Consider the following 71876-nt stretch of genomic DNA (forward strand, 5'->3'; position numbering starts at 1 on the left):
CTGGAACGTGTGCCAAGGGTAGCTGTTGTTATCGTGACCAGTGAACTGAGATAAGGCAGAGCTTTACCTAGCATAGACTTATAGATGACCTGGAGCCAGTGGGTCTGGCGACTAATATGTAGCGAGGGCCAGCCGACTAGAGCATACAGGTCGTAGTGGTGGGTGGTATAAGTTGATTTGGTAACAAAACGTATGGCACTGTGATAGACTGCTTCCAGTTTGCTGAGTAGAGTATATTGGAAGCTATTTTGTAGATGACATCGCCGAAGTCGAGGATCGGTAGGATAGTCAGTTTTACTAGGGTAAGTTTGGCGGCGTGAGTGGAGGAGGCTTTGTCGAGAAATAGAAAGCCGATTCTAGATTTGATTTTGGATTGGAGATGTTTAATATGAGTCTGGAAGGAGAGTTTACAGTCTAGCCAGACACCTAACTATTTATAGTTGTCCACATATTCTAGGTCGGAACGTCCAGGGTGGTGATGCTAGTCGGGCGGGCGGGTGCGGGCAGCGAACGGTTGAAAAGCATGCATTTGGTTTTACTAGCGTTTAAGAGCAGTTGGAGGGCCCGGAAGGAGTGTTGTATGGCAACACTTATTCATGTCCTCATTACATGTAGTGCAACAAGACCACTCATGGTCTGTAAAGTTTTTTTTTTTTAAACAATAGGGTGGTTGGGGTCTTGCTCAGAGGGGGGCTTTGCCCTCTATGCAGGGTTAATCAAATAATTCATATGGTACTACCTAGAACCCTCTATGAAGGGTTCAGCCTAGAACCCTCTATGAATGGTTCTACAAATAACCGTTTTATCATCTAAAGGTTATTCCTAGAAGCGTCTATGAAGGGTTCTACCAAGAACCCTTTAATCGTTGGAAGGTTCTTCCTAGAACCCTCTATGAACAGTTTCCCACAAGCCTTATTATCCTTTAAAATGTGACTATTTATGACAATACATTACATATATCATAAGGCCTTTCTTTGAGGGGCCTAGTTAAACCCTAACACAGTGGTGTTAGGAATCTCCTGGTTTACAGGCCACACTAGTCCTGCAAGTCACATTATGCTGGCTTGCAAAGTGATGTGTAATTCCTATTGGAATCCAGCCAGAGTTAGGATATCCAACAAGTGGAATTGTTAATTACCCGCAACCTGCATTCAGAATGACTGCCCGGTTAGGGAAGATTAAATACAGACTACCTCAATCATCTAAACTGGAACAACCATGTCAGTAACGTGTGCAATAAATCCAACTGATTGGATTTGTTTAGAAAACTATGTTATTTATAGTTGTATTTATTTGTGTAGCATAAAACATATCAACCAATCAATGTACATGCAAAAACACAGATACTAGAGTAAAACAAACAATTAGGAAAATCTCCCTGCAATAGAGCATGCTGGGAAATATTATATATGGTTCTATGTAGAACCATTCTTACCTTCCAAAGAATCATCAAAGAACCCTTCATCAGCAAAAACAGTTCTTAGGATGATAAAGGTTCTAGGTAGAACCCTTTGCCTTACAAAGAACCCTTGTCTTCCAAAAAAGGTTCTTCTGATCAAAACTGTTCTTGGTAGAACCCTATCTCTCCGCAAAGAACCCTTTTGGAACCCTTTATTCCTAAGAGTGTAGGCCTAAGTAGACAATGATTGAGTAGAGATTACAAAACATCATCTGAGGCGGCTCTAAAGAGATCTGCTAACCTGAAAGGTCTGTGCTCTTAAATTAGAGCCTGGGCCATTGTCACAGCTCACATTTGAAATATTTTTTGGGAAAACGTTATTTAGCCCAATAGAAGCCTACCCACTCTAATGCAAAAAACAGGTATGTACCTTTTTCCCCCTGACAGCACGGCGATGGATTGTTTTTCAGTGCATAGAAACACAAAGTTTTCTTTAGCACAGCAGGATATTCTATTCCGAGGCACCCTCCATGAAATATCGTGCATATCTGTCCTTGGACAGGAGCCAGTTGCAGTGGTATGGCATTTCAAAGTGAAGGGATGTTGATGAATGCTAGGGGTTTCGTCACAGTCCGGAATCACCAAGGGATACATAACTAACTCCACCCTCGTTGGAAGCTCAACAGTGTGTAAACACACAGAAGTAGCCTAGAGGAGCCAGCAAATATTTGGCGTATTCTATATGTTCAGATTATCACCCATTGTAGCCTGCAAGGACTTACATGTATCTTATGCTTATATCTTGCCGTTCAAATTTATGCCCACTGGTTTCTGATGAACCCCCACACTGCCAGTGGAAAGCACTCAGGCACAAGAGGAGCAGACAGTGCTGGAGTTCGCTCAGAAATTCCACCAAACTACCACAACTGTGATCTGCAATATGCTCCATTCACACCAATGACATTCCCCTAATGAACTCACCAATTAGTGCTTCACCATTAGGTGCCATATAATCACCTATGGCTAGATAAACAAATGAAGTATGGTCAATGTGTTGAGGTTTGGGGCTCTGTACAGTCATGGTATTCCCTCCAAGGCAAATGACATTTTGGTTTTGAATTGTCCAACAAAGGAGGCCACCAAGGCATCTCCTGGCTGTGGGTTTGATGCTTCATACCTAAATTGGAAGTGACGGGCCTATGGCCCCTGCTCTTTCATCTCACTATCATTTGGGCGGAATGTTCACATTTGGTGTGACAGAAGATGTTACTGTGACTTTTCACCATGCTGTAGCAGCAGACATTGCCTCCAGTCTTTTCTGAGAAAGAGCCTGATGAGGCCCATATGAAATATATTATAGGAGCCACCGGCAAAAATGGAAATACAATTCATACAATTTCTCATGTTATTTTTTTTCAAGAACAAAAAAGGAAAAAAGTTAAATGTCCATTGCTTGTTTGAAATGTAAGAAAATATACGTTATCCATTTACATTAAAAAAAATAATAATAATAACAGTAGGCCAACTGTAGTAAGTAAAGGGGGCGGGTGGGAAGATGGGCTTGATAATAAACGGACACTATGGCTTCAGAGAAAGCTGTGCCATAAAGATCTAGACCACATAATACACATGGACTATGCTATTGAATATATACATAAATAATAATAATAATACTAATGTAATGTATCCTTTATTTAACCAAATGTAACAAAATAATTCATAACAAATCTAACATTTCCAATTCGGAACAGTAGCTATTTTAGTTGTATGTTTTCGTTGTATCTCTATGCATGCTTGTATTTGATGCGCAGCAACAACGCAAATTGGATTCCCTCGGAAAAAGAAAACGTTCTGAGACGGAAGTCGAACTGAATCATGGGAACAACATGGCGGAATGTTTGAATCTCTGACGTTGTTCCAAAACAACTCGTCTACATTTCGCTTTTACACGATGTATTTAAATACATTCTGGTACCTACATATCTTTATATAAAGTTTCACTATAAATGCCAGTTACTGTCCCTGCGAACAATATGACAGACGAGAGCAAGCAAGGTGGAGGGAAACCGAAAACAAACAGACTGAGAAGAAGCCCCAAACAAACGCAAGCAACTCCATCTCTCATTGATTTTCCAAAAACCTGTCAAGGTCAGTAGCTTGCAAGCCACGAATGATGTGTTGAAATGACCAGCCACTGATTCAGCTAAGTAGCTAGCTAAATAGCTATTCCTGTAGCCCGTAAGCTATGAAAACAGCGTATTAGCTATGTAACGTACCTAGCTAATGTACGGTGTTGATCTACTAATGTTATTTGTGCTAGCTAGTTAGTGTATATAACATTACCTATGTTCTAGCTAGATGGTGCCCAAAGCTAGCTAGCTAGTAGCTGAATAAACTCCACTCCATGTTGAATGAAGTTTAGTTTGCTAACTAGCTAGGAGTTAATGGCATGTAGCTAGCTACTTTTTTAGTTTAGCTAGTTAGTTAGCTAACTGTTACCACGTGTGCCAATTACAATTACATAATCATTCACATATCTAACATCAGATTTCAAGACGCCAACTCGTGTGACAAGATCAAGATACAGCAATGTATTCAACAAAGGAGAGTCACCAATGAATGAATCAGAACTTCAACAGGATATCATTTGGGATGCCACTTCCCCTTCACCCCTTAGGACAGGTAATTATATTTACATGTCAATATAACTATACATGTAGCCGGGCTAAGCAGTGTTACATTTTTTAAGTTTACCTCAGCTTATCTGCCTTAACGTTTTTCATGTTCCTTCTTAGTTAGCAAAAGAGGCAAGAAGTACTCTGCAAATGTTGGAATTGTGGACATTTCCGAAATCGTCAACAGGATAGCTCCCAAGGTTGGTAACACTCTGGCTAGCTAGCCACAAGTGTGCCATCAAATACATTTATTTTCATGTTCAAACTAGAACAATGTTCATTACTAGACCCAGTGATGTGATTTTTCTCATACTTCATCATATAGCCAATCTTCTTCACTGGGCTCTTTCTTAGTATAGTGCTGTTCAATACTCACAGATACTATGTTATGTTGCTCTGAAATATTTACTGTAGTAATATTTGGTATAATTGATCTTATTTAAGCATGGGAGACCTGTAGTTCCAGAGTCATCCTTGCTCCAGTGGATTGGAGACAGTGCTATTCCCTGCACCCCAGAGATGCAGCAGCCCAGGGCCAAGAAGAAATCTCCAAGGTAATCCCCAAGACAACATAACAGTTATTAGAACAGAGCTTGTCACTTGCAAATATCTACATTTTTATTTTTTCCCCTCTACAGGCCAAATGGAGTGGATGACCTTTTAAAGTTGGCAAAACAGTTTGATTTCAACATGTTAAGGCAAGACGAAGAACGAGTCAATGATATGCACGAGCAGAGTTTGGAGCTTCTGTCAGACTCGGAGGACATATTGGATTTAGATGGCAACGAGAACCAGCCTCCGCCCTTACTGAGTAATGTCACACCTGAAAGCACACAGTCCGCCCTTACAACAAACAGCACGGGAAACTCCAAAGACCAGATACCCCCTGACCATGAGATGGAAGATGATATGGATTTTTTATTTGATGGACCAACTCAACACATAAGTGGTAACTTAAGTCAGAATTCATTGCCTCTGTCATTGGAGGTGAAAACTGCTCCCACTGTGTCCTCCAAAGTCATTCCTGGAAAATATGCAGATTCCATACATGGCCACACTTCGACCGTCTCATCGCATCCTGTCAAAAGAAGCTCAGCAAATAACTTTGATGATGACTGGGAAAATGATGATTTGCTGGATGACTCGCTGGTTTTTGAGATGACCCAAAACCCAGACCTCTTTGCCGCTCCTAATCATTGTTCAACCCAAAGAGGGTCGAATGAAACAAAACATGAAAACATCAACCCCTCAGCCATTTCCAAAAATGCTCTTCAAGGAAGTAGAGACATAAAACCAGCTATGTCTAAAGGACAGAATGAAACTGTGAAAAACAGAAAATCCTTCACGCTTGAAGCAAATCCTAATGTACAAGCGAAAAGTATCCTCTCAGAAGCATTACCAAAAGCAGGGAATGTCCCCGACACTGTCAAACCAACACCACATAGGAACGTACGGCAAAACCAACCAAGTCTCGTTCCAATCAACAAAGCTCCGTCTATGGAGTCCAGTAACCAACTAAGCCAGCAAACGCAACACCAGTCTAATGGAATAAAGGCTTGGCCGCAGGTGCCTCTTTTTCAAAGTACATCGATCTCAACCAGCTCAAGCACAAAAAATTCCAACTCTTATTCAACATGTCCCCTTCAGGTTGATAATAGCTCTTACCACAAGCCCACAGAGAACAACAATATGAAGGGAACAGGTGTCATCAAGGCCCCAGCTAGCCACATCGTCATTCCAGAGGACGACTTGGACTCTCTCTTTGCTTCTGACTCCATCTGGGATGACAAAGACGATGACCTATTGTGTCAAGCATGTGATAACCTGGAAAGCCAGGTACAGAGCATGGAGGACCCTGTTATCACACGCACTCAATCCCTGCCCAGTAATCAGACGGAAAGACAGACGTTTGTCCCTGTCTCTGCACCTTTGAATAGCAGCAGATCCAATGTAAATCAAACGACCGAGACCACACAATCCAAATATCCCAACATTTCAGTTTATTCACAATCGGCCCCCGGGAACGGTAGCACTCTCACCCACTCTTTCAATAACAACAAAGTACCTGTTACTGTGGTCTCTGGTTGTAAAAGACCAAGTTACAATTCCTCAGCTGGAAATGTTACCGCTAACTCCACGTATAGGCTACAGAACCCTGCAGCAGGAGAAGGGCCATACCAAAGTACTCAGGTCAAAAGCACTTCTGTAGCTGGGAGCACATCTAATCAACAAGGCACTGGGAGTGGAGCGCGGCTGTCGTCATTCCCGTCACCTGTCTATGTGACTGAAACCCCCACTCGGTTCACCTTTAATAGACCGTCTGGCTGCATGTCCATCCCTGTGACCAACAAAGGTAAGCTACCGTGAGTTGTCTGAGACGGCAAATAAATGTGTTATGCAGCTGTGAAAAAGGCATGAATCTCAACTTGAAACGTGTAAGCGCATTGACGTCAATGCTTATTTTATGATGTTAATGCTATTTGGGGCTATTTGATATTTGGGGCAGCAGGTAGCCTAGTGGTTAGAGCATTGGGCCAGTAACCAAAAGGTTGCTAGATCGAATCCCAGAGCTAAAATCTGTCGTTCTGCCCCTAAACAAGGCAGGTAACCCACTGTTCCTAGGCCGTCATTGTATGTAAGAATTTGTTCTTAACTGACTTGCCTAGTTAAATAAAGGTTCAAATTTAAAAAAATTGTGGATGTTAAAGCATTTACTCACATTCATTTCGCCCCAGAATACTGAGCCCTTCTATTGCTGTGATAAAATAGTAATATTCATTAGACTTGTACTTCACTGAGAGTCAATGATGGTGTAACCCTCCTCTTGACTCATCTGCTTATCATTTTTTTTCAGCTTTCGCTTCAACCCAAGCAGCTGGGAAATGTTCTGTGGTGGAGATTGAACTGAAGAAACAGCAGGCCATGGAGAAGAGACGGCAGCGGATGCAGACGGTCCACAACCTAAGGGCTCCAACCTGATTCTGGTACAGTGCACATATACAAGAAGATTCCGAATTATAGTTGGACAGTGTTGGCTTACTCTAAACGCCACTCTAAACGCTGACTTGTGCTAGACTGACCATACAGAGCTCTACTATAGAGTTGTTGTAGCCTCGTACTACCATCATGATCTCTTAGCAAAACCGAATGTAAGCTCGCTAGTCCAGGATGGTTGTACGAGGCTAGAGCTGCTGTGCCTTTGTCTCATAATTTACATCACTCAATCCATTCCTGAATAAGATTTTAGTAGTAGTAATATAAATGTTATTTAGATTAATGTATTAACACAACACTTCATAAATCAACTTTTTTTAAATAAACTAACCTCTTTTCAGGGAGTATGTTATCAGTTGTGTTTGTAGAGTAGGCTAAGCCTTTTCATTATATTGTATATCAGTTGTGTAAATTACATAGCATCACAAAATGAGCATTTTTCTGACATAAAACACGAGTCGCCTTGTGCTCAGTCAGAAAAACTCATATTCTATCTTGTTTTTTCGTTTTTTTTACATTGTTTATATGTTTGTCATTTGCACAATAATGAAACTGCCTCAAAAGATGGCACACAGATATTAAAGTTGCAAAAGGACCCCCCCCTTTTCCAGACAATACTGTGTTGTGTACAGCAGTGACATCTAGTGTCCTTTTGTTTCTGTGTCATGGAAGGTCACGCTTCCTTTAGCATACCATCATTTCTCCTTGTGGAATACAACAATTGAGTGTAACAACTACTGTCACTACGCACAAAATAACCAGTATGAATCAACAGTCAACACAGTACAATGAGCTCCTTTAGGACCGGCATACACAGTAATGAGTAGTGCTTTCAACAGAGATGGCCTGCGTCCCCAAATGGCACACTGTAGTGCAAATAGTAGTAGTAGTAGTAGTGCACCAGTTTTGACCAGGGCCCATAGGGAACTAAATAGGGAGTGGTGTGCCGTTTTAAGATGCACACATGGTTTAAGCCTTGTTTATACCTTTATTGATCTTATCCACATTTTGATTGTGCCCACATAGCTGTTGCATCTGCACATGCAAGTAAAATGTCTCGTCTGTCAACATGGTGACCAGATATCCCGGTATGTACATGTACCCTGTATGTACATTTTTTTGACGGATATTCTTTCAAAATAATGTTATCTATTAATTTATAGACCTGTATAATGATGATTTCAATGGCTTCATCATCCAGATCTGTTTACACTTGATTGATATCCAGCTACAATGGTTCCCCGACTACCTCCGGAGTTGGTCAGGAAGATCTGATCACAATTAGATAACAATGTGTGTCTTAATTGTCTACACCTGTCTAAAAATGTGGGCACAATCAGAATGTGGACAAGAAAATAACAAATTATACCTGTTAGAACCAGGTATAAACAGGGCTTTAGGAAGGTTTGAAAGCGGTTAACCTTCGACTACACCATACATGCAGTTTGGTAGAGCGTGTGAGTAGAGACCTGAACCCTTTCAGCGTCCTGTAACTTGGGATCTTATGAATCCTTCAGCCATAGTCGAATTTCAGTTTGCACTGTGGGAGCCTCAGGATCTGGCCCTGACTGAACAGTCCGCTCATTTGGATTTGGCCCCACTTCAATCACATCCACACCATGTATCACTTTATTACATAGATCCTTTACACTCGGTAATTCGAGGAGCTGTATTGGTCTGCCTGCAAGCTCTGCTCACCATGTTGATGGGACAAACCATAGACAACGGAATTTTAATGTAATGTATATGGTAAACCCTTCAATCCAGCGCAGATAGACACACCACTCAAAACCTTGAGGGGAATCTTACTGTTAAAGTGATGCTCCGGGGCTTTTGTATAATTTCACATAGTAGTTTTGGAGGTAGTGCTTATGAGCTAAACATTTTTTAAATATATTTTGTGAATTTGTAAGTGCTTAAGATCCGGGACTGCATCTAAGTCTATGTAGTTTGGCAAACCATTCAACCCAGCACACACACCACTGTGCATTTCAGTTTCATTCGAGGGGTGCTCCGAGGCACCTTGCTCAGCAGCCCAGCCCTATGCAGTCAACCCAGCCCGACGGACTCGTCAGGTCCAATCATTAGTAGGCTGGCAGCTGTCTGATGGAGAGGCTTGCTCCCCACCCCGGCTGGGGCGCATGTAAGGAGAGTCGCATTATCATCAGACCGGTGTGTAACTGTACCGGTAGTCTGGGTGCAGCGCATTGTTGCTGCAAATCAGTGGCACCAAGATGCCAATCTCCTACTTACAATGCTATTGTTTCATTTTTTTATTTGACTAAACCCTCTTGCCAAATGTAAATAACAATATTTCACAGTTCACTATTGCAAATGTTTTGTCATGATTTCACCTATATGACACACCAAAGGGGAACAGTTTGTGGTTTTATGGCCCACCTGACACTTAGAACAAGATGGACGAAAGTCTTCACTGCCGATAATGTTTCCCTGTTGCAGCCACCTGACAATCGCTTCAGGTCAAATTACGTTATCTGAGAATTGCATTGAACTCCCAATGACCCCTTCTTTGCCCCAACTCAGTGTTCCATTAATTAGTCTCATCCCAATCAGTCAGGACACTGATACTTCTAGGCTTCTTTCATCAAATCGAATCTTATTGACACGGGATGTTGATACACTGTGTTATCTCACTGGATTAATATTAGAATGGATGCCGAGACCAAGTTTAGTCTTGATAGATGGTAATTCATGTATTTGGTTTCTTTAACGCTGCATAGTCAAGGAACTACAGACTTTTGGTACAACATTTGCTGACTAAGCTCAACTCCATGGTGCAGGGTTTCTGATGAACTCCACCACCGGAGTTGAGCGGAGACCAGACTTTGTGGAATTCAGCTCAGAATATATTGATTCGCCCAGGGTCAATAAAAAATGTAAATTATGAAACGCTTACCTTCTACCTATGTTTTGAAATCCATACTTTTTTTATTTAAAAGGTTATCACTTTGCTCGTTTCTGTTTCTCGAAGATGGCAACTTCACACCATCTGTAGATTGTGATTTTATGAGTATTTGGAGATAGACCTGTGTAATCGGAGATTCAACTGGCACATTCACACTGTTGCCATCTAGCAAACAGTCGGTTGTATTTGATTAACGTTCATTTAAAAAGTATGGATTTAAGCAAACAAAAAGGCACGCAACTACAAAGGACAAACATAGGTACAAGGGAAGCGTTAAATAATTGACTTAAAAAAAAAAGGTATTGTATCTTGGGCAAATCGATATAGTCTGAGCTGAATTCCACAAAATCTGGTCTCTGCTCAACAACGGCGCTGGAGTTCATCAGAAACCCTGAACAATGGAGTTGAATTTAGATATTAATGACCATGGTTCCCATGCGAGGTGAATAATCTTGAAGGCTCAATCAGTAATTCTTATTACCCAACATTTTATTGTACAGCAAACAAATATACAGGTGATTTGATGAATGGCTTTTGAACACCCATAGGGCACAGGCTACTTACGAGCGAACCTCATTAAGAGCTGGAAAACCGACATAATCATGAAAACACTAGTGGGCTGCATGAAATTTTGTGGAACTAAGTAGCCCAGAGTAATCAGAACCACATGAAGCTCCGCTGGGAGATCGGTCAGAGAGTGGTTTTCATTAACAGGGAATCTATCACCAAGGGAGTTGTGTTTTTGGAAAGCTATACATTCTCTTTTGGGATGGAATTCCATCACACGATTCAAGAATGACAAGCTACTTTTCTCAAAGGCTAAGAGATGTGTAGTTCCATTACGACCAACAATTTGTACTTCACCCCATTTAAATGATAATTGACCACCCCAACCCTGTCAAGCAACTCTCGCCAAACTTTCTATATTCTCCAAAGCCAACCTACACTTACTTTCTCTATTGCGCGACAGTTTGCTTCAGGTTGAGCTATAGGTTCTGGTCTAGAAGTTCTGGTTTAGTCGTTCACACCTCAGAGAAATTGATTATGACATCTGTACAAATGAGGCAGATTTTCCCCCCGTGCTAGCGTAGCTGTAGGATGTCTGGAGTTCATTCCAACTTGTGCTGTCCCTTTTCAGTAACCTGAGCTACTAAGTCTCCCAGAGGTTTTCCTTACAGTATAAAAGGTCCTCTAGATCGACCAGAGGTTCAAATCGAGTACGGGTTCCTTTCGTGAGAATAAAGGTGCAACAGTTGGCGCTTCTTCCACAGGTTCTATCCATGGCCATATCAGTACTGCTGAGATTTACTAACAACTACGGTCTTTGTCGAATGTTCAATGAAAGCTTTTAGATGCAAAATGTTTATATGTTAACTGCATTTATGGTACCTTTTCTATGCATTATTCATAGTATCAGGTACATTTTCCTTGTGTCCTTCATCTAAAAGAACCATGCAATGGAATCGACTTCACATTTGTCCCAAAAAACACTCGAGACCCGTTGAAATCAAGGAAAATTTACCCCCCACACAAAAAAAGTATGAAATTACACATTGGTCGTAATTGTATTTGTGTAGGGTTCAGCCATTTGGCAAGATTATTTGGAGGGGCCAAAATTGCATCTTTCATGTTGGGCTGTGTATAAATAAATCTGGAGACTCGCTGAAAGTTCAAAATCACAAACAGATGAGCAGGTTCCATGAGAATGGCGGTCTTTTCGGAGGTCCATGTGTGGCTCGGCTGAGGAATACAAATGGGACTTTTAATTGGCAGCGACGGGCACAACCGGCCACATTCTGCATGAGCTCAATTTGGACTGTCCAGGAAACTGACGTATGAGAGAAGGGGAATCTATTTCACTGGTGAAATGTGTGTGAATGCACACATCCATGGGTATTTTTTGTTGTGTAAAATAAAGGGTATCTTATTACAAATTGATGGTGTTCCAGTGGCCTGAAATCAAACCCAGCTTCCGAGACATTTTCTCTTTTTTTATATACCAAACAGTAGGGTGCAGTACTTGCATGCAACATAAGGCAATGTGAATGGAAGATGCAGCACTCAAGATGATGCCGCTTTAATCTTTCATTAGTAAGTCTAATTAAGGAATTTCGGCTCTTGTGTCGGGATATTAAGTGCGGGGCAAGCTCGTGATAGCCGTTCAGTAACTAATAATAAACACTACACTGAAGACACGTCTTTTCGCCACCTAAAAACAAGGCCCTAGAGAAGGAACCATTGTGAGGAGACAAGGAAACTATTTTTGAGATTCACCCACACTCAGTAGCAACGTTTTAGGTCTTATGCTGCCATCTAGTGGTCATTTTACAGTATAAAAATAACACCCATGACCATCTGTGGATTCTGCTCCTGCTTGGTTGAGTGCATTTTTCAGTAAAATAGAATTAGGTTGTCCTATTATGAAAAACAGTGCTGTACATTTGGGGATACTAATCATCAATAAAACACATTTCCCTCCTACTTTCATAGGACAAATATCCCTTTGCTGCTGGTCTTTTAACAAATCAGCTGGCATTCTATTAAAGCGCATTCACACTTATTCTGCAGCGTGCTATCACAACTGCATACGTTCTAACCGAAGCCCCATCTTGCAACGGTCATAATGCACACAGTACATGGATTGTCACACAATTCACAGCCTCTAACAACTTTCAAATCTTTTATTTCTCTTTTTCATATATGAAGTTTCAATGGTTCCCACAGCAGATGCAGCATGCAGAGATGGATAAGAAGAAAAGTAAAACCTAAGACTGAAACCGTTTTTGCCTCCACCCTATAATAAAACACACACACACACAGAGATCCCTTTCATCCAATAGTGGGGACATATTTAGCACAAACCTAAAAAAAAAAGAGAAAAAAAAGGAGGGAGCACTAATACTACCGTGTGTATAACAAATATATGTTAAAAAAAACCTACAAATTACAGAAAAACTAATATCTTGAATGGTTTCCACCTGAAACGGAGCTGGTAGTCTACTCTGGGGCATAAGTGAAGCTTTGCTGGAATAGAAGTGACAGAAATATCCAAAAGATTATAGTTGTTTAGAATAACAGGTACATGTAGTGGAGTTACTTTTAGTCATTTCCATATTAATTCAACATTTACCAATCTTTTTTTTTTGGCAACATCCATATATATGTCATTTTCATTCATGTTATAATATATTAACATTAAGATTCATATGTAAACAGAGCTTTTCAAAAAAATGGATCTACATGCACAAGGAAAACAAGAGAGAGAGCCCTCCGTGTCATGCGAGCACATCACAAGACTTCAGGGCCTTTTAGGATCTGATAAGAACCATCGTCGTGCGGCACGAGGTTGGCGGGCGCGTGCGGCACAGGATCACCCGCCCGTTGGTGCATTCAGTTGAGCAAAAAAAGCAGAGCCTCAAACTGAAATACGTTTAATTTAATAAAATGTATAGATACAAATAAAAACCTGTTCTGTCGTGTCCCTTATCTCTGTGTAAAAAAACATTGGTAGCTTTGTAATAAAATGCCCTTGTTGGTTGCATCTTCAACAAAACTCAAAAAAAAAAAAAAAAGAATGGTCAGAGGTAGGGAGGAAGAGGGACAGCACACCTGTGACCTTGCACTATTACGAAAACTCACAGCAAGAGTCCATACAATGTTTGAGAAACCGAATTAAAGAGGTTCATGAAATAAGCAAATTACATTGTCGAGAAGGCAAAATGTGTACGTTGAAATCAACGCCTCTCATAAGCCTAACCAACTTAACATCCCTCAATGTCCCAACTATAGCCTACTTACTGTAAGTTACCTCAGCTCTGCCTGTAGTTATATGAAACATTTATCATATCACAAACATTTAAACCAAAAGCACTCATCTCTACTTCTATATGATAGTCTGTAACCAATCCACATCTGTAACTTGACATGGCCGACGTTAAAGCAATAAATACAAAACACATTATTCTAACGGCCTGTGATGTCCTACCATCCAGAATGAAGACGTGCTTTTTGTTGGAATAAGAGACTACGGTGATTATTATTCGCGGAACCAACCAGTGACTCAAAAAAGACTTGTCCTTGAAGTAGACCGTAAGCTTGTATGTGCATAAATGTAAATATTATTTCCTCTAACCCACTGCATCTTCAAAAGCAAGATGATCGATGTCCCTGACAATATAAACATGTATAGTGCACAACCCCCCTTATTAAAAAAAGCTATCTTAAACCTAGCTGTTCAAAATATTGAGTGAAAGTAGAAGGAAAAGCATTAGCCTTGAAAATGTAAATTGGATTGTTTGAATCGTGCATTGGGCACATTGAAATAAGCAATTCTACCGAATTTCGATAGACGATATATATACCATTATATTCAACCGGTTTATCATATGTTCTGATTGGCACTTCATGCTCTATTTTTGTGTTGTGTTGAAATCAAGTACATCACAGTTAACTACACGCATCCCCCCCAAAAAGCCAAGACCAAAATAAATATGACAAAATCCCAACTGCCTCAAAATGAAAGAAAAAGAAACACACTAACCTTCCTCCACCAAACTGAAACACTCACTCAACGATAAAAATCTGTCCTTCAGGCTTTTAAAGTGCTACACCGGGTTATTGAGAGAATTCATGTTCAATAACACTTACAAATGGTTGGCTTCAGAAGGCTCGGGTTGAAAAAAAAAAAGGTGGCTTCACAGAGGAAAATACTTCCATTGAAAAATACACAGAGAGCGTTGCTGGATGACACCTCGAGCAGATCCTCAGAAATGGAGAAGAAAGCGAAAAGGTGTTTTGAGGTGAGGTCAGTCACACGTCCACAACCATCTTTTTGTGTATGTCTAATCCTCCCACCACCTAATGGAAGACAGAGGGGCAAGAAACTGTCAGACGCCACAGACACCTTTGAATTTGAACAGAAGTGATATACTGCGATCATGGGAATATGATTGCAACATTTCAGAAAGTTCTGGAGTTTTTTTGTTGTTGTTGCAGAAATACTTGTTGGAGGATTCCCTCCCTGATTAATCCCTACTGGTTCCAGAAATCCTCCAAATGGGATTTCTCAAAAACTTGTGAACATTTTTATGGAAAGTTTAAAGGAAATTTGCAACCCTACCACAAAGTAAAACTTTGTTTCTTCGACTCACCGCACAAAACTCCTCGAAAGATATTCTCCCATCGCCGTCTTTGTCTGCGTTGATGATGGTTTTGTCAACAATCTGCTGGAGCTGGGTGTCCTTTAAGTTGTTTCCCACCATCATCTTGAGGACCTGGAAGAGTTCGCCATTGGATATGTAGCCGTCCTTGTCCATGTCATAGATCCTGAAGGCAACTATACGACGGGGGAAAGATGGAAGATTGGGTCAGACTTATTTGAATAGGTTTTCAAAATATGCACATTTCGAAGGTTTTTGAAGGAAGAACTTCTGAGAAAGGTGAATACATGTTCATACAGGCAATCAAATCACAAACATTTGCTTTATGAGCTCTGCATTGGTGTATCAAAGGTGGGTAATCATTTTTAAAAAGGGAGGAAACTTCACAATGAAAGCAGTTGAGATTTGTTGGCATTATACTTACAGCGCAATTTCATCTCTTTATCACCTTTGACACTGAACTGGGAGACACCCTCAATGAATTCTGTCAAAACAATGTGAAGCCATTTTGAGTCAACCAACAATTAAAAAGGACCGTAACAAGTACATGAATACACAGTGGGTCATTATTCCATTCACTCAGTTGTATAAGAGCTCGAGGGTGTTTGAGGAAAATGCACGACAAACCCTTTCACAACTTCTGATTTAAGTAGGCCAGCATAAAGTCATATGGACTTACTAGAAAAAAAACTTATACATTTAAGCATTTGGTTGATGGTTTAATTTCAAGGTGAAACAGCACCTATCGTTATCCACAAGGATAGCCTACACAAAGACACCAGACAACAAAATCTCTTTTGAAGTTGTAATTTAAAAAGGTGAATAACCCCATATCAGTCTTACCTTTGAAGTCGACTTCCCCATTGCCATCTGTGTCAAATATATCGATAACTCGCTGTACAAGGGGATTCTGTTGGAGTTCCGGTAAGGACATAAACTCTTCCACGCTCAAGGAGCCAGAGTTATCTAGGTCGAGTTTCTTAAATCTCTTTCCTAGCCTCTTAATCTCATCAGCATCAACTGAAATAGAAAAGGAGAGAGCAAGAAGGGCAGAATTAAAACAGTCCTATTCACATATAAGGGAACAAAACTTCCACAGCAGACTCCATTTTCTAGGGTAGCTACCACCACCACCACCACTGGGTTTCGGAAGAACACTTTCAGCACATGGGGAAAAGAACTCAACGGGCTGGCTCGGCCACTTACATCTGCTGTTATGGTCCTTTGCTGCCTTTAGAATCGATTCACCTGTCCCCGATTGATTCTTACCCGATTTCTTTCGAGCGCTGGCCATAGCATAGCCGTCCCAAGCTACCGCCCACCTAGTGTAGTTTGATACTGGTGGCCAACCTTGAGCTACAGTAGCAGCATACCTCTCGGATCCCCACTCTAAGCTCTTTCATTGTGTCATGTGACACCTCGTTAACACACTAATCACTGGACTGATATCCATTAATCGTAACGTGGACACAACAGCATGAGGTGGACTTAAGTGTGAGCTGTAATGAGGGCGGGACTTCACAGAATTAACCTTTCCCCCGGTGCTGCTCTGTGCACAATGCTTGATCCTGTTCTCTGTTTAGCGTTTAAACGCCATATCATTTTTTTATGTTTAATTCTATATACACTACCGTTCAAAAGTTCGGGGTCACTTAGAAATGTCCTTGTTTTTGAAAGAAAAGCACATTTTTTGTCTATTAACATAACATTTATCAGAAAAACAGTGTAGACATTGTTAATGTTGTAAATGACTATTGTAGCTGGAAATGGATCATTTTTAATGAAATATCTACATAGGCGTACAGGGGCCCATTATCAGCAATCCTCACTCCTATGTTCCAATGGCACGTTGTGTTAGCTAATCCAAGTTTATCATTTTAAAAAGGCTAATTGATCATTAGAAAACCCTTTTGCAATGTTAGCACAGCTGAAAACTGTTGTACTGATTAAAGAAGCAATACAACTGACCTTCTTTAAACCAGTTAAGTATCAGCATTTGTGGGTTCGATTACAGGCTCAAAATGGCCAGAAACAAAGCACTTTCTTCAAAAAGTGCCAGTTGAGGACTTGTGAGGCGTGTGTTTCTCAGACTAGACACTAATCTACTTGTCCTCTTGCTCAGTAGTACACCGTCAGTCTATTCTTTTTCTGTGAAATGAAGGCTATTCCATGCGAGAAATTGCCAAGAATCTGAAAATCTCGTACAACGCGGTGTACTACTCCCTTCACAGAACAGCGCAAACTGGCTCTAACCAGAATAGAAAGAGGAGTGGGAGGCCCCGGTGCACAACTGAGCAAGAGGACAAGTACATTAGAGTGTCTAGTCTGAGAAACACACGCCTCACAAGTACTCAACTGGCAGCTTCATTAAATAGTACCCGCAAAACACCCGTCTCAATATCAACAGTGAAGAGGCAACTCCGGGATGCTGGACTTCCAGGCAGAGTTGCAAAGAAAAAGGCATATCTCAGACTGGCCAATAAAAAGAAAAGATTAAGATGGGCAAAAGAACAGACACTGGACAAAGGAATATTGGGAAAAAAAGTGTTATGGACAGACAAATCTAAATTTGAGGTATTCTGATCCTAAAAAATGAAAAGATGCTTGACGCCATCTGTCAAGCATGGTGGAGGCAATGTGATGGTCTGGGGGTGCTTTGGTGATGCTAAAGTGGGAGATTTGTACAGGGTAGAAGGGATCTTGAAGTAGGAAGACTATCACTCCATTTTGCAACGCTATACACTGTGGACGGCGCTTAATTGAAGCCAATTTCCTCCTACAACAGGACAATGACCCAAAGCACAGCTCCAAACTATGCACAAACTATTTAGGGAAGAATCAGTCTGCTGGTATGCTGTCTATAATGGAGTGGCCAGTCACCGGATCTCAACCCTATTGAGCTGTTGTGGGAGCAGCTTGACCGTATGGTACATAGGAAGTGCCCATCAAGCCAATCCAACTTGTGGGAGGTGCTTCAGGAAGCATGGGGTGAAATCTCTTCAGATATCCTCAACGAATTGACAACTAGAGTGCCAAAGGTCTGTAAGACCATAATTGCTGCAAATGGACAATTATGAAGGACAATTATTATTTCAATAAAAAAAATCATTATTTATAACCTTGTCAACGTCCTGACTATATTTCCTACTCATTTTGCAACTCATTTAATGTATGTTTTCATGGAAAACAAGGACATTTCTAAGTGACCCCAAACTTTTGAACGGTAGTGTATATGATAAATGTTCCAGTCGCGCACTAGTATTAAATCACCTGCTGAGTCTCATTGTAAATAGCAAGCTATTTCTATCAGTCTTAGTGGCACAATTCATATCTACAGACACAGTCTTTTAGGTCAGCTTTATTTGACAGTTACAGACAATCCCAAGTTTCTCTCTGATCCGATACGGGTTGGGTTTGCTGAGACGCTCCTCTGGGCACCTCAACATGCCAGTTGTGTCTTAGTCAGCAGCGTTGTACCATGATGACAGGCTTAACAAGTAGGAACCAACTGCTGCCATAACCGAGACCCACCACTAGATGTACCACAACAAGTGAGTGGGGTGTCACGAACTCCAGTAATACTATGGTGGCTGTGTGTGCGCTGCCAATACAGCACTACACTGAAAACTGATGCCCTTCTACATCTATATGTGAGCATTCCCTTGGGCATAGCATGGCTAAGTGGCCGGCCTTTATGAATGAACTGGCTTTTATGACATATACAGCTTAGTTTGCGGCCATTAGATATTTCCCAGTCACCCCGAATTCCTGTTGTAGGGTGAGACAACAATGTTAGCAGCACCTTACAACGTGGGCAGGGCATTGCTCAATAAAGACATAGGAGATTCCTCAGTGCCAGGGGGTGCTTCAGTTCCAAACGCTGATTTCAAGGTCAGCATTAATTCTAAAATGACACAGATTCAAACAAAATGCTTCAATTCAACTCCGGCAAAAGAGAAGTAGAACATCTATTTTAAAACTATTGTCAATTTTGCTTGGTTCTTGGTTAATATTCATGCTTGCTTCCAGCTAGATGGATACATAAAGCATTTTTATTTTACAAACGCTAGAACCTGTTCAATTTATACCACACTTGTTTTCGGGCAAATAGCTTCATGGAGTACTAGGCTTCCCTAGACGGAAAGTCAAATGGTAGAAAGTAGCAAAAAATTTGTTGGAAACAGTGACGTCTCACTTGTCAAACCAATCAAATGCCTTGCTTGGGCGGAGCTCAAAAAAAGATGCCCACTTATAAATTCTTCTTTTGTTTTTGTAGAGTGTTCATGCAGAGAAGTTGTAATGGCTTCATCGGCTCGATTGTGTGTATAGAGCACACTTCTAGCAAAACGTAATTCAGTTTCTTCTCTAGGGTTTCTTCCATTTTATGCAATGTTGCAAACTAGCATACGGAACAACTCTCTGCAAAATGTGTCCTACCAAAGTGGAAAACATAAAACACGCAGCGCCTTTCTACAGGCATATGGGGGAGGGTTCTTGAAATCTAACATCCAATCAAAATGTAGCCGCTTAATTAAGCGGCCCATTCTAGGCGTTTTGGATGGCTATGTGAGACTACCAGGCAACAGGTGCTTAAGCATTGGTAATTTCATATCTCTACCCCAAGAACCGTATTCACTATATGGAAAATTAATTGAAGACAAATCAATATAAGCCAGAAAGTGATCCTTATGCACTCTTTTCCAGCCCCCAAAATCCCTTCTGTAGTAGTCCAACATGGAGACAATGAAGGATGATTCAATTACACGGGCACAACAGCATATACCAGACAGCGCCGGGTACCATTCTGTCCGTGTATACAATCCACGAGTGTAGCTCAAATAGATAAGAGGGAAAAAAGTATTTATAGCAGAGAGAAGAGAGAAACACCCCCCACTCCACACACACACACACAGCTAAACGGCTGGTGCTGCCCTCCCCTCGGGAAACCCCTAGCAACAAGGAAACCCAGCTAGCTAACATACAGAAGGGGGGAGGGTATTTTGAGGGCTGCAGTCAGACAGCCAGCTGGAGAGGCTTTCAACACAAACTGAGCTGCAGAAGGAGACGATGTGCTACATTCACATGGGTTTCATAATTCGGTTCACTGGGCCTCATCTCCCTCACAACCAATGACCACACCTACACAACAGCAAGGAAGCGAATGCGGAAGCCAGTGCAGTCAAGTGTGCGCTTGAGTGTGCGTCTTCGAGTCCTCATGAATCAAGCCCAGGTTATGATATTTTAGGAACAGGGTTACCTCTACAAATGGGTTTATCAATAATTTGTTATGTTAGTGTTACTAGCATTCAGGCAGGTGTCAAGATTTGGCCCCATAAGAGTCTAAATAGTCATTCTAGAAACCGGCTTGCTCTAGAGACCTGTAAACAAATAATGTCCCCCCTTAGATAGATATAACGGCTATGCAAGCTAGCCAACGAGCTAGTCAACATCACACCTATGAACCAAACACGCGTCTGAAAAGAGGCAGACAATGAGCCAGTAGCGGTGACTACGTTGCCATTTACGTGAAGGGGCTACGATGAGTGCCATCTCAATGGGCTGCCATCTCCCTTAATTCGCTGCCGCTGAAACACAACCCCTCCTACATGTGGGCCAGTCATGCCACTGATCTTACTGAAAAAGCAGCACCCACTGGGGCGCATCAAAGCACTGCAGCTCTCCCAAACAGCCGAATAAATACTCTCAGCTCTCTCTCTACAATGGCTATTCCCAAACGGAGGTACGTGCAATGCAGTTGGGGGTACGCCAAATAAAAATGTGATTCACATTTTCAAACAGTCCATTTAGATTTTCCAACGGGGCTAAACATTTGGGTGAGATTTTTTTTCTTCACAGAGTAGCCTTGGTTCAAATGTATTTTTGTCAGTGAAACATCTAGTGTTCAGCGAAATAACAACAGTGTCAAATACAGGTAGCCTAGTCAAATAATTAACATCCAATCACATTAATCGTTACTCTCTCACGGGAATTCCACTAACGGTCATTATGTAGCCAAACATAGCTGCAGCTCATTCCGTTTGCTCGAAAATGGATGTTTATTGATGGTTAAATAAGTAAGGCCCGCGTCCAGAGACACATACCAACTCTACTGGTAGTACTGCTACTACCAGCAGTACTACACCTGTCGACGACAAGTTGTTCTGCTTCCACGAGCACATCCAATGTTAGCATCAGTAATTCTACATTTGTTGCTAGCCCAGCTAGCATGGACACTTACAGTTGTGAATCTGATGCAGCCGAAGAGCTACAGTCCCCTTACCCGGGAAAACACCCAAGAACAGACAGGGACGTTGGACCATCGAAGAGGGGCAAATATGATGAGAACTACATTGATTTGGGGTTATATTGGGAGTAGTGCCTTTCCTCAGCTACGGTGTGTTATATGTGCAAAAGTACTATCTCACAACTCGATGAAACCTTCATTCTTGCGTAGATATTTAGAAACGAAACATACCAGTTTGAAAAATAAGCCACAGGAGTTTTTTTGAGCGAGAATTAAGACACCTTTCGAGTAGTAAGACATGTATAAAAGATACCATTAAGAAGGAGCTAGAAGCGTCTTATATGGTGAGCAACTGAGTGGCTAGGACAGGCAAGCCCCATACTATTGTGGAGGACTTAATTATTCCTGCTCCCACGGATATGGCTGGGACAATGTTGGGGGAAAATCCCCAAAAAACTAGACAATGCCTTCATCAAACAACACTGTTTCACGACACACCAGTGACATGGCAGAAGATGCTTTGTAACAATTACTGCTTCGCATATAAGCCAGTGAATTGTATGCGTTACAGCTGGATGAGACAACAGGCGTGGCACAGCTCCTGGTATATCTCCCTTACGTTTATGGGGGGTCAATTAAGGAAGACATCATCTTCTGCAAACCACTGGGAACCAGAACAACATGAGGATATTTTTAAAGCACTGGACAGCTTTGTGACATCAAATGGACTTTTGTGACCAAGATGTGTTGGTATCTGTACTGATGGCGCAAAAAGCCATGACAGGGAGACCTAGAGGAGTGGTAACGCACGTGCAAGCAGTTGCTCCCAACGCCACTTGGGTACACTGCAGCATCTACCGAGAGGCTCTTGCTGCCAAGGGAATGCCTGAAAGCTTGAAAAGACATTTTGTACACTACAGTGAAAATGGTTAACTTTGTTAAAGCAAGGCCCCTAAACTCTCGTATTTTCTGCACTATGCAATGATATGGGCAGCGACCAAGTAATGCTTTTACAGCATACAGAAGTGCACTGGTTATCAAGGGCAAAGTATTGACACTATTTTTAAATTGAGAGACGAGCTTAGTTTTTACTGACCATCATTTAGTCATCACTGACCGCTTGCATGATGACGAGTTTCTCACACGACTGGCCTGAGGGATGTTTTTTCTCACTTGAAAGATCTGAATCTAGGATTACAGGGACTCTCCACAACTATATTCAATGTGCGGGACAAAATTGAGGCTATGAGGTCTTTCCATCACTATATGATTTTTTGTGTGCAAATGAACTCAAGCTTACGGACAATGTCAAATGTGATATAGCGAAGCATGAGTGAGCTGGGTGCGCAATTACGCAGGTACTTTCCCGAAACGGACGACACAAACAACTGGATTTGTTATCCCTTTCATGCCCTGCCTCCAGTCAACTTACTGATATCTGAACAAGAGAGCCTCATCAAAATTGCAACAAGCGGTTCTGTGAAAATGTCATTTAAATCAGAAGCCACTGCCAGATTTCTGGATAGGGTTGCGCTCAGAGTATCCTGCATTGGCAAATCGAGCTGTTAAGACACTGATGCCATTTGCAACCACGTACCTCTATTTGAGTGGATTCTCAGCCCTCACTAGCATAAAAACTAAATACAGGCCACAGACTGTGTGGGAAATGATTTAAGACAGACTCTCCAATACAACCCAACATTGCAGAGTTATGTGCATCGTTTCAAGCACACCCTTCTCATTCACAATTTTTGATAAAAAAAAAATAAGGTTTTATATGTAAGATGGCTAAATAAATAGCCAAATGTATTATTATTATTATTTGTGCCCTGGTCATATAAGAGCTCTTTGTCACTTCCCACGAGACGGGTTGTGACAAAAACTCACTCATTCTTATGTTTATTAAATGTATCATATGTAGTGTGTATCATATAAATGTAGTATAAATGTAGTGTGTGTGTGGCAGGCTTACAATGATGACAAAAAAACATTTGAGAGTGTACTGACCCTGGTGCTAGTGGGGGTGTGCAGCTGGAGGTTGAATGTTTGAAGCACGGGTACGGGACTATAAAACGTTTGAGAACCACTGCTCTACAATATATGGGAAGTTAGTTTGTCTTGATGTGCTGTTTATTATCTAGTTGTATATACATCATGTTTTTGTGATTGGAATGTGCCTGTGTGAATATGTGTACAAAAAACAAGTAAATACAACCTGTCTACTATATAGATGCAGACACTCAGTTTGATGAAGAACAGATCATGAATTGCTCCAAAGAACAGGGTGGCCGTCTGTGTATATGCATGCATATTTGTGTGTGTGTGTGTGTACCCATGCTGCACCACCATGCTTGACTGGTGCTCCTTACGACCAAAGCTCTCAGGGAGGGGAGGGGGGAGGTGAATAAACACTGACGAGTCTTTTTACTCTCAATGCATCTCAAATCGTTTTGATACAATACAATATACTTCAAAGGTCTGATTGAGGTGCTGAATGACCTGAGCAGGTCAGTTGTTGAACAGTGGGTACTACTACAGAAAAACAGAAGTCTGCAACTCAATTGAAGGTGTTAAGCAGGGAGTCACCGTGTTGTTTTCTTGAAGCAAAGAAAACAGTCTATGCAGGGCCAGTGGAGTTGTCCTCTAAGCCACAGCTTCAGCCTTGCACAGGGAGTCACCTAACACTCCGAGTAGAAGCTTCCCCATATCCAACCTTCACCATTCGGGATAAAAGACTGAACTGACCAGCATTCTAGGGGTCCACTAATGAACGCCCTGACTAGGGATCTGGGTGAGCTACCAGTGTTCAGACCCTGCCAGTTCAGAGCGCACAGCTGATTTAAGGCTGTGCGCCTTCTTGACATGGTGAACAGCTGCCCACGCCCTGCTCCCAGGAGGGAGGGAGGGAGGAAGAGACTCCCCAAAATACCCCACTGTGGGGAAGTCCATCGGCTGGCTGAGGTTTGAGACACCTGTCGAAGTCTCTTGTTTTTGATTGTCCTGCAGGTGCGCAACCCAGACGTGACTCTGTAAACACAGGTGCGTTTTGATGATGGCGGTTGTGTCAGCTGGTCCATAAGCCCTAGCTGTTTGAGAAAATGTCCAACTGAGGCCAGCATTAAAGTGGCAAGTCTTTATGAAGTGGGACCCCTAAATCAACTCCAGAAAGTTTGTCTACTTGCACACTACATTATAGTCTGGTCTCTCAAAATGACTGAAAACCGAGCATTTGGCATTTGCTTTTCCAGTCAAACACATTCTGTAAAAGACTGGGCAGGGAGAAACAGAGAGGGAGATTGTTTTGGGTTTCAAGGCAAGTAAAGTAAAAAGTGCCGTCGTAAATCACCTAGCGTAACAGCTCGTTAGCGAGGTGCAGAGGTGGCCCCCCTGCGCCGGTTTCCCACCCCCCAGAACACACTCGACACCGGCCAACATTGACGTCCGAGCTCCGGCTCTGCACGCCACAATCCTCCACAGGAGGGAGTTCCTGAAAAAGACCCTGAAAGTTCAGTCCTGAAACTCTAATTAGCCCCCTTTCCTCTTGAGGGGTGGGGGTGGATTGATGAGGGTGGAGGGATGGCGCAGCAGAGCGACAAACCAATTAAAAATGGAATATTACTCAGACTAAAAATAAATAAGGCTCTCCCACCAGCCCTGAAACTGACCTTTATGAGGGGGGGGGGTGGCATTTTTAGCCGTGGCAGCAAAGTGTTCACGCCTTCCAGCAGCGTCTGAGACTGGGTCACACGGTGAAGGGCTGAGGCCTGAAGAATGCAGTATAGCGTGTGGTGATGTATATATTGGTCTGCTCAATGTTGGCTGTCATATTGATTCCCCCAGCCAGACCAGTGTCCCAGACTTATGTGAACTGCAACGCCTATGGTAGATTCTGGCCTTTGAGTTGACTGGGCGGTCACTCTTTAAACCCAGAGACAATGCAATCCCATAGCCTAAACTTTTTGACATCAAAATTGTTAACGGTCAATGTATTTACATTCATTTTTATGTATTTACATGCAGAAATTAAGATTAAACTCCAGTCATTTATGAACATTACATACAGGGCCGAACACAGCAGATATCGTTGCCAGCGATAATCTCAAAAACTTACAGTGTGTACACATCTCCAAGGGATAACTTGCTTCGTTTCCCTAGAAAGAAAAGAGGAAAAAATTGTTGTTGAGTGGTGACAATCTCATGTAAAGACACGATTGTATACTACCATCTCAACATTGACACATGAAAGTGATGACGTGCTAATATGTTGATGTGAGCTTGGTACGTTAATAGGGAAACAAAATGAACAGACTGGTACGATATCCTGCTACATGCCCCTAAAACGGCAGGTAGATTTGAAACCCGTTCTCAGTCCAGCCCACTCTAGGAATTCTGTTTATCCAGCAGGGTAGCCTAGTGGTTAGAGCGTTGGACTAGTAACCGGAAGGTTGCAAGTTCAAATCCCCGAGCTGACAAGGTACAAATCTGTCGTTCTGCCCCTGAACAGGCAGTTAACCCACTGTTCCTAGGCCGTCATTGAAAATAAGAATTTGTTCTTAACTGACTTGCCTAGTTAAATAAAGGTAAAAAAAAAAAAAAATCCCTAAGAAGTGGCATTCTCCATTATGCATGAGAACAACAGAATGAACTGGATTCCACCAGAGCTGAAAATTAGGGCAATCTATTGCCTTTGCCTTACCGCATCTCTGTGGGACAGAAAGGAATTGAAAAAGGCTGAGAGGAAGGCTTTGACTTCCTCATTAGATAAAGACTTGGGCCTTGACTGAACATCTAGCCAAAAGGGGGCATGGACTATACTAAATGCCTCGAAATAACTATCCATTTAAATCCAAGTTAAAACATTTTATCTCCTGAATATCTTAACGCACTGCTGTGGCTCAGTTGGTAAGAAGCATTAGCAACGCAAGGGTCATGGGTTCAGTTCCTGCTCGGGTCACATATACAGTGCATTGGGGAAGTTTTCAGAACCCTTGACCTTTTCCACATTTTGTGGAAAATATTCTGAAATTCAATCTACACACAATACCCCATAATGACAAAGCAAAAACAGGTTTAGACATATTTGCAAATGTACCTTATTTACATAAGTATTCGGACCCTTTGCTATGAGACTCAAAATTGAGCTCAGGTGCCTCCTCTTTCCATTGATCATCCTTTAGATGTTTCTACAACTTGGAGTCCACATATGGTAAATTCAATTGATTGTTTCTATCCAAATCATGTCCACACACACCTGTCTACGTATATAAGGTCCCACAATTGACAGTGCATGTCAGAGCGAAAACCAAGCCATGAGGTTGAAGGAATTGTCCGTAGTGCTCAGAGACAGGATTGTGCTGAGGCACTGATCTGGGGAAGGGTACCAAAACATGTCCGCAGCATTGAAGGTCCAAAAAAACACTCTGGCCTCCATCATTCTTAAATGGAAGAAGTTTGAAACAACCAAGACTCTTCCCAGAGCTGGCTGCTCGGTCAAACTGAGCAATCGGGAGAAAAGGGACTTGGTCAGGGAGGCGACCAAGAACCTGATGGTCAATCTGACAGAGCTCTAGAGTTCCTCTGTGGAGATTGGAGAAACTTCCAGAAATCAAATCAAACGTATTTGTCACATAAACATGGTTAGCAGATGTTAATGCGGGTGTAGCGAAATGCTTGTCTTTCTATTTCCCACAATGCAGTAATAACCAACGAGTAATCTAACCTAACAATTCCAAAACTACTACCGTATACACTCAAGTCTAAAGGGATAAAGAATATGTACATAAAGATATATGAATGAGTGATGGTACAGAACGGCATAGGCAAGATGGTATAGAGTACAGTATATACATGTGAGAAATGTAGGGTATGTAAACAAAGTGGCATAGTTTAAAAAGAAGGACAACCATCTCTGCAGCACTCCACCAATCAGGCATTTATGGTAGAGTGGCCAGACTCCTCAGTAAAAGGCACATGACAGCCCGCTTGGAGTTTGCCAAAAGCACCTAAAGGACTTGCGGACCATGAGAAACATGATTCCCTGGTCTGATGATTGAACTATTTGGCCTGAATGCCAAGCGTCACGTCTGGAGGAAACCTGCCACGATCCCTGTGGTGATGGCAGAATCATGCTGTAGGGATGTTTTTCAGCAGCAGGGACTGGGAGACTAGTCAGGACCAAGAGAAAGATAAATGGTGTAATGTACAGAGAGATCCTTGATGAAGTCCTGAGCGCTCTGGAGCAGGTTCTCAGACTTGGGTCGAAGGTTCACCTTCCAATAGGACAACGACCCTAAGCACACAGCCAAGACAATGCAGAAGTGGCTTCGGGACAAGTCTCTGAATGTCAATGAGTGACCCGGCTAGATCCCGGACTTGAACCCGGTCGAACATCTCTGGAGAGACCTGAAAATAGCTGTGCAGCGACGCTACCCATCGAACCTGACAGAGCTTGAGAGGATCTGCAGAGAAGAAATGGGAGAAACTCCAAATACAGGTGTACCAAGCTTGTAGCATCATACCTAAAGAAGACGAGGCTGTAATCGCTGCCAAATATGCTTCAACAAAGTACTGAGTAAAGGGTCTGAATACTTATGTAAATGTGATATCAGTTTATTTAATACATTTGCAAACATTTCTACAAACCTGTTTTTGCTTTGTCATTATGGGGTATTGTGTGTAGATTGATGAGGAAAAAACAAACAATTTAATCAATTTTAGAACAAGGCTCTAATGTAACAAAATATGAAAAAAGCCAAGGAGTCTGATTAATGTCCGAATGCACTGTATACTAAAAATGTACAGTAAGTTGCTTTGGATAGAAGTGTCTGCCAAATGTTATACTGGCTAGCGAGGCTACATTGTGTAAATCCACACATCAGCCAGAATGTGCTGATGATGACTCTTTTGCAAATCTGAATCAGGATTTCAAGCTGAAATGTATTTTCTCTGTGATGAATACAAAAACAGCAAAAAGTAGGATACCTGTTTCGACTTGCTGCCGACCACAAAGCCCGTCATAACAAGACTGATCATTGACAACCAGAAAGACGTGGCCATGAGTCTTTCCATCTAGCTAAGCTTGGGATACAATAGAAACAAAAATATGGCATGCATATAGGCTCCATATCCCATCAATTGAAGTCATAAAAGGAAATATCAAGAAAAGCATCATTCAATTTGTTTCAAGACCAGGATTGTCTTATTAGGCTCGAACGTCCAGTGCATGTGACTAGTCACTACGACATGTCACTACGACTGGTCACTACGACACGTCACTACGACTGGTCACTACGACTGGTCACTACGACTGGTCACTACGACTGGTCACTACGACACGTCACTACGACTGGTCACTACGACTAGTCACTACGACTGGTCACTACGACTGGTCACTACGACTGGTCACTACGACACGTCACTACGACTGGTCACTACGACTGGTGTACGTTACTTTTGGTTTGGCGAATAGCAACATGGAATTTCACATTTTCTTAATTTTATATCGTCTAACCTCAACTCCAAGAAGCCAAAGTGTTTTCAAATCACTGGCACAGTAGTGTTGATGCTGCAATAGTACTGTGCCTCTGACTTCAGGTCACACAGAGCATTAAATTAAACTGGATTGAGGGGTTTAGGATTACACCATTTACTTGGTGTAAGGTCATGTCTGTGTGGTGGGAGTTGTAGAGTTGTAGAAGTAAAGCTAGTTTTGTAGTTATAACATTGCAAAATGGTGGGAGGGCAGATGGGTGGGATTTAGGCCTAACTCAACTGTGTAATTTGTACCACAAACATAAAAAGAACAATGATCTTGTTACTTTCTTTTCAACATCCTTCCCTTCGGGCAACTCATATGTCAACAATCATTCTCAATAAAAATTGTCTAGGCCTATTCAACATTGTTACCAGTTAGCACTCACATTACTACAACTGGGTTTGGAAAGTGAGGAGTATTTTCTTCCAAAACCATCCCCTTTGTTTTATCTAAAACATCTGTATTAAGGGTTAAGAAAAGGCAAGCCAGTCTCCTGATACACATTGTATTGAAAAACTGTTAGAGTATATGCCAAGGCTAGTAGTAGGCTACACATTTTGCAAAAAACTTCATACATTTTATGAAAATATATTGCAGCGATAGCCTAATACACTTGACTTCAGCACTTTTCACTGAGATCCTGCTTACAATAGGAATGTGGTTTCAAAGAGACAGCTTGAGTGTACAATCCATCTACCAATAGAATCCATTAAAACCAAATCAGCGTCATCCCGAGTCCTGGCTGCCTACAGCGACAGCCTATGAGTACACAGTACACTGAACAAAAATATAAAACGCAACAATTTCAAAGATTTTACTGCTTGACAGTTCATAGCAACAAAATCAGTCAATTGAAATAAATGCATTAGTTACTAATCTAATCTATCGATTTCACATAACTGGGAATACAGATATGCATCTGTTGGTCACAGAAACCTTAAAAAAATAAAAGTAGGGGTGTGGTTTCCAGATACTGAAAACCAGTCAGTATCTGGTTTGACCGTCATTTGCCTCATGGAGCGTGACACACCTACTTCGCATAGAGTTGATCAGGCTGTTGATTGTGGCCTGTGGAATGTCGTCCCACTCCTCTTTAATGGCTGTGCCAAGTTGCTGGATATTGTCGAGAACTAGAACACTGTCGTACGTGTCAATCCAGAGCATTCCAAACATGTTGAATGGGTGACATATCTGGTGAGTATGCAGGCCATGGAAAAACTGGGACATTTTTCAGCTTCCAGGAATTGTGTACAGATCCTTGCGATGTGGGGCTGTGCATTATCATGATGAAACATGAGGTGATGACGGCGGATGAATGGCACGACAATGGGCCTCAGGGATCTCGTCACGTTATCTCTGTGCATTCAAATTGCAATCAATAAAATGCAATTGTGTTTGTAGTCCGTAGCTTACGCCTGCCCATACCCCCACCGCCGACATAGGGCCCTCTGTTCACATCAACAAACCGCTCACCCACACAACACTATACACGCTGTCTGCCATTTGCCCGGTACAGTTGAAACCGGGATTCATCCGTGAAGAATACACTTCTCCAGCGTGCCAGTGCCATTTGAAGTTGAGCATTTGCCAACTGACGTTGGTTACGACGCCGAACTATACAGTCAGGTCAAGACCCTGGTGAGGACAACGAGCAAGCAGATGAGTTTCCCTGAGACGGTTTCTGACAGTTTGTGCAGAGATTCTTCGGTTGTGCAAACCCACAGTTTTATCAACTGTCCGGTGGCCAGTCTCAGACGATCCCGCAGGTGAAGAATCCGGACATGGAGGTCCTAGGCTGGCGTGGTTACAGATGGTTGTAAGGTCGGTTGGACGTACTGTCAATTTCTCTAAAACGACGTTGGAGGTGGCTTATAGTAGAGAAATTAACATTAAATTATCTGGCAACAGTTATGGTGGCCATTCCCGCAGTCAGCATGCCAATTGCACGCTCCCTCAAAACTTAAGACATCTGCCGCATCGTGCTGTGTGACAAAACTAAACATTTTAGAGTGGCCTGTTATTGTCCCCAACACAAGGTGCACCTGTGTAAAGACTGTGCTGTTTAATCAGCTTCATGATATGCCACACCTCTCAGGTGGATGGATTATCTTCCCAAAGTAGAAATGCTCACTAACAGGGATGTAAACACATTTGCACACAACATTTGAGAGAAATAAGCTTTTTGGTAAATTTGGGGGTTGTTTTATTTCAGCTCATGAAACACGGGACCAACACTTTACATGTTGCGTTTATATTTGTTAGAAGCAATTATTCAGATCCTATATGGTATTTGTGGTTGATGCATATGTGTTTTTCCTGAAACCGCTATGCATACTTGGTCTGAGCTAAACACAGGTGCTTCAAAAAGGCCAGTATGCATGCTTAATAATCAAGTGGCCTACAAACCCCCCATACATGGGCTATGCAAGTGCAAATTAATGTAGGCCTATGACTGTTGGAAATTGGGAGGAAAAGGAAATGGTAATAGGTCAGTGAACTACAAGATATCCATATTGTTTATTGGAACTCGATGCAAATTGATATGACTGAGGTAGTACTGAAACTGTATCTGGTCTTCTGCCATGCATGTAATTTTAAAGCCATTTCTTCAGATCCCTGTACCAGGAATGGTAAAAATAAAATATTGTAACGAGAGGTAATATATAGAAAATGTAAGATAAGGTGGATCTTTGGGAAGCAATTGCTTCTTCCTGGAAACGTAGTTTAACATTGATAAAGTGACTTACTAACTACAACGGTCCTGTTCTTTAACATATTTCCATGAGGAGTTAGCTAGCTGTATTGATTGGGGACCACCTTGACATACGGTGCAGCTCTCTTAATTAAGTGACAACCAGGAAAAGTGCCCATTTGCTGTGTATGTTGTAACTAGTGCTCGTCCAGCCTAGTTGGACCTGCGTTATAAAGCGGAATATTGCCGATACAAAGTGACAAGCGCATCTAATGTATGCGCAAATGGAAGGCGTGACAGCCTATCGATATTGTTAGTGTTGCCTGCTCGCGGGTTCAGAAGAAACGATACGATGTTTCACGTTTCCCCCTCGAGCTCGCGCCATTATTCATGTGCCTATAGCTTAGCTAACTGGCTAGGTGGTTGGTTTAGCTACTTGTCACACATTTGAGAAGTCTCAATATAGCTTTTCAGAACACACCAGAATGCAATAAATCACCAAAACACAACGTTGGCCACATTGTCATATCTGTAAACATGAAATTGTGCGTGCAAAAATGTAACGCGACAAAACGCTTTCAAGCTCATTTGGTCGGAAGAATAGTACGTAGTGCATGCGAGATGTAGGATAGGCTTGAGAGCTATGCATGCGTATGGTGTAAGATTTTGTACACATTTGGTTCAACACGAGAATAGCAAGCTATAGTTTTCCTTACCATTCTGTCGGTTGGGTGTCTTCACCTGGTGAGCAAGGGAAACAATTTGAAAGGACGACGTTGCACAATCAATTAAGACTATGTATCAGGGAAATATTTCTAGTTGTAATAAATATAGACCAGCTTGACTTGCTCTCGCCTTTTCTCTTTACGGATGACGGATTCACTGCAGTAGCTACGGTGGAACCGCAGAGGAGGTTGTGTTGGTGTAGAGAGCGAGCGAGGTTGAAAGGCGAATAGGGGGAGGTGCGACTATACAGTACATCCGGGTACTCTGTCTTTTTCTTTTAATGTATGTATGCCAACCATGTATTGTGACATTCATATAAAATTGTAGCCTATTCATCAATACAATTTTTAAGCTATGAGTATAATGATTTTCGACGTAGGCCTATGTCCTCATCCAGTTTCTAAACGTAGACCTATACAGTAATGTTTAAATATGTGGAAAAATCGACCAATGAATATGAATGCCTCACCTACGGACTTGCCCATAAAGATGTTCGGTTGTAAGATTGACTATTGCAGCTCTCTCTTTCACAGGCATGAATAGCCATACTGTATTAGATTTAAAAGATGAGGCCTAATTATTCTAACTGATTGGAATAGGATGTGCAAGTGGGCATGTGAATAAGGGAGCTTACACTGCTAATGAGGACAAGGAAGCAATGGCACAACTGTAGTCTATAAGCAGGCTTCTGAAATGAGAAATGGATCGTAAACACTTGGATCAATTTAAACAACAGCAACAACAAACGACTTATTCCAATTAATGCACAATTATGTTAATCAAGTACGCTAGTAACTGGTATGGGTTTATTTACTTTCACACTTTTCAATTACATTTATAACAGAACTGAACAGTTTAGGCAATCTGATATCAGTCTGCATCTGAAGAGCAAAACCTTTAGGCATAGGATTATTCAGCCATGCATTTACAGACAAAACTGAGACAAAACAATGATAGTGACCCACAACATAACAAGAGTACTTAATAGACTATAGAATATGAATATCTCCATAAAATAATACAGAAGTTTTAACAAAAAAACTGTCTCACCCCTTTATAGGCTAATCACAATTGTGCTGTTCAGAAGTAAACAGATGTTCAAAGGCTTAAACAACACTAGAACTAACACATAGGATAACACAAATATAATGTCAATTTATTCATACAACTCACATCACACACACCTCACAGGTAATAAGTCAGGTTAGATACATTTCCACCCGCAACTGTCTTCAATCCTGGTCCAGGAGGGCCACAGCTTCAGCTTGTGTGGCCAGAGCTGAGAGTCAACACAGCGGATGTTGTATAGCTGTGATTCCCAATGATATTGCTGATAATAACCTGACTATGTTTATTGATTACAACCAATTACGAACAACCCCCGAGATCAGCCTGGTAGATAACTGCCTCCCTCTCTCTAAAACAGACAATTATGGTGCTCAGTGACTTGAAACGCATGCCTACAGTAAGGCTTTTTCCTCTTAAGTTGATGGTAAAATAGTTATTGTGTGCAACTCATCTCCTCTGCTTGTTTTTCTTCCGTTACTGGGCATTGGAAGGAGGAGTTGATTGGTGCTCCTCAATTGAACACCTCTTTGTTAATCCACATCAGGCTGCGCGTCTCATTGGGCTTGCATTCATACTCGATGTTGGTGAATTTGTTCCCAAACTGGCATTGGTCTCGCTTGTAGTAGTTATAGTACTTTACCTGCCATATTGTCTCGAATTGGCCCGCCTTTCCAAACTGACACAAAAACACACAGAGAAAAGAAAGTCATTCATTGAAGGGGACTCAATCAGATGATGTTGTAGATGACTTTAAATCAATCAAACTGTATTTACTGTCTATAGCACATTTCTTACAACAAATGCATTTTGAAATGTCTGAAAAGAGTTTTGATAAGAGAATAGTGCTGATAATATCACTATTTTGAGTTAGGTCTAAATATGAGAAAATGTACATTTATATTGCCAGAAGACACCAGTTAATTATCAATAACTCAGTTAGTTACCGCTTAGTCAAACAATTAGGATGAAGTATTCTACTGGATTACCTCTATGCTGACTTGGACAGGTTGCCTGTCCCCACTCTTGGTGTGAGGCACTCCCTCTGTGTCGTACTGTCCATGGTACACCACAGACTCCTCATCTTTGGACTGCTGCTCTAGGGGGATGGTGATACCTCCGATGTTCATGGTGCTGGGAATATATGAAACAGACCCTTTAGTTAGTGGGCATCATTCCCAACCCCACCCAATGGGCCTGTAGTTTACCTGATTATAGGCTAATGGTAGACCCATTTTTAACGTTATTCTAGTTTTATTTCCTATCAGCAGTGAATTGTTGAGATGTAAATCAACAAGCAAAGGACACTTTCTGTCATCACCCTCCTTGGTTTGATTAAAAATGCATTCACACACTGTGACAACACATTATTTATTAACGCAGAATATCCGTAGGCCCCCAGATGGCTACTGTAGCCTATGCTATTGCATCCAGGCTGTAGCCTATGCATTGTAAAATAGCCTGTAAGATATGCAGACATGCTTTTGCAGTCAACCCATTTGGTGGTACAGTACCATGCAGACACATTGGCCTGTATGTCAGAAAAACAACATTTGATCAAACACTCAGGGAAGGCAGGATATAGCGCATGCATCATGCTGCATCCACAGACGCAATGTAATAAGCTATAATAAGGCTGACTGGTGAATTTAATGTGTGTATTGTAAACTAATTCAATATTACTAATGCACATTTCCAGTGGTTTTCTTGATATATAGTGTTTTGTACTTACGTGGCATCTGCATTGGCCGGCTTCATAACCACCTCAACCTTATACTTCGATCCTGTAAGCAATTTTATTGTCCTGCTCTGGCCGAATCTGGTCCCATCCACCTTGAAAAACACCGGTCCATCATTCGGTTGAATTTTTAGAGCGATGGCAATATTAATAATCGGTGGAACATCGTCGACCATGATTGAAACGTAGCCTTTTATGGTCTCGGGGCCCCCTATAATTATTATAGAGAAAGCGGAATGATGCAGCGATGGTGCATTTCCAAACGCACCAGAGAGGATGCTGTGACGTGTACAGCTGGCGAAAAGGGTAAAATCACTAACAATGATGGCTGCATCCCTCCCACACAGTTCCACACTGAGGATAATCACCATACGGATTACAATTATCCATAGCCTTCTGCCATATATAGTCCTACAAATAAAGATCTGATCTGAATGCACGTAATTATACACGGAGTGTACAAACCATTAGGAACACCTTCCTAATATTGAGTTGCACCCTCTTTTGCCCTCAGAACAGCCTCAATTCGTCTGGGCATGGACTACAAGGCGTCGACAGCGTTCTACAGCGATGCTGGCCAGTTGTGACTCCAATGCGTCCCACAGTTGTGTCAAATTGGCTGGATGTCATTTGGGTGGTGGACCATTATTGATATACTAATAATGTTGAGCATTAAAAGTTACTCACTCAAACCCGTGCGCATGGCGCCTACGCCCATACCCCGCTCAAAGGCACTTACCATGCCTTCAAAAATGATTCACACCCCTTGAATTTAAAAAAGTGTTGTGTTACAGCCGTAATTTTTATTTGACCTTTATTTAACTAGGCAAGTCAGTTAACACATTCTTATTTTCAATAACGGCCTAGGAACAGTGGGTTAATAACTCTGCCTTGTTCAGGGGCAGAACGAAAGATTTAATACCTCGTCAGCTCGGGGATTCGATCTTGCAACCTTGCGGTTACTAGTCCAACGCTTCGTCATTGGTCTACACACAATACCCCATAATGTCAAAGTGGAATAATGTTTTCACACATTTTTACAAATTCATTCGAAATGAAAAGCTGAAATATCTTTGAGCCAATAAGTATTCAATCCCGTGATGGCAAGCCTAAATAAGCTCAGGAGTAAAAATAAATACATTGCATTACAATAATATTTTTTTATTTTTTTATGACTACCTCATCTCTGTACTGCATACATTCTATTATCTGTAAGGTCCATCAGTCGAGCAGTGAATTTCAAACACAGATTCAACCACAGGTTAGAGTGTTGGACTAGTAACCGGAAGGTTGCAAGTTCAGACCCCCGAGCTGACAAGGTACACATCTGTCGTTCTGCCCCTGAACAGTGGGTTAACAGGCAGTTAACCCACTGTTCCTAGGCCTTCATTGAAAATAAGAATTTGTTCTTAATTAACTGACTTGCCTAGTTATATAAAGGTAAAATAAACAAAGACCAGGGAGGTTTTGCAAAGAAGGATACCTATTGGTAGATCTTGTTTTTTATAAAGCAGACATTAAATATCCCTTTGTGCATGGTGAAGTTTTAATTAGCTTTTGACAGTGTATCAATACACCCAGTCACTACAATGATACAGGCGTCCTTCCTAACTCAGTTGCCGGAGACGAAGGAAACCGCTCAGGGATTTCACCATGGTCACTTTAAAACAGTTACAGAGTTTAATGGCTGTGATAGGAGAAAACTGAGGATGGATCAACAACATTGTACTCCTCAATATTAACTTAAATGACAGTGAAAAGAAGGAACAGAATAACAAAACAAATATTCCATTAACCTACAGTGCATTTGGAAAGTATTCAGACCCCTTGACTTTGTCTACATTTTGTTACATTACAGCCTTATTCTAAAATTGTTTCTTCATTCAACACACAAACCCTTATATAGACAGGTGTGTGCTTTTCCAAATCATGTCCAATTTACCCTATGTAGACTAAAATCAAGATGTAGAAACATCTCAAGGATAACCAATGGAAACAGGATGCACTTGAGCTCAATTTCTAGTTTCAGAGCAAAGGGTCTGAATATTAATCTAAATAAGATATCTGCTTTTTATTTTTGATAAATTTGCAATAAAAAAAATGTTTTCGCTTTGTCATTATGGGGTATTGTGTGTAGATTGATTAGGAAAACAATTAATTTAATACATTTTAGAATGAGGCTGTAATGTAACAAAATGTGGAAAAAGTCAAGGGGTCTGAATACTTTTCAAATGCACTGCAAATGAAAGAGTGAAAAGGGAGCCTGTACACAATAAACATATTCCAAAACATGCATTGTGTTTGCAATAAGGCACTAAAGTAAAACTGCAAAACATGTGGCAAAGAAATTAACTTTATGTCCTGAATACAAAGAGTTATGTTTGGGGAAAATCCAATACAACACCTCACTGAGTACCACTCTTCATATTTCCAATGGTGGTGGCTGCATCATGTTATGGGTAGGCTTGTCATCGGCAAGGAGTAAGGAGTTTTTTTAGGATGAAAATAAACTGAATAGAGCCAACACAGGCAAAATCATAAAGGAAAACCTGGTTTAGTCTGCTTTCCAACAGACACTCGGAGACAAATATACCCTGGAGTTACAAAGATGACGGTGGTCCTGAGTGGTCTAGTTACAGTCTTAACTTACATCTCCTTTAAAATCTATGGCAAGACTTGAAATTGGCTATCTAGAAATGATCAACCACCAACTTGACAGAGCTTGAAGAATAAATAAAAAATATTAGATGCAAATATTGTACAATCCAGCTCTTATGTAAAACTCACAGCTGTAATCGCTGCCAAAGGTGATAATAATATTTATTGGGTTGTGAATACTTAAGTAAATTAGATATTTCTGTATGCAAATAAAACATTAAAAAAAAAATACTAATACATTTATAAAAACATTTTGTTCATTTTGTCATTATGGGATATTGTGTGTAGATGGGTAAGAAAAAAAATTGAATCCATTTTTAATTCAGGCTGTAACACAACAAAATGTGTAACAAGTCAAGGGGTATGAATATTTTCTGACAGCACTGTAAATCTTTGTCTTGCCCATGTACCTACTAAATGGCATATATACACAATCCATGTCTCAATTGTCTCAAGGCGTAAAAATAATTATCCAACCTGTCTCCTCACCTTCATCCACACTGACTGAAGTGTTTTTAACAGGTGACATCAAAAGATCATAGCCTTCACCTGGATAGTCTGTCATGGAAAGCTTTGTACACTCAGTATATTTTGTTTTTAGGTTGCTATATGCTTGCACGAACATACCGGCAGGATGTAGGCCCACACACTGTATTAAACTATAAATCAACAATTAACACTCTAGGGTGAACTATCCTAATGTTCAATGTCGGAATCCATTCATTTGAATATTGTTAGCTATCCCTGTCCGAAGTGCTGACATTGGATCTTGTTAGAAACCGTAGAAAGTCCCTCAATTGATTTGAATTGGCCCTGTCCATGCTGCTGAAAGAGTGGACCTTTGTTAAAGAACCCGAAGTTTAATTGCCGTTTAATTTGTGTGTGTGGCTTTTGATACAGTGGCAGATAGTACCATAATTATAAAGACAAAGTCAATTGCCATATTTAAACTATCTGCAATAATTGAATTAGACTATTGAAGATATTATGCACCACACCAAATGTGTTTGTGCATCAAAATCATGATGTCTTTCAATGAATGTATGGTGATCCATGGTGATATAGCCTACAGTGAGTAACACATGAATATGCATGGCTGTACATGAAGTGAACACATGAACAAGCATTTCGCTACACTCGCATTAACATCTGCTAACCATGTGTATGTGACAAATAAAATTTGATTTGAACAGTCATGTCAAAATTAATTAAAATAGAAAATATAGTGCTCCAGCCCCATATATCTGATATAGTGCATTATGAGTATTATTCTATACAGTATAACTCATATACACACTGTCAACCAAAGGAGTTTAAATAGCTAATAAATACTGTAGTAAAAGTGCTACACTTTAGTGCTATACTGTAAATGCAAATTAACATCTTAATAGCCCACTTTATTCAGTGTGGTGAAGGCCCAATTGTATCACTGATTTAGGAATTCATTAAAGGGTATTGTTATTTTCCTGGAATATAGCCTACCATATATTAATGTATAACAAAAAAATACATTATTAACCATAATCACATAAAACTGTATAAAAGGTATAAAACAAATCAATAAGTGCTTAAGACATAATTATAAAAGAAAATCTAAAAGTTTCATTCATAGCTCTTTATGGGATTTGCATCTATCTCTCCAGCTCTGCTTCCAGAATCTCGCCCCATGTCTCGACATCCAATGAGCACATGTTCCTGTCCAGTAGTTCATCGGGAGAATGAATGTTGCTGTATCGTCCCCTTAACCATTCGCTCTTCAGAAAACCTCTCCTGTAGTTCCGCACCAGGGTGACCTAATGAGAAATAATTAAAGAATGACAAAGGCATTTGTTATTGAGATGATGCTCTTTGGATGAGTGCCATTTATTGTATTAACATTTTGTAAGGGGGGAGTGTGATGTCTATGATACGCCTATGGATGTCATAAGGTGAATGCACCAATTTGTAAGTCGCTCTGGATAAGAGCGTCTGCTAAATGACTTAAATGTAAATGTATGATATTTGCGATCTGACAATGATGTTATAGGCAGGTATTCCAGTAGTCTAGCATAACTGAGGTGAAGCTGTTTAAAAACCAACAGACCCACCTTCCATGACAGTCCATACTGTCTGTCCACATCAATCTCCTGTTGACAGAAAGCTCGCACAGTCAGGCAATGATTCCTCCAGAGGTGGTCACTGTCTTCAATGATGTGGTGCCACAGTTTGCAGGTCAACAATGCACTACATAAGCTGTCAATGTCCAGTTCACTAAAAATCTTCAAGCTCATTTCCGTGGGCAGCATTTCGGCAAAGTTGTGTGGGCATGTCTCTGTGGCAGAGGTCAAAGTGGGCCTTCTTTCACAGACAAAATAGGTATTGGAGATCATTTTGGAGACATACATGCTGCATAGTTCAGTGTCCCACACTTTGATTTAACAGTGGCCCTGTGAAAAAGTTTGATAATGAGCAAGGGCAAGGTGCAAAAACAATGATTATAAAGGCTTAATACCTATACCTAGCTACCTGTACAATTAATTCAAGTCTAAGTGCTTAGTGCTCGGGGTTGTCACTGTACAGGGCCATATATGGGTCTGGGTCAGTGCAATGGACTAGCTCTGGGGCTTGCTAGCCATGGTTTTGTTAGCCATTTAACATTATCTAGCTAGGACACGTCGACTTCATGGCTTACAACTAGAAGCACTTGCCACTCTTATTCTTGGTTAGAATGCAAAGTAGCAAGTAAGCTATCTAGCAACATTAACAATTTGTGTAAATTAAATTAACACCAACATTTGCATTATGCATGCTGCCAGCTAATACCACATCGGGTGGGTGAAACGAGCACAGCTAGCTACTTATACTTGAGATAGCTAGCCAGGCCCGATTCGATTGAACTCGGCGTGGTGTAACGTTTGCATGCTATTTTGTTAATTTCGTTGTCAAATACATTGTAAAGCTTGATTAGACAAGATATGAACCTTGTATTCCCATATGTTACGTTTGATCCCGGAGCTCCGAGGTATGCATCAAAATCGCTAAGCAGTGTACTTCAAAGCAATGTGCCGATGCCTCAATCCTTTATCAGAAGTACGTGATCAATGACGTTTGTTTCGTCGAACAACCACCTGATAGGTTTCGATCTTATTATAGCTCAGTCAAAGACAGTACAGTATGAAGATTGGAGGCAGAAATTGCTTATATAGAAATCCTGTTCACAATTGTAGGCGATGTCATGGCGACGTTGGCTAGCTAAGGGAATGTGCAGAAATATGTCATCGGGGCTAACGGTCGTCTCGCGCAGAAATGTGCATGTGCAGGCTGTCAACTCAAAGCAATGATGCCATGTTCACAGGTTTTCCACCAAATTGGGCTACTTTGAAAACGATGCCGCGGGCGAAAATGTATTCGTCGCGGATTTTGGGCTCCTTCTAAATTGCACCATGGCGGCCATAGTATTTCTCTGAAAAAGTATATATCATTCACTGTGACCTGCTACTGCTGCTGGGGGTGAGTAAGTGGTGGAGAGCCAGAGGGGGGTGTGCATTGAGAGCACTGGTTGAGAGAGTGCTGCAGCAGAGGCAGCTGAGTCACATGCTGACGAGACCGGGCACGCGCGTGCGCCATCGCACACATGTTGATTTTTTCCATCCATACCGGACGTGATCAGGACACAGGTTGAAATATCAAAACAAACTCTGAACCAACTATATTCATTTGGGGACAGGTTGAAACGCATGAAACATTCATTACAATTGAGCTAGCTAGCTTGCTGTTGCTAGCTAATTTGTCCTGAGATATAAACATTGGGTTGTTATTTTACCTGAAATGCACAAGGTCCTCTACTCCGACAATTAATCCACAGATAAAAGGGTAAACCTAGCTACTTTCTAGTAATCTCTCCTCCTTCAGTCTTCTTATTTTCCTCTTCATACTTTAAATGGCGGCTGGTGGACCTCGGTTCATCTTTCAATCTGCCACGCGTGTTGATGCACGCGAGCAGTTTAGATGAAATTATTGAATAACATGCATTTTATTTTGCAAGGCTCACGCACGTAACGCAAGTGGTGTACCGTAATTTCCGGACTATAAACCGCTACTTTATTCCCACACTTTGAACCTCGCGGTTTATACAATGACGCGGCTAATTTATGGATTTTTCCCGCTTTCACAAGATTCATGCCGCCAAAAAACTGAGCACCGTCACATAATGTGACGTAAATCGAGCGCGCTCAAACGTCCCATCATTCTGATTACGGTAGTAATTTTGTCACCCTCATCATGGCAAAGACACGGAGAAATGCATATGATGCAGCTTTCAAGTTGAAGGCGATCGATCTGGCTGTTGGAAAAGGAAATAGAGCTGCTGCATGGGAGCTTGGTCTTAATGAGTCGATTATAAGACTTTGTAAACAGCATCGTGAGGAACTGACTCAGTGCAAAAAGACAAACCTTTCAGAGGGAAGAAAAGCAGATGGCCCAAAGTATTTGCAGCCACTGGACATCAGTGTAAATCGTGCATTTAAGGTGGCGCTCCGTGTTCAGTGGGAGGCTTGGATGACAAGTGGGGAGAAATCCTTCACTAAAACGGGCCGCATGCGAAGAGCAACTTATGGTCAAGTCTGCCAGTGGGTCCTGACAGCGTGGAGCATTGTCAAAAAATCCACTATCATCAACGGGTTTCGAAAGGCTGGACTGCTGCGTGTTGAAGGGGCAGCATGAGCTCAGCGGGGTATTTGCCTCCGGATGAAAGTGACGAGAGCGACAATGAAAACGATCCAACATCGGATGAAGCAATTCTGAGGCTATTCAACTCCGACACCGAAGGAGATGACTTCAGTGGTTTCAGTGCACAGGAGGAAGATAGTGACCAATGACTTTACTGGTAGGCTACTGTTTAATTTTTGTTACAAGCCGTGTTTCGTTAAAGCCTATTTATTTTTGTTACAAGCCGTGTTTCGTTTAAAGGCTGTGTAAAGTTAATTTGTTTCAATGTACCGGTAGGCACCTGCGGCTTATAGACATGTGCGGCTTATTTATGTACAAAATACATATTTTTTAATAATTCAGTGGGTGCGGTTTATATTCGGGTGTGCTTAATAGTCCAGCAATTACGGTAGTCAACATGTCCTGGAGACAGAGCAACACACACACATCGTGACAACTTCTTACCAGTTGCAGGTTGCAGATTGGTCATTATGGATCCACCCTTTTTTCATAAAACATTTTAACGTGCTAGAACTGATATAACGGCAACAAAGCAATTGAAAATGACTTTAGGCGCACTAGAGCTCTTTAGATAAATTTGCTTAGAGATGGTTTAAAGTAAACTGCATTCTAATGTCTTTTCTTTTGTATAACAGTATCAAGCGAAGGGTTTTACTCATGCTCAGTTCTATGGGGAAAAAGTCCACAATGAAAATTACATTAAAATGTGCATCTGTTGGCCATCAAGTAGGCTATTCATTTCGCAGCCTTTGCAGGCTACTGTAGCCTACCAATTGATACAATACAATATATTGAAATGGCAATATCACTGGAGTCAATTTGTGCCACTTGGAGCTGGCAAACAGATTTAATAAATAGCCTATAACTCTGTTGTTGTAACCTTCTGTTATTATGCAATTACTAATGCCCATGTTTAGTTCATTAAATCGAAAGTTATCAATTGTGATCATGGTCACAGCTCTATAGCAAATGTATCATCCTCCACATTTAGTGTCAGTTTCATTGTGAACTTTTCCCTGGAATGAGATGTTGGCCTATCAGGGCCTATAGGCTACCTGCATCTAGCTCAGAAAACCATGGCAACCAAGTTGAATTGCAATTATAAACCCAGATTTTAGTCAGTAGCCTATGCCTATTGAAATAAGTAAATCTCACAAATAGGCCATTTATAATGGTTTGAAGTTATCACATCTGGCATATGACAGAACAATTGGCAGAAAATAGCCCAACATTCGTTTTTTAAAGTTCGTCCAAATGTTTCTCGTACAGAGATTGCGAGATCCTTTGTCCAACTTTCATCACTCAAACTCTTCTGTCAGATATATCAATAGTCATGCACATGCGCAAATGGGAATTATTTACAATTATAAACTAGGTGGTTTGAGCCCTGAATGCTGATTGGTTTAAAGCCATGGTATATTAGACTTGTACCACGGGAATGACACAAACTTAATTTGAAATGTTCTAATTACGTTGATAACCAGTTTATAATAGCAATAAGGTACCTCAGGGGTTTGTGGTATATGGCCAATATACCACTGCTAAGGGCTGTTCATAGGAATAGCCCTCAGCCGTGGTATATTGGGCATATACCACAAAGAACAGCCCTTAGGTCTGCCCTTATTGCTTAATCATAGCAGTCAAAACAAGTTAAATCGAAACCCATTGATGGAAAATTATCTGGAGTTTAATTTATATTTTCTCTTGCGACATTTTTAAACTCGCAATAATTATTATTTTGATGGAAACACAAATGTAGCTTCTTAGCCTATGTTGTTCAAAATTACGTCCACATTCCCTAATTCGCTCGATAACGTTATGGGAAAACGGTTCATTGAATTAAATGTGGTAACTCCTCAGTCCTTGTGGACGGGTTTTCAGACGTCATTGACGAAAATTAAAACGTGTGTGTCGCTTTCACGAGGTTGGAATACTAACATGTTGAACTACATAAAACATTGGCTCAAATCTAGGTAGTGACGTTCCTTTAATTAACAGTTCGAGGAAATGTACGAATAATTGTTCTCATTGACTAGTGTAACGTTACACCGTGTTGATCAAAGCCTCGCGTAATAATGGGTAAACAATCGTGTATTTCTGATTGTATTATCTGTTCAGATAAAAGAGTATGAAAGAACCAAACATTTACCTACCCCAACAAATGTGTAGACCTTGACAGCTCACGGTTTAAATATCCCTACCGTTAAAAATCTTGTTTACCTACGACGATGACGTAGTCATAGTTTATAGGCCGGCGCATGCGTACATGCTCAATATGAGCAGCGAAGCTAGGGTTAGTTCGATTTGCAACCCCCGGTTCCACGGATTAGTGGAGAATTAACTTTAGGGCCAATGGAATGGTCTAAATTAAAATGTGCAAACCCCTCTCAACTGGGGCACAGGACCATGCAAAACGATGGAAAATAGAATATCTTCGAGATGAATATAACATTTGTGTAACATCAAGGCTAATCAAAACAAAGGTCCTAAGGAAATGTATTAAAGGATACATGTTTAGGCCTTTTACTTGTAAGGGCTGGGTAACAACAATACAAAACATTTACAGTATGTAGTGCACAAGATGCGCTTACTACTTTAACTGCATAAGTCACTTCAGCACTACAGTGCTTTCACATAAACCAAAAACAGTGGTAAAACAACTTTTTATTGGAGGGCACCAGACCTGGGTTCAAATACTATTTAAAATATCTCAATTACTTTCACATACAACTAGTTGAATATTGGAATGTATTTGGAAATACACAAATACACTGACTCAAATAAATTCCCATACATTTAACCCAGGTATTTGAAAATAGTATTTCAAATACAATTTGGAAGACTATTTTTATATATATATATATATTTTACAAATAACCATTAAAATACTAAAATGAAACTACTTGTTTTGGGCGGTGTATTTGAAAATTCGAAAAGACACAGAAAAAAGTAATTTAAATAACAAATTCTCAAATACACTATTTGAAACCAGGTCTGGAGGGCACTAACAAACTGCTTTGACCCCAAAGCCATCAAAGCCTCTCCAACTACATTACACATGCTTGAACCAATTCAAAACACATTTCAAATCAAATCAAAGTTTATTCGTCATATGCAAAGGATACAGTGTAAACAGTGCAATGAAATGCTTACTTGTGATCTTCCTCAACATTGCAATAAATAATAAAATGAGCAGGAAAACTAGAGCGGTCACAAAGATAAATACTATGTCAGTAATAAAAAAAGTATTACAAAAAGTAGAGAATAAAGTAATTTTTTACATAAAAAAACAAAACAAGAACTATATTGTAAAATGTACAGAATATACTGTGAATATACTAGGTCACTGTACAAATAGTAACTAGTTAGGAACAAGGTAGACTGGTAAATAAATAATAATAAATAAAGGCAGCAGGGGTGTGTGTGAGTGCGTCTGTGTGTGGGTGTGTGTTACTAAATGTGTGTGGTGTGTGTGTGCGTTACTAAATGTGTGTGGTGTGTGCGTGCGTTAGTGAATGTGTGCGTGTGTGGAAATGTAGAGAAATCAGTGCAAATAGTACTTAAGTAAATACTTTAAAGTACTACTTAAGCAGTTTTTTGGGGTATCTGTACTTTATTTTACTATTTATATTTTTGACAACTTTTACTCCACTACATTCCTGAAGAAAATAATGTACTTTTTACTCCATACATTTGACCTGACACTCAAAAGTACTTGTTACATTTTTAATGCTTAGCAGGGCAGGAAAATGGTCTAATTCAATTTGATCTGGCAGACACTCTAAACACAAATGCTTTGTTAGTAAATTATGTCTGAGCGTTGGAGTTTAAATTAAAAATCACAAGAAAATCATTCCGTCTGGTTTGCTTAATATAAGGAATGTAAAATGACTTATGCTTTAACTTTTGACACTTAAGTACATTTTTGCCATTACATTTACTTTTGATACCTAAGTATATTTAAAAACAAATACTTTCAAAACTCAATTCAGAAGAGGAATATGTTTCAAGCACTACACTCCATGAACTACTCGATCAACAAAAACAGTTATATAAAAATCTTTATGGTCGGACCAACAAAAGGGTTGATGATCTGTTTAAGGATGTAATAGAATTTAAACACAGTTTGAAGCTTACGCAGTCAGAGGTGGAGAAAATAAAGGAGGAGAATGTCTCCAGCCAGACCGCATTCAAAACCATGTTGGAGATTTCGCAATATTCCAAACAACACTTGACAAGGACTCTTCCAAAGGAGACTACCTGGAAAACAAATCGAGTACAATAACATCTTAAATCAATGGAATTGAGGATATAAAGACTGAAACTTGACATGAAACAGAAGTCAAGGCCAAGAAACTCCTGGCAGATCAACTCAAACTGTACCTTAAACTCATCGAGAGCGCACATATGAATGGCACTTTCTTCCCAGTTGGACAGCCTAGATTACAGTATAGTGGTGAAACTGCTCAGGTTCAAAGACAAGGAGATTCTCAGAAGAGCCAAGTGCCTGAAGGGAACCAAAATCTTAATCAATGAAGACTTCTCCGAACTGCTGCCACGACTAATTTAAGAACGAAAATAAGGCAACATCGCTTAGAGTTGCCAACTTTCTCACTACCAAATAAGGGACAAAAGGTGGCGAGTGCACGGTGCCACGGCAGTGTGGGTATGGTGTTGTGTGAATGAATATACAGCGTACATTCATATTCAATTGGAAAGGCAAACATTTTTATATTCCATTTAGTCTATAACTTTACTAAAACGGTATTATTATGTAAACTTCTATGAATAAACCTAAAAATAAATGAACAAAGAAATAACAATTTGGAACTTCACAGCAAAAAAAAAAAAAAAACATTTCAAATGCAAAAGAGGAAAAGAGGGGCATAAGTCTGATTCAAGCAGTCATTTGTCCTTTTGCATAGCCAGAGAGAAGTCCTTACATGACAAGTCACAGTTCACAGATATTTGAAGTTCATTTGTGATCAGCTCTGTGCTGCATCGGTTTCTTGAGCCTGACCATTTAAATGGACATCAGAGAGAAAATCCTCTCTACAAAAGGCATTTGAGCCTGGCACACTGAGAACAAATGAGACTAATCCTGAACATGTTGATCAAGTTGGCTTTCTCTAGGTTTTGGAAAACTGCCACCCATTTCTCACGGGTGGATTTTGTGGTATCCTGTCCGGCTTTCTGTATTTCCTCCCGGCTAGCATAAAACTCTTCATAGAGTTGGTCCATACTGACTGTCTCTGTCATTTTGAGGGCAACCACCACTTGCTCCAGGTCAGTGAAGGAGAGTTCATAGAGGCCAATCGGTTTCAGTTGCACCATGACATTTTCTGGTGACAAATCAAACCACTTGTCAATGTATGTAATGATACTCTTCAGTGCCACAGGGCAGGTCTCTCCAAGGGACCTGAAGTATGAAGTAAGAGCTGGCCAGCTTTGCAGGAGACGATCTACAGCTGGATGACGCGAGGGCCAATCGTGTACAAACATGTCGCAGAATTTCACGCCACTCAATGTCAACAATGGCAAAAAATGCACCCAGTTCCTCTCTTCGGGAAGCATATACGGAGTAGAGCTTTAAAACAATTGTCTCCACTGACAGCAGGCGTGCTTGCAGGCATTATGAGCTATGTGAGCTTTCAGAATGGGATTGTTGGCGCTGCTCAATAACTGGTAAACGGAGTGGTGTTTTCCAAAGTTGACATTGGCATAATCTACTGCATAGGCTGTGATGCGTCTAATATCCAGCTCATGCTTTACCAGACAGTTCATCAGAGCTTGATGTATGTCATTTGTAGTTTCATCACAACTTTCACAGCACTCCATTCCATTAGACACACAAATATCACACGCACTGGAAACATGTGTCTATTTCCCTTGTTTGAGGCATCACTGGCAACTAAGAAATACACGGGCTCACCTTCGGACGGTACATATCATCCAAAATATGCCGCACAATTACGAATAATGCACCAATATTGCTAGCACCTTTTAGCTAGCATGGCCTTCTTGTGCATTTCCGTGGATGCATGCTGAGTTAAGTCATTCTCCCCTCCATGGCCAATTGAGAATTCCCGACGGCATAAAGTACAGAACGCTTTCATCGAGTCACCGCTGACGGGCTTAACCCACGTCTTTGTTGCTTCCAATTGTTTGTTGTAGCTGCACAGTATTTTCTTTTTTGCAGGTTTATCCATATTTCCTTGACCTGCCAAACCGACCGAACAACAGAAATGACTTTGCAGGAATTGGCGCGTTTACGCTATACTGTGATTGGATGAATATACGGGACAAGGGAGGTCCGGTATGGGACAAACCAATTTAGCCCAATGTAAGGGACTTCCGGGCGAATACGTGACAATTGGCAACCCTACGACATACACACAAATATTTACGCTAATTTGTTCATACGTTTTATCTAAACTCATGACCAAAAACACACATTTGCTCTAAATGTCATAACCCTAGGAAGCCTTCAGTGGTGTTATGTGGACTGTGTCAATGGAAGTGCAGGAGTGTAGCCCTATTGATAACACATTTACATTTACATTTAAGTCATTTAGCAGACGCTCTTATCCAGAGCGACTTACAAATTGGTGCGTTCACCTTAAGACATCCAGTGGAACAGCCACTTTACAATAGTGCATCTAAATCTTTTAAGGGGGGGGAGGGGTGAGAAGGATTACTTTATCCTATCCTAAGTATTCCTTAAAGAGGTGGGGTTTCAGGTGTCTCCGGAAGGTGGTGATTGACTCCGCTGTCCTGGCGTCGTGAGGGAGTTTGTTCCACCATTGGGGGGCCAGAGCAGCGAACAGTTTTGACTGGGCTGCGTGGGAACTGTACTTCCTCAGTGGTAGGGAGGCGAGCAGGCCAGAGGTGGATGAACGCAGTGCCCTTGTTTGGGTGTAGGGCCTGATCAGAGCCTGGAGGTACTGAGGTGCCGTTCCCCTCACAGCTCCGTAGGCAAGCACCATGGTCTTGTAGCGGATGCGAGCTTCAACTGGAAGCCAGTGGAGAGAGCGGAGGAGCGGGGTGACGTGAGAGAACTTGGGAAGGTTGAACACCCGACGGGCTGCGGCGTTCTGGATGAGTTGTAGAGGTTTAATGGCACAGGCAGGGAGCCCAGCCAACAGCGAGTTGCAGTAATCCAGACGGGAGATGACAAGTGCCTGGATTAGGACCTGCGCCGCTTCCTGTGTGAGGCAGGGTCGTACTCTGCGGATGTTGTAGAGCATGAACCTACAGGAACGGGCCACCGCCTTGATGTTAGTTGAGAACGACAGGGTGTTGTCCAGGATCACGCCAAGGTTCTTAGCGCTCTGGGAGGAGGACACAATGGAGTTGTCAACCGTGATGGCGAGATCATGGAACGGGCAGTCCTTCCCCGGGAGGAAGAGCAGCTGCGTCTTGCCGAGGTTCAGCTTGAGGTGGTGATCCGTCATCCACACTGATATGTCTGCCAGACATGCAGAGATGCGATTCGCCACCTGGTCATCAGAAGGGGGAAAGGAGAAGATTAATTGTGTGTCGTCTGCATAGCAATGATAGGAGAGACCATGTGAGGTTATGACAGAGCCAAGTGACTTGGTGTATAGCGAGAATAGGAGAGGGCCTAGAACAGAGCCCTGGGGGACGCCAGTGGTGAGAGCGCGTGGTGAGGAGACAGATTCTCGCCACGCCACGCCACCTGGTAGGAGCGACCTGTCAGGTAGGACGCAATCCAAGCGTGGGCCGCGCCGGAGATGCCCAACTCGGAGAGGGTGGAGAGAAGGATCTGATGGTTCACAGTATCGAAGGCAGCCGATAGGTCTAGAAGGATGAGAGCAGAGGAGAGAGAGTTAGCTTTAGCAGTGCGGAGCGCCTCCGTGATACAGAGAAGAGCAGTCTCAGTTGAATGACTAGTCTTGAAACCTGACTGATTTGGATCAAGAAGGTCATTCTGAGAGAGATAGCGGGAGAGCTGGCCAAGGATGGCACGTTCAAGAGTTTTGGAGAGAAAAGAAAGAAGGGATACTGGTCTGTAGTTGTTGACATCGGAGGGATCGAGTGTAGGTTTTTTCAGAAGGGGTGCAACACTCGCTCTCTTGAAGACGGAAGGGACGTAGCCAGCGGTCAGGGATGAGTTGATGAGCGAGGTGAGGTAAGGGAGAAGGTCTCCGGAAATGGTCTGGAGAAGAGAGGAGGGGATAGGGTCAAGCGGGCAGGTTGTTGGGCGGCCGGCCGTCACAAGACGCGAGATTTCATCTGGAGAGAGAGGGGAGAAAGAGGTCAGAGCACAGGGTAGGGCAGTGTGAGCAGAACCAGCGGTGTCGTTTGACTTAGCAAACGAGGATCGGATGTCGTCGACCTTCTTTTCAAAATGGTTGACGAAGTCATCTGCAGAGAGGGAGGAGGGGGAGGGGGAGGAGGATTCAGGAGGGAGGAGAAGGTGGCAAAGAGCTTCCTAGGGTTAGAGGCAGATGCTTGGAATTTAGAGTGGTAGAAAGTGGCTTTAGCAGCAGAGACAGAAGAGGAAAATGTAGAGAGGAGGGAGTGAAAGGATGCCAGGTCCGCAGGGAGGCGAGTTTTCCTCCATTTCCGCTCGGCTGCCCGGAGCCCTGTTCTGTGAGCTCGCAATGAGTCGTCGAGCCACGGAGCGGGAGGGGAGGACCGAGCCGGCCTGGAGGATAGGGGACATAGAGAGTCAAAGGATGCAGAAAGGGAGGAGAGGAGGGTTGAGGAGGCAGAATCAGGAGATAGGTTGGAGAAGGTTTGAGCAGAGGGAAGAGATGATAGGATGGAAGAGAGAGAGTAGCGGGGGAGAGAGAGCGAAGGTTGGGACGGCGCGATACCATCCGAGTAGGGGCAGTGTGGGAAGTGTTGGATGAGAGCGAGAGGGAAAAGGATACAAGGTAGTGGTCGGAGACTTGGAGGGGAGTTGCAGTGAGGTTAGTGGAAGAACAGCATCTAGTAAAGATGAGGTCGAGCGTATTGCCTGCCTTGTGAGTAGGGGGGAAGGTGAGAGGGTGAGGTCAAAAGAGGAGAGGAGTGGAAAGAAGGAGGCAGAGAGGAATGAGTCAAAGGTAGAAGTGGGGAGGTTAAAGTCGCCCAGAACTGTGAGAGGTGAGCCGTCCTCAGGAAAGGAGCTTATCAAGGCATCAAGCTCATTGATGAACTCTCCGAGGGAACCTGGAGGGCGATAAATGATAAGGATGTTAAGCTTGAAAGGGCTGGTAACTGTGACAGCATGGAATTCAAAGGAGGCGATAGACAGATGGGTAAGGGGAGAAAGAGAGAATGACCACTTGGGAGAGATGAGGATCCCGGTGCCACCACCCCGCTGACCAGAAGCTCTCGGGTGTGCGAGAACACGTGGGCGGACGAAGAGAGAGCAGTAGGAGTAGCAGTGTTATCTGTGGTGATCCATGTTTCCGTCAGTGCCAAGAAGTCGAGGGACTGGAGGGAGGCATAGGCTGAGATGAAATCTGCCTTGTTGGCCGCAGATCGGCAGTTCCAGAGGCTACCGGAGACCTGGAACTCCACGTGGGTCGTGCGCGCTGGGACCACCAGATTAGGTGGCCGCGGCCACGCGGTGTGGAGCGTTTGTATGGTCTGTGCAGAGAGGAGAGAACAGGGATAGACAGACACATAGTTGACAGGCTACAGAAGAGGCTACGCTAATGCAAAGGAGATTGGAATGACAAGTGGACTACACGTCTCGAATGTTCAGAAAGTTAAGCTTACGTAGCAAGAATCTTATTGACTAAAATGATTAAAATGATACAGTACTGCTGAAGTAGGCTAGCTGGCAGTGGCTGCGTTGTTGACTTTGTAGGCTAGCTGGCAGTGGCTGCGTTGTTGGCACTACACTAATCAAGTCGTTCCGTTGAGTGTGATAGTTTCTACAGTGCTGCTATTCGGGGCTAGCTGGCTAGCTAGCAGTGTTGATTACGTTACGTTGCGTTAAAAGAACGACAATAGCTGGCTAGCTAACCTAGAAAATCGCTCTAGACTACACAATTATCTTTGATACAAAGACGGCTATGTAGCTAGCTATGTAGCTAGCTACGATCAAACAAATCAAACCGTTGTACTGTAATGAAATGAAATGAAAATGTGATACTACCTGTGGAGCGAAGCGGAATGCGACCGGGTTGTTGAGTGAGGAAGTTCTATTCGGTAGACGTTGGCTAGCTGTTGGCTAGCTAGCAGTGTCTCCTACGTTAAGGACGACAAATAGCTGGCTAGCTAACCTCGGTAAATTAAGATAATCACTCTAAGACTACACACTCTAAACTACACAATTATCTTGGATACGAAGACAGCAAAGACAACTATGTAGCTAGCTAACACTACACTAATCAAGTCGTTCAGTTGAGTGTAATAGTTTTTACAGTGCTGCTATTCGGAAGACGGTGGACGTTTGCTAGCTGGCTAGCTGGCTAGCTGCTGGGCAGATAGCAGTGTAGACTACGTTAGGACGACGAAATACGATAATTACGCAATTATCTTTGATACAAAGACGGCTATGTAGCTAGCTAAGAAGAAATTGCTAAGATTAGACAAATCAAACCGTTGTACTATAATGAAATGTAATGAAATGTAATGAAAAGTTATACTACCTGCGGACCGAAGCGCTCGGATGGACCGCTCGCTCCAACCCGGAAGTAAACACTAACACACATATGGATGTTTTGGACATGTGAGGCATGCACTTCTATGTTTCCTTTCCACTCTGGATGATTCCGACTGTGTATCTCTCCTAGTTGGGCAAGTTATCAACCCGGATAACATGGTTTTTAACCCATTAGATATCAACGAAGCGAATGCTAAATACAGTATAATAATTGTGTTGATTCAGATGTAAATTTCCTGAAATAAGTCTTATCACTTCTGATTAATATAATGTTAATTTAACAACCTGTGTAGCAGTTGATCTAATTCCAAGACAAGCTCATTTTCCAATTTCTAACTTTCATTTGAACATTCGCAGTCTTCCTAAAAATCTTGACCACCTTGTTCATTATCCGTCTTCTCTTAGTCATGCATTTTCCATTGTTGCCCTTTCAGAAACATGGTTGACTGAGGAGACAACCATGCTTTATGACATGTCTCCTTATAATACTGTTCACCACCGTAGAACATCAAGAGTGGGAGGAGTGTCCATTTTTGTCCATAAACATGTGCAATTATTTGAAAGAGAGGACTTACATCTGATAACATTGATGTTGAATCTCTTTTCATAGAAATTCCCTCCGGTTCATTTTTTTTGGTGGTAAAACGTGGTAATTGGCTGCATCTATCGATTCTGACATTGGTTAGTTTCATTCATATCCTTGCATCAGCCTCGGATTTGATTAATAATTAAGATTTTTTTGAATACTTTATACTCCAGCTATCTGTATCCCCTCGTCTATAAGCGCACAAGAGAGACCAGTTCATGCGCCACCCTTATTAATAATATTTTTACAAAATCTTTGAATAATGTGGCTAATACAGGTATACTTTATACTGACATCTCTGACCACTTTCCAATTTTCCACTTCTCTTTGTCAGCAGGAAATGAACAGACGGGAATGTGCATTTCATGTGGAATATTTAACAAAAGTAATTGTGTGTGTGTTTTATTAAGAGGTTGATTGGTGATATTTTATGGGAAATGTTTTATAATCAGGCCGATGTGGTCTGCTTACAATATTTTTCTCACATCTTTCAATTCTGTATTTCACCACTGCTTTACCTTAGTTAATAAACCACATAAGAGAGCAGCAGAAGGGTTCCCCTGAATTCTGAAAATTGCAGAAAGTATAAAAACAAATTTACTCACCTACTTCGGATATCCAAAATAAGTTATTTTACTAACAAATTCCAAGAATCCTTAAACAATATAAAGTAAACTTGGAAAATCATCAATCAATTGTTGAAGAAGAAAAATGCATTTACAACTATTTCATCTGAATGTATTGTTGGAAATAAGACCTATAGTGATCCTGATGTTATTTCATGTGAATTTAATAACTTTTTTGTGAATGTATGTTCCTCTCTGTCAATGAAAATTGAGAAAACTGATGGAAATCCATTGGATTACATTAAAGGACATTTCCCTTCTCTGCTTCAGTTTGATTCACCTGATGTTATGGAAGTGATGGAGGTAATTGGTAACTTAAAGATATCAGCAGAAGGTCATGATGAGACTGGGCCTCTTTGGTGAAATCAGTGTCTTCCTTGATTACTGAGCCGGGCAGGCCGAGGACAGGCAGCGGTTCGTGATTGGGTCAGAGTCAGGCAGGTACAGGACAGCAGGCAGGCTCGGGGTCAGGGCAGGCAGAATGGTCAGAACCGGGAAAAACTAGGAAACAGAACTTGAGCAACAGGAAGACGGGAAAGCATACTGGTAAGACCTACCATGACAAGATGAACTGGCAACAGACAAATAGAGAACACAGATATAAATACACAGGGGATAATGGGGCGGATGGGCGACACCTGGAGGGGGGTGGAGACAAGCACAAGGACAGGTGAAACAGATCCGGGTGTGACAAGATTAGTGGTTTGGTTCATCAGGCTTGCTTCCTAACTTTATACTATAGCTTAGTTTACCCATATCTCATTTACTGTGATATTTTCTGGGCCAGTACATATGCCTCCTACCTACAAATTGCTCATCATACAAAATCAATTTGCAAGACTAGTCACCTCCTCCAAATAACTGACTCCATCTGCACCTTTGTTTAATTAACTCAATATCTTGTCTATTTATGACATTAATGTACACCAATTATGCACTTTCATCTACAAATACTCATACCTCCCAGACAGTTTACATAAACCTTTCAATGGATTCTTCCAGGTTCATTCTGAAATCCATCCATATAGCACAAGACACTGCGATAACCTTCACCCTCCCCGCTGTGGGGAAGCCCTCTTGGCATTCCAATCTCACCTGCACAATTTTTTTACTCGTTTTTAAAAATCTGTACTGTTTTGTTTTTCACTTCTTTTCCTTGGTGCGAATAAATGAAACATAAAACAAGTAGGCTAATCACACGTTACGATGGGCAAGTGAAATTAAATTATAGGCCTATCCAACAGCTGCGGGAGGAATGAACAATGAAGCAGGGGTTTTACGCAAGTGTCTGTAGGAGGACAGGCAACTCAAGGACCACTCCTGCATACGCAAACCAGCTAATCTGAGCCGCTGTTTGAATATATTACATGACTTGGTTGGTGGCCTAGTGTAATATCTCCTTTCACTATCCATCTATCGGTCTTCAAGGATGGGAGGAATGAAGGATGCATATAGGTTATCCTAAAACAGGGGAGTCATCTCCATTATAGACTATTTGTTTCAGATTTACCACTAATTTAGGCTACCACCTGTTCATTTTATAGAGGCTTGTGGCTCGACCTGTTGGCTATTAGGTTATAATAATGGAACGTCAAATGACTGTCTCAGATGGGGCTTTACCCAAACCCATGCCCCGTGGCTATGCAAGGTTCATGACAGGGGTTTGGGGGAAGCCCTTGAGCCGGATAGGAACGCGCAATCCTCCACGCAATCTGTGACCTACATTAAGTCTATGAGGCTACTTCATTGGAAATCTTGATCAAATAACATGGAAAACAACATCTTTTTGTGCAGTATTCATTTACCATCCTTACAAACCACTTCATGTAAATGTACTTTATTCTATTGTACATAGGCTGGCCATCTAGGTTTGTACCTGTTGACTTTCCATCCCCATGAAGAAAAACGATGTACAAAACAGTAAGGGAGAGTGAGGTAAGTTGTCACACGGGTAAGTTGTCAAACTGTTCATACCTCCAACACTAGAGGTGCTATCTCAAACATCAAATAGCTACTTTGTGTGACTACATGTTCTATGGTCAACTTCCTGTTCACATGTAGTCAAGGGTCACTGACCTCCGCTGAAAGGGGAACCCTCGCCACACTGGCCTGTGCTGTCTCAGCCACAGGGAATAGTATACCTCCGTATTTTATATTCCCCCATGTCAACTTCCGTGATCATTTCCTGATCAACGGGCCACCTGGCAGCAAAGGAGAGGCAAATCTCTCTGGGTGGATGAAAGATGTGCACTTTGTTGACTTCCTGAAACATTTCGTCGAATATACAAAGTGTTCAAAGGAGAAGCCCTGTTTACCCCTTTTGGACAAAACCCACGAGTCTCATCTGTCCAGTGATGGACTCAATTATGCCAAAGAAAATGGCATAATTATGCTGTCATTCCGACCCAATTCCTCTCATCGGCTTCAACCCTTAGACAGGTCTGTCTACGGGCCGCTAAAGAGGCACATCAACACCGCGTGTGATGCAGGAAGACAATGTCAATTTATGACATTCCTGGGATTGTGGCAATCGCCTATCCTCTGGCTGCAACCCCCTTGAACATTCAGGCTGGCTGGGGTACAACCTTACAACAGGGGTGTATTTCTGGAAACCGAGAATGCGCCATCCTACGTTACAGATCGCCCCATTCAGAACCCAACCCTACCAGGCCCCAGCACCAACCCTACTCTGCCAGGCCCCAGCACCAACCCTGCCCTGCCAGGCCCCATCACCAACCCTGCCCTGTCAAGCCCCAGCACCAACCATGCCCTGCCAGGACCCAGCAACATTCCAGCCGTGCCAGGCCTCAGCACCAACCTGCCAGGCCCCTCACCAACCTGCCAGGCCCCAGCACTATTCCAGCCCTTCCAGGCCCCAGCACCAACCTGCCAGGCCCCAGCACTATTCCAGCCCTGCCAGACTCCAGCACCAACCTGCCAGGCCCCAGCACTATTCCAGCCCTGCCAGGCCCCAGCACCAACCTGCCAGGCCCCAGCACTATTCCAGCCCTGCCAGACCTAGCACCAACCTGCCAGGCTCCAGCACTTTTCCAGCCCTGCCAGACCCAGCACCATTCCAGCCCTGCCTAGCACAAGCTCAGACACAGACCTGCCCAGTTCTTATGCTAGCACCAGCTCACCCTTTTGACTACCAACTCCAGAGGACATCTGGCCATATCCAAAAGCTGGACCCCGAAAACCAGCTTGCTAAGGAAGAAAAGGCGCAAAACAGCAATTCTAACTGACATACCAGTGAAGCAGGCACTAGTAATGGAAAAGAATAAGGCACAATCTAGCAAAATGCTGTTTCCGAAGAAAGGGAAGCAGGGGGGGGGGCTAAATCTGGATCTGCACAGAACAAGAAGGCAGCTGAAAAAAGAGAAATGGTAGAAGAGTCATCATCAGATGAAGAGGAGAGCTTCTGCCTCGTCTGTGTGGAGCCATTTCAAACAGCCTTCCAAAGGAGACGTGGGTGAAGTGTGTGAGAGGCAACATGATGTTTGCACCTCAGACCAGGCAATTTATGTGTGCCAGAACTGTGACTCTGAGGATGAGTCTGATTAGTCAGATACGGATGTACGTCGTACTAAACATTTAAGCAAGATATCTGCAGCATTACATTCCATTCCGATTCCAACAATTACCGTGGATCTATGTGCACACCAGAGAACGTTCGATTTCAAAGTTCAAAGTAAAGTGGTCGTGCCACTTACTTAATGTGTGCTCTGCCTGCATTATTGTTTTGATTGAAAGGCATGACTTGCAACTCCGTACTGAAATAATATATGAAGGTGTAATGATACAAAATATGTGCCCAAGACTTCCTTCTTTCATTAAGTATAACATTTATACCATTGTGACGTATTGTGCATGGTAAACGTTAGACAACGTGAAAAGTGTGACAACATACCTCACTCTCCCCAAATTGTGCACATTGAGACATCAAGTGGTTTGTGATGTGATGATGTGGCTCAGTTGGCAGAGCATGGCGCTTGGGTTTGATTCCTACGGGGAAAAAGTGTGAACATTCATGCACTCACTACTGTAAATTGCTCTGGCTTAGCGTCTACTAAAATGGAAAGGGAATTAATAGACCATTTCAGTTTTCACATATAAGTTGCATTTGCAAAGTATTTCAAGAAACTAAAAAACAAATATCAAGCATTTATTTTATATTCCACCAGAATTATCAGATGAGCCGTTTCTGTATAGATAATTATCAAGTTGCAAATGCTGGTAAACATCCAAATACAGTTAGCACAAACAAAATCCCAAAAGTAGTGCACTAGGCCTTTACTTGTCCTGTATTAGCGGACCGATATGATGTATATAAGTGCGACATTGTTCTCAAAATGTTGACTTCATTCTCCAAATTACATTTCGAGTTTATTCTCAACATATTGCCACTTTTTAAAGTACTCCCCAAGTACACCACCTGGTGGTACTCTTCCTAAATCAGTTATCACACTTATGTTTTAAAAAAGCAGTGTCAAATATTGAATTTTGACTAACGTAGCTCTGCATTCATGGAAAATAACCTTGGCTTTGGCAATACATTTGCCATTCTAAGATTCCTATATTAACTAATAACATTACTGGGATGGCCCCCTGATTATCGTGAGGTATGGCTATGAAGATGTTGTGTATGGATTGTCGAAGTGTTATACCCGACATCTGCATGAAAATCCTTATTTATTATACATAGAGTACCATCTAGTGAACATTACAATACAGTCCCACAGTGTTCTGTACATGTTTTTCTCTGAAGGAGTCCAGTTTTGAAGAGCCGCAAACCGCCCAGGGGCACAGGCAGGGCTGCGGAAAGAATGGGATAGGAAGACCTTGAAAGGGCTGCCCGATTGACTGGACAAACTCGCGAGTGCAGCTGCGTGAATTGCAGGGAGACTCCTGCTCCTTACAACACACAACTGCTGCCATTTCACCACTGTAATATTCAAGTTTACATAACAGGTCAACACTTTGCATGACTACAATGTACTTTATTCTTCATTTGGATCCCAATCAGGAAAAATACTCAATTTGGTGATATCTTTGTAAGTCGTTTTTTGTTCTGGGTGATAATCAGTTCAATACTTTATCAGAATGTTTCCCACACACTGTGCTTTTGTAATTTTGAGGATGATTACTGTCACGAACCGGCTCAATGCCTGTAACAAAAAAGGAGACAACGTGGAGATAAGGAATAACAAAAATATAATTATTAACTGAGGTGTCCTATATACAATTAACAACGGTGTGTGTAATCAGTAGTGTAAGTGAGTGGTTGCGTGCATAGATGTGATAACGAGGAGTGTTGAAAGATACCAAAGCAAACAAACCGGCCACAAAAATGCCACAACCAAAATCAAACAGTGCATGCATGGAGAGAGTCCCCTCAATGAATGGGGAAGTGGTGTATTTATCCCGGGGACACACCCGGGACGAGGTGTGTCTCATTTCGCTGATGACCCTCCCGGTTCTGCCCACCGACATCCTAATAAGGAAAACAAGAACAAAGAGAACGAATTCGGCAGTGGGAGGGTCGTCACAATTACAGAGACTAACTTATTGTTGATTATCTCCATAGTAAAGATATTTAACCTGATCTGTGTAATAGAACCGACTTGTTTTGAACTGTATCTACACTAGGGTAGTCCATCCGTCTTTCTGGATATCTACCCACCTGTAGGTCTGCTAATTTTAAGTGTAAACCGTCATGATCATACATATTCAGGAAGAGAGAACAGTTTAGGAAATCACTCTAAAACCATTCCAAAAGTCCAATAATTATGGCTATATGCTAGATAAATGCACAAGTATTGTTTCTCACACAAGTTTATTGTTGCACATACAAACTTCCCTTACTTATACTGAACAAAAATATAAACGCAGGATGCAACAATTTCAAATATTTTACTCAGTAACAGTTCATATAAGGTAATCAGCCAATTGAAACAAACACATTAGGCCCTAATCTATGGATTGTTACATGACTGGGGAGCCAGGCCCAGACAATCAGAATGAGTTTTCCCCCACAAAAGGGCTTAATTAATTTCGAACGATCCCGCAAGTGAAGAAGCCGGATGTGGAGGTCCTGGGGTGAACATACTGCCAATTCCACGCTCCCTCAAAACTTCAGACGTCTGTGGCATCATGTTGTGTGACAAAACTGAAAATGTTAAAGTGGCCTTTTAATTGTCCACTGCACAAGGTGCACCTGTGTAATGATTATGCTGTTTAATCAGGTTCTTGATATGCCACACCTGTCAGGTGGATGGATTATCTTGGCAAAGGAGAAATGCTCACTAACAGGGGTGTAAACAAATTTGTGCACAACATTTTTGAAAAATAATATTTTTGTGCGTATGGAAAATTCTGGGATTTTTTGTTTGAGCTCATGGGACCAACACTTTACATGCTGCATTTATATTTTTGTTCAGGAAGGTATTCAGACCCCTTGACCTTTCCACATTTTGTTAGGTTACAGCCTTATTCTAAAAGGTATTAGATTGATTAAATCATCAATCTACACACAAAACCCCATAATGACAAAGCAAAAATAGGTCCTTAAAAATGTTTGCTAATTTATAAAAAATATATTAAAAAGAACTATCATATTTACATAAATATTCAGACCCTTTACTCAGTACTTTATTGAAGAACTTTTGGCAGCTATTACAGCCTTGAGTCTTCTTGTGTATGATGCCACAAGCTTGGCACATCTGTATTTGGGGAGTTTCTCCCCTTCTTCACTGCAGATCCTATTAAGCTCTGTCAAGTAGGATGGGGAGCGTTGCTGCAAAGCTATTTTCAGGTCTCTCCACAGATGTTTGATCGGGTTCAAGTCTGGGCTCTGGCTGGGCCACTAATGGACATTCAGAGACTTGTCCCGAAGCCACTCATGCGTTGTCTTGGCTGTGTGCTTAGGGTCGATGTCCTGTTGGAAGGCGAACCTTCGCCCCAGTCTGAGGTCCGGAGTGCTCTGGAGCAGGTTTTCATCAAGGATCTCTCTGTACTTTGCTCCGTTCATATTTGCCTCGATCCTGACTAGTCTCCCAGTCCCTGCCACTGAAAAATACCCCCACAGCATGATGCTCCCACCACCATGCTTCACCGTAGGGATGGTGCTAGGTTTCCTCCAGACGTGACGCTTTACATTCAGATCTTTGCCTCGACACATGCTATGAGACTCGAAATTGAGCTCAGGTGCATTCTGTTTCCATTGCTCATCCTTGAGATGTTTCTACAACTTGATTGGAGTCGACCTGTGGTAAATTCAATTGATTGGACATGATTTGGAAAGGCACACACATGTCTATATAAGATCCCACAGATGTCAGTGCATGTTAGTGCAAAAACCAAGCCATAAGGTCGAAGGAATTGTCCGTAGAGCTCCGAGACAGGATTGTGTTGAGGCACAGACATAGGGAAGATCCTTCATGTTCCACCATTCAGCAATGGTTTTGGTCTAGGGGAGTTTTCTCCACTTCTCCCAGAATTACATCCTCCATATCAGCCTTCTTTTCTGCAGGTGTCCTAACTCCAGTCTGATGGGGAATTTGGTACCCTGGGCCACTTGGGTGCTTGTTGATTCCAGATCCTACCAATGGGACATTAAAAAGTGAAAAATCTTATGTTTCACCGAGTCGTGGCTGAACGACGACATTAACAACATACAGCTGGCAGGTTATACACTCTTATCAGCAGGATAGAACAGCAGCCTCTGGTAAGACACAGGGCAGGGGCCTATGAATATATGTAAACAACAGCTGGTGCACGATATCTAAGGAAGTCTCGAAGCTTTGCTCACCTGAGATAGAGTGTCTCATGATAAACTGTAGACCATGGTATCTGCCAAGAGAGTTTTCATCTGTATTTTTTTGTAGCTGTCTACATACCACCACAGACCGATGCGGGCACTAAAACCGCACTCAATAAGCTGTATATCGCAGTAAGCAAACAGGAAAACGCTCATCCAGAGGCGGTGCTCCTAGTGGACAGGGGACTTTAATGCAGGGAAACTTACATCAGTTTTGCCTAATTTCTATCAGCATGTTAAATGTGCAACCAGAGGGGAAAACAATTCTAGACCACCTTTACTCCACACACAAAGATGCGTACAAAACTCTCCCTCACCCTCCATTTAGCAAATCTGACCATAATTCTATCCTCCTGATTACTGCTTACAAGAAAACATTAAAGCAGGAAGCACCAGTGACTCGGCCTATAAAAAAAGTGGTCAGATGAAGCAGATGCTAAACTACAGGTCTGTTTTGCTAGCACAGACTGAAATATGTTCCGGGATTCTTCCGATGACATTGAGGAATACACCACATCAGTCACTGGCTTTATCAATAAGTGCATCGAGGACGTCGTACCCATAGTGACTGTATGTACATACCCAAACCAGAAGCCTTGGATTACAGGCAACATTCGCACTGAGCTAAAGGGTAGAGCTCCCGCTTTCAAGGAGCGGGACTCTAACCTGGAAGCTTACAAGAAATCCTGCTATGCCCTCCGATACATAGGCAGAAATCCCAGGGGGGACGGGGGACACACAACTTCCACCATCCTGGGAAAAATCTGATTTGACCACCCAATATATCACTGTAAACGTAACTACAGTATGTAATGTCAATAATATTAAGAATATGCAATGAAACCAATTCTGCTGATTATAGACCCTTAATTGCACGTTTTTAAGTTTCAAAAGATTGCGATCTCCCACCCTTTGCCTCACAAATGTTTGATCCACTGCCCCCCCCCCTTGCTATCGACAGTTTATTCCAAGATCAGCATGCAGCTGTAGTGCTTCGAAGTCCCTGTGATAAGGTTAGCGATAAACTGAACTACACTCTCTTCTACCATTGTCTTAAATGTCTTTAATGGTCTCGTTGCAAAAGCTAAATTGTCGCTACGGGACTCTGAAGCACCTGTTTGCTGATCTTGGAGTAAACGGACGATAGCAAAGATTATAGAAAACACCACAGAAACGGAATTGGTGCTTGCAAGCTCAGCAAATTCCATTTTTCAGTACACCAAAACGCTAAGTAAGAACCCTAGTAGCCTAATATCTCAAATACTAGTTGATAAAAATGTTCATAAGAAAGAAGTGAAATGCTAATGGAAATGTTTCATAATGATGTCATTAGGCAGAGCAGGCAACAGATGGCACGCAGACAGCAGAGCTGGGTACAGATGGGCAGGGACAGACTGGCAGAGACAGGGAGTCTCAGGTAAGTTTGTTGAGTCTTTGTTTGGCAACATTATGAAAGGTTCTCTCTTTTTTGGACTGGTAAGATAGGGACATAATTGGACAATGCCATGGATACCCCCACTCTCAACTTAAACTGGTGACTGAACTAAGATTTTTTAAGGCAATGGTATTGCTGTTGTGATTAATTGTGTAGTTTGGGGTACTGGTAGTTAGGAGTACGGCAAACACCGTATTTATTTTCTAGGAGACAGACTGTGCGTCAGTGAGGGTGGTGAAAGGGGAAGAGCCGCGGAGAGAGACTTCAGAGGACATTGTCACAGCCACGGCAGGACCAGGTGTCAAACTTTTAAAAATAAAAAAATAAATGTTTCACCTTTATTTAACCAGGTAGGCTTGTTGAGAACAAGTTCTCATTTGCAACTGAGACCTGGCCAAGATAAAGCGTAGCAATTCGACACATACAACAACACAGAGTTACACATGGAATAAACAAAACATACAGTCAATAATACAGTAGAACAAAAGAAAACAAAAAGTCTATATACAGTGAGTGCAAATGAGGTAAGTTAAGGAAATAAATAGGCCATGGTGGCAAAGTAATTACAATATAGCTATTAAACACTGGAATGGTAGATTGGCAGAAGATTAATGTGCAGGTAGAGATACTGGGGTGCAAAGGAGCAAAATAAATAAATACCAGTATGGGGATGAGGTAGGTAGATAGATGGGCTGTTTACAGATGGGCTATGTACAGGTGCAGTGATCTGTAAGCTGCTCTGACAGCTGGTGCTTAAAGCTAGTGAGGGAGATGTGAGTCTCCAGCTTCAGAGATTTTTGCAGTTCGTTCCAGTCATGGGCAGCAGAGAACTGGAAGGAAAGACGACCAAAGGAGGAATTGGCTTTGGGGGTGACCAGTGAGATATATCTGATGGAGCGCGTGCTACGAGTGGGTGCTGCTATGGTGACCAGTGAGCTGAGATAAGTTGGGGCTTTACCTAGCAGAGACTTGTAGATAACTGTTAGAGGAAATTATAGTTGAGATGATTAATTATGTATACATTATTGATTAGAACCATTTATTCTAATACTATTATGTCATGTATGAAAAGTAAAAGTTATTGGTTAAGCTGTTACTGAAAATGTAAGCAGAACGAATTAATTGTCTGTGCCTCCTGGGGTGTTTAAGGAGGAAGGTTAAGATAGTTTTTCAGACAGATAAGAATGTTTTGGTTGGATTCCATTAGTGGAGAGAAGTATATCTTTTAGACAGGTTGGAATGTAGTTTTATGAGGGGAGAAAATAAATCTCTAGGACTGAATACTACCCTATTGTAAGGCTGAGAGAGGGTGTGAAACTGATGACATCATTTTATGTTCTCTTTCTTTAAAATGTAATGTTCTTTGTATTTTGGGTCAGTACTCTCTTGTAATAAACGCTGTTACTTTTGGCTTTTAAGACTGGTCTCAATCTACTTCATGCATAATTAATGAACTTACAATTCATTAATGAATTAGAAATGAGTGCGAATTGGTTTTGGCAATAAAACATAAAGGAATTTAGAATTCCTCTATCAATAACCTGTAGCCAGTGGGTTTGGCGACGAGTATGAAGCGAGGGCCAACCAACGAGAGCGTACAGGTCGCAATGGTGGGTAGTTTATGGGGCTTTGGTGACAAAACGGATGGCACTGTGATAGACTGCATCCAGTTTGTTGAGTAGAGTGTTGGAGGCTATTTTATAGATGACATCACCGAAGTCGAGGATCGGTAGGATGGTCAGTTTTACGAGGGTATGTTTGGCAGCATGAGTGAAGGATGCTTTGTTTTGCGATATAGGAAGCTGATTCTAGATTTAATTTTGGATTGGAGATGCTTAATGTGAGTCTGGAAGGAGAGTTTACAGTCTAACCAGACACCCAGGTATTTGTAGTTGTCCACGTATTCTAAGTCAGAGCCGTCCAGAGTAGTGATGCTGGACGGGCGAGCAGGTGCGGGCAGCGATCGATTGAAAAGCATGCATTTAGTGTGGCAGGGCTAGCAAACTATTACAGACTACAAAGGGAAGCACAGCCGAGAGCTGCCCAGTGATACGAGCTAAATAACTTCTATGCTCGCTTCGAGGCAAGTAACACTGAAACATGCATAAGAGCATCAGCTGTTCCGGACGACTGTGTGATCACTCTCTCCGCAGCCGATGTGAAGTAAGACCTTTAAACAGGTCAACATTCACAAGGCCGCAGGGCCAGATGGATTACCAGGATGTGTACTCAGAGCATGCGCTAACCAACTGGCAAGTGTCTTCACTGACATTTTCAACCTCTCCCTGTCTGAGTCTGTAATACCAACATGTTTCAAGCAGACCACCATAGTCCCTGTGGCCAAGAACACTAAGGTAACCTGCCTAAATGACTACCGACCCGTAACACTCACATCTGTAGCCAACGAATATTTTGAAAGGCTCGTCATGGCTCACATCAATACCATTATCCCAGAAACCCTATACCCACCCCAATTTGCATACCACAGCAACAGATCCACAGATGATGCAATCTCTATTGCACTCTACACTGCCCTTTCACACCTGGAAAAAAGGAATACCTATGTGAGAATGCTATTCATTGACTACAGCTCAGCGTTCAACACCATAGTGCCCTCAAAGTTCATCACTAAGCTAAGGAACCTGGAACTAAACACTTACCTCTTCAAATGGATCCTTGGACTTCCTGACAGGCTGCCCCCAGGTGGTAAGGTTAGGTAACAACACATCCGCCATGCTGATCCTCAACACGGAGGTCCCTCAGTGGTGTGTGCTCAGGCCCCTCCTGTACTCCCTGTTCACTCATGACTGCACAGCCAGGCATGACTCCAACACCATCATTAAGTTTGCTGATGACACAACAGTGCCTGATCACTGACAACGATGAGACAGCCTATAGGGAGGAGGTCAGAGAGCACGCCCCCATTCTCATCGACGGGGCTCTAGTGGAGCAGGTTGAGAGCTTCAAGTCTCTTGGCGTCCACATCACCAACAAACTAACAAACTATCCACTGGACACAGGAAGCTATTTTACCTTACACAGGGACACTGAGGTGTTGCACTCAAGAAGCCAAAACCCTGCATAGAGGGGCTCAGTAAACGTGGTGTGGAATGTGTGGAGGTGGGTCAGTGTGTCAGAGGTGACACTGTAGAAGGACAGAGTGCCGGCCGGCCAGTCCAGATACACTCCTACTTTGTGGGAGCCGGAGGAGGGGAAAGGTATGTCAGTGGCACTCTTATTGTGGGAGGCAGAGTAACTTTTACCAGAGCAGTGCAGACTCCAGGACTTGTCATTGGATCCAAGCACACCGTCATCATCCCCCTTGTTCCTGTTAATTCCTTTATATGTCATTCCCATGTAAGACCTAAAAGACCACTCTGCTTCCCAGTAACAGCGTCCAGACTGAGGCTCTCTACACAGCACCATTTCCCTTTGTTCAAATCTCTCTGGGTGATCAGGATACGGCTGCTCCTCCAACCATGTCACCTTTCTGTTCTCCTGGGACAGTGTGAGGAGTCTGTGTGCTGTGTTTAGGTCCAGTGGGAGCTCACAAGCATCTGGTGGGGATCAGGACACAATACGTATTTTACAAATCATCAAGAGGTATATATTTTTAACTTCACTGTGCACCCTCTTACCTGCCGAGTGAAACTTCAGTGTGTGTCTCATTATTAGCATATGAACAGAAGAAGCAAAGGAGAGAATCATACAAAACATTCCCAGTTGTAAACGGCATCAATGTTCATTGAAACTGTCCCTAATTTACATGCAGCACTGTCTAACATGCCACAAACACTGTATTCTGTACAGCTTAGTGGTGAATTGGGGGAGTTCGCTGCAATGAGCTCACATTTTAGTGTTGGGGCTCTTGCAGTATGAGAGGTCCTTCGATGTAACGTGACGACAAACCAAAAATAACCAATGAAAATAGCCTCATCAATAAATGATGTAACGAAAGGTATGGGCTATGTGCTGCATGTAGTTTGATAGTTATAGTTAGATCATGAACAAAACAAGAAAGATAGCCATGGCTCTTCAGCAATGTGTGTTAGGCTACACTACCGGTCAAAATGCCAAGAGTGTTACGATCGTCGATGGAAGGATCGGACCAAGGTGCAGCGTGGTAGGCGGACATTTTAATTTATTAAATGAACACCGAAAAAAAAAAAAATACGAACCGTACCGTCTAGTAGGGCTAAACAGCACAGTACCAAAAACAAGATCCCACAAACTACAGGTGGAAAAAGGCTGCCTAAGTATGATCCTCAATCAGAGACAACGATAGACAGCTGCCTCTGATTGGGAACCATACCCTGCCAATAAAGAAAGAGAACATAGATTGCCCACCCTAGTCACACCCTGACCAAACCAAATAGAGAATAAAAAGGATCTCTAAGGTCAGGACGTGACAAAGAGTGTGCAAAGCTGTCATCAAGGCAAAGGGTGGCTATTTGAAGAATCTCAAATATAAAATATATTTAGATTTGTTTAACACCTTTTTGGTTACTACATGATTCCATATGTGTTATTTCAAAGTTTTGATATCTTCACTATTATTCTACAATGTAGAAAATAGTAAAAACAAAGAAAAACCCTTCAAACTTTTGACCGGTAGTGTACTTTGTAGTTACTGTGCTAGACTGTAAATATAATGTACTGCTTATAACTCATTGAGCTCTGAATTCTGCTTCCATAGAATGAGAGCCAACATTTAAGTCAACATGAAATACATACTTATTCTTCATTGCAGTCAACACTCACATTTTTTAGGTCCAGGTTTGATCCTGCACTCTCCACCATTTTCCATACTGTAGAGATATAATTGTTTTGAGTGACGCACATATGCACACGCCTACATAACGCATAACTCAGAACAAAGGTATCATTTATCAATGTGGATTTATACAAACCCTCTACATACTTGAGTTTCTCCAGTCTCAAGTGTGGATCCTCCTGTCCAGCAGAAAGCAGTCTCACTCCTGTGTCTCCTAGGTGATTGTAGCTCAGATCCAGCTCTCTCAGGTGTGAGGGGTTTGACCTCAGAGCTGTGTCGAGAGAAACACAGCCCTCATCTGTGATCTGACAGCCTGTAGAGAGTTGATCCAGACTTCACACACTGCTACCATTTAGTAATACAGAAAATGGCAGAAGCATACGTTGTTTTTTCACACGATATTCAACAAATACAGGAATACTGACCTTAGTGTTTCCAGTTTACAGTGTGGATTCTCCAGTCCAGCAGAGAGTAGCTTTACTCCTGAATCCTGCAGGTCATTGTCACTCGGGTCCAGCTCTCTCAGGTAAGAGGAGTTGAGAGCTGAGGCCAACACTTCACAGCATCCTTCTGAGAGGTTACAATGGTTCAGCCTAAATTATGTGTAAAAAAGAAAATCATAACAGTTTACAACAAAAACAGTAACAAGACTGTTTAGTAGTACAGACTGGGAATTGTTCGGGGATTCATCCGATAGCATTGAGGAGTTTATCACATCAGTCACGGGCTTCATCAATAAGTGCATAGACGACGTCGTCCCCACAGCGACTATACGAACGTATCCAAACCAAAAACCATGTATTACAGGCAATATCTGTTCTGGGCTAAAGGCTAGAGCTACCGCTTACAAGGAATCGGACACGGACATGGACGCATACAAGAAAGCCCGCTACGATGAGACATCAAACATGCAAAAGGACAATACAGGCTCCAACACTCTTCGGATGTGTCAGGGCTTGCAGACTATAACGGATTACAAACCCAGCCGTGAGATGAGCTAAACGAGCTAAATGAGTTTTATTCTCGCTTCAAGGAAAATAACACCCGAGTCTTGCACGAAAGCCCGTTGTTCCGGATGACCGTGTGATCTCTCTCCATGGCCGATGAGAGTAAACAACAGGTAAACACTCGCAAGGCGGGCCAGACGGAATACCAGGGTGCATTCTCAGAGAATGCACAGACCAGCTGGTAAGTGTCTTCACGGACATTTTCAATCTATCCTTGTCCCAGTCTGTAATTCCAACATGTTTCAAGCAGACAACCATTGTCCCTGTTTCCAATAACTCCAAGGTAACCTTCCTAAATGACTATAAGGCTGGTCATGACACACATCAACACCATCATCCCAGACACCTACTCCAATTCGCATACCGCCCCAACAGATGACGCAATCTCAATTGCACTTCACACTGCCCTCTCCCACCTGGACAAGAGGGGAAATAACTATGTGAGAATGCTGTTCATAGACTACAGCGTTCAACACCATTGTCCCCTCCCTGGGACTGAAAACCTCCCTTTGCAACAGGATACTGGACTTTCTGACGGGCCGTCCCCAGGTGATGAGGGTAGGCAACAACACCTCCACCTCGCTGACCCTCAACACTGGGGCCCCTCAGTTGCTTAGTCAACTCCTGTACTCCCTGTTTACCCATGACTGCGTGGCCATCCATGACACCAACACAATCATTAAGTTTGCTGACGAAACAACGGTGGTAAGCCTTATCACCAATGGCAATAAGCTACAGGGAGGAGGTCAGAGACTTGGCAGTATGGTGCCAAGACATAAACCTCTCCCTCAACGTCAGTAAGACAAAGGAGCCGATGGTGGCTACAGGAGAAAAAGGGGAGAGCACGCCCCCATCCACATTGACAGGGCTGTAGTGGAGCGGGTTGAAAGCTTCAAGTTCCTTGCCATCCACACCACTAAGGAAGCAACATGGTCCACAAACCCCCACAGAGTCACGAAGAGGGCAATACAGAACCTCTTCCCTTTCAGGAGGCTAAAAAGATTTGGCATGGGCCCTCAGATCCTCCAAAAAATTCTACAACTGCACCATCGAGAGCATCTTGACTAGCTACATCACCGCTTGGTATGGAAAATGCACCACCCTTGACCACAAAGCGCTACAGAGGGTGGTGCAGATGGCCCAGTACATCACTGAGGCCAAGCTCCCTTCCATCCAGGACCTCTATGTCCAGTGGTGTCAGAAGGCCCCAAAAAGACTTCAGCCACCCAAACTATAGACAGTTCACTCTGGTACCTTCCGGCAAACGGTACCGGACCAACAGGCTTCGAGACAGCTTCTAAGACCCCAAGCCATAAGACTTCTAAATATCCGTAAGACTGCTAAATAGCCAGGAGACTGCAAAATTGTTAATTAAATGGTTACCCAGACTATCTGCATTGACCCTATCTTGCACTAAATCTATGCACATTCACACGACTATGTATGCACACTATATACACTCACTCACACACACTACACTGTCACTCAAACAAAACCCACACACATTCACACATAACATACGCACATATGCACACACACATGCATACCGACACAAAACACATTCTCACACTACATACGCACACACACACTTTCACACACATGCATACCGACACAACGCACACACACACTTTCACACACATGCATACCAACACAACACACATACACACACACTTTCACACATCATATACTGCTGCTACTCAGTTCTTTATTTTTACTCTCATTATTATCTGTCCTGATGCCTAGTCACTTTACCCTGCCTTTATGTACATATCTACCTCAAATACCGCATACCGCTGCACATTGATCTGGTACTGGTACTCCCTGTATATAGCTCCACATTGATATGGTACTGGTACTCCCTGTATATAGCTCCACATTGATCTGGTACTGGTACTCCCTGTATATACCTCCACATTGATCTGGTACTGGCACTTCCTGTATATAGCTGCACATTGATCTGGTACTGGCACTTCCTGTATATAGCTGCACATTGATCTGGTACTGGTACTCCCTGTATATACCTCCACATTGATCTGGTACTGGCACTTCCTGTAAATAGCTGCACATTGATCTGGTACTGGCACTTCCTGTATATAGCTGCACATTGATCTGGTACTAGCACTTCCTGTATATAGCTGCACATTGATCTGGTACTGGCACTTCCTGTATATACCTCCACATTGATCTGGTACTGGCACTTCCTGTATATAGCTGCACATTGATCTGGTACTGGTACTTCCTGTATATAGCTTTATTCTTGTGTATTTTATTCCTCTAGTTACTATTTTTACAATTTTTTAATTTTTACTCTGAATTGTTGGGAAGGGCTCGTGAGCTATCATTTCACAGTAAACCTGTTGTATTCGGCGAATGTGACAAAAAATGTTTGTTTGATTTAAAATAATAAAGTCAATTGAGAATAGTAGTGAATAAAACATTTTTAGTAAAAAAAAAATATATTTCTGTCGGATGATTAGTATTTAAA

The 71876-nt window shown here is 42.1% G+C and overlaps 4 protein-coding genes and 1 pseudogene across 6 annotated transcripts; 1 reads left to right on the top strand and 4 right to left on the bottom strand.

The window, feature by feature from the left end:
• Positions 1–3246: 3246 nt before the first annotated feature.
• etaa1a (ETAA1 activator of ATR kinase a) lies at positions 3247–7674 on the top strand. 2 transcript variants are annotated; one of them, XM_029624870.2, is made up of 6 exons: positions 3247–3547; positions 3947–4081; positions 4195–4274; positions 4519–4628; positions 4713–6427; positions 6929–7674. In XM_029624870.2, exons 1-6 carry the CDS (start codon positions 3406–3408, stop codon positions 7051–7053), a joined length of 2307 nt encoding a protein of 768 aa, XP_029480730.2. In that variant the 5' UTR covers positions 3247–3405; the 3' UTR covers positions 7054–7674. The 2 variants fall into 2 exon arrangements, with proteins under 2 accessions (XP_029480730.2, XP_064857645.1); XM_065001573.1 differs by lacking the exon at positions 4195–4274 and having other exon boundaries at positions 3458–3547.
• A 4987-nt stretch (positions 7675–12661) lies between these two features.
• On the bottom strand, positions 12662–32559 carry LOC115103864 (calcineurin subunit B type 1). 2 transcript variants are annotated; one of them, XM_029624872.2, is made up of 6 exons: positions 32340–32559; positions 25509–25548; positions 15997–16173; positions 15578–15637; positions 15145–15329; positions 12662–14851 (listed from the first exon to the last, which is right to left on the bottom strand). In XM_029624872.2, exons 1-6 carry the CDS (start codon positions 32340–32342, stop codon positions 14804–14806), a joined length of 513 nt encoding a protein of 170 aa, XP_029480732.1. In that variant the 5' UTR covers positions 32343–32559; the 3' UTR covers positions 12662–14803. The 2 variants fall into 2 exon arrangements, with proteins under 2 accessions (XP_029480732.1, XP_029480731.1); XM_029624871.2 differs by lacking the exons at positions 25509–25548; positions 32340–32559 and adding an exon at positions 16360–20007.
• Positions 32560–33133: 574 nt separating this feature from the next.
• Positions 33134–36585, bottom strand: LOC115103567 (CB1 cannabinoid receptor-interacting protein 1-like). Its single transcript, XM_029624407.2, has 3 exons — positions 35147–36585; positions 34404–34548; positions 33134–34093 (listed from the first exon to the last, which is right to left on the bottom strand). The coding sequence occupies exons 1-3, from the start codon at positions 35521–35523 to the stop codon at positions 33929–33931; spliced, it is 687 nt and encodes a 228-aa protein (XP_029480267.1). The 5' UTR covers positions 35524–36585; the 3' UTR covers positions 33134–33928.
• Positions 36586–37954: 1369 nt separating this feature from the next.
• Positions 37955–44754, bottom strand: LOC115103866 (F-box only protein 48). The gene is made up of 3 exons (XM_029624873.2): positions 44671–44754; positions 39898–40236; positions 37955–39603 (listed from the first exon to the last, which is right to left on the bottom strand). Exons 2-3 carry the CDS (start codon positions 40192–40194, stop codon positions 39442–39444), a joined length of 459 nt encoding a protein of 152 aa, XP_029480733.2. The 5' UTR covers positions 40195–40236; positions 44671–44754; the 3' UTR covers positions 37955–39441.
• Positions 44755–66634: 21880 nt separating this feature from the next.
• The window catches only part of LOC115104419 (NLR family CARD domain-containing protein 3-like), a 9517-nt pseudogene continuing 4275 nt past the window's right edge, over positions 66635–71876 (bottom strand).

This window comes from Oncorhynchus nerka, linkage group LG15 (genome assembly GCF_034236695.1).
Source record: "Oncorhynchus nerka isolate Pitt River linkage group LG15, Oner_Uvic_2.0, whole genome shotgun sequence".
Taxonomy (NCBI): Eukaryota; Metazoa; Chordata; class Actinopteri; order Salmoniformes; family Salmonidae; genus Oncorhynchus; species Oncorhynchus nerka.

What these genes read in the sequence shown, in the direction of transcription:
- etaa1a (XM_029624870.2), top strand. Translation starts at nt 3,406, where the DNA reads ATGCCAGTTACTGTCCCTGCGAACAATATGACAGACGAGAGCAAGCAA. An exon ending in CCCTTCACCCCTTAGGACAG is followed by an intron (nt 4,082 to 4,194) that starts GTAATTATATTT and finishes GTTCCTTCTTAG; the next exon opens with TTAGCAAAAGAGGCAAGAAG. An exon ending in CATCCCTGTGACCAACAAAG is followed by an intron (nt 6,428 to 6,928) that starts GTAAGCTACCGT and finishes ATTTTTTTTCAG; the next exon opens with CTTTCGCTTCAACCCAAGCA.
- LOC115103864 (XM_029624871.2), bottom strand. Translation starts at nt 16,447, where the DNA reads ATGGCCAGCGCTCGAAAGAAATCGGGTAAGAATCAATCGGGGACAGGT. An exon ending in AAAGGACCATAACAGCAGAT is followed by an intron (nt 16,174 to 16,359) that starts GTAAGTGGCCGA and finishes TTTCTATTTCAG; the next exon opens with TTGATGCTGATGAGATTAAG. An exon ending in TGGGGAAGTCGACTTCAAAG is followed by an intron (nt 15,638 to 15,996) that starts GTAAGACTGATA and finishes TTGTTTTGACAG; the next exon opens with AATTCATTGAGGGTGTCTCC.
- LOC115103567 (XM_029624407.2), bottom strand. Translation starts at nt 35,523, where the DNA reads ATGGTGATTATCCTCAGTGTGGAACTGTGTGGGAGGGATGCAGCCATC. An exon ending in CCGGCCAATGCAGATGCCAC is followed by an intron (nt 34,549 to 35,146) that starts GTAAGTACAAAA and finishes ATATATTCCCAG; the next exon opens with CACCATGAACATCGGAGGTA. An exon ending in CTGTCCAAGTCAGCATAGAG is followed by an intron (nt 34,094 to 34,403) that starts GTAATCCAGTAG and finishes TTTTTGTGTCAG; the next exon opens with TTTGGAAAGGCGGGCCAATT.
- LOC115103866 (XM_029624873.2), bottom strand. Translation starts at nt 40,194, where the DNA reads ATGTATGTCTCCAAAATGATCTCCAATACCTATTTTGTCTGTGAAAGA. An exon ending in AGTATGGACTGTCATGGAAG is followed by an intron (nt 39,604 to 39,897) that starts GTGGGTCTGTTG and finishes ATTTCTCATTAG; the next exon opens with GTCACCCTGGTGCGGAACTA.